The 60948-nt window shown below is 39.6% G+C and overlaps 2 protein-coding genes across 3 annotated transcripts in view; one reads left to right on the top strand and one right to left on the bottom strand.

The window, feature by feature from the left end:
* The first annotated feature begins 885 nt into the window (after window positions 1-885).
* impa2 (inositol monophosphatase 2) lies at window positions 886-28855 on the top strand. The gene is made up of 8 exons (XM_028803684.2): window positions 886-1086; window positions 8962-9095; window positions 9221-9325; window positions 12627-12672; window positions 12970-13078; window positions 19064-19172; window positions 28083-28234; window positions 28468-28855. The coding sequence occupies exons 1-8, from the start codon at window positions 1000-1002 to the stop codon at window positions 28593-28595; spliced, it is 870 nt and encodes a 289-aa protein (XP_028659517.1). The 5' UTR covers window positions 886-999; the 3' UTR covers window positions 28596-28855.
* A 17860-nt stretch (window positions 28856-46715) lies between these two features.
* Window positions 46716-60948, bottom strand: part of ttc39c (tetratricopeptide repeat domain 39C) — a 189929-nt gene continuing 175696 nt past the window's right edge. For both annotated transcript variants that reach the window (XM_028803683.2, XM_051928874.1), the window contains 3 exons: window positions 60646-60750; window positions 56549-56587; window positions 46716-52894 (listed from right to left, as the gene is read on the bottom strand). In XM_028803683.2, the coding sequence (XP_028659516.1) occupies window positions 52805-52894; window positions 56549-56587; window positions 60646-60750 (234 nt within the window). In that variant the 3' untranslated portion in view covers window positions 46716-52804. The remainder of the gene's footprint in view (window positions 52895-56548; window positions 56588-60645; window positions 60751-60948) is intronic.

Raw genomic sequence — 60948 nt, 5'->3', positions numbered from 1 at the left:
TCCACCAACATTCTGGAAGGTCCTTTAGAAATGAGGGGAAAATGGGGAGTACCTGGAAAAAAGTCAATTCAAAACACTGGGGCAACACCTAACTGATAACGATTCAAAACAGGTTTCAGATCAAGGATGTTGATTCCGTAATTTATTTATATAAAATAAAAATACATATACAGTATGTACATATATAAAAAGAGGTGTTGGTAAATTGCAAAAACATCTTCAGTCTCTACAAATGAAACCCAAGTACTCAGATTATAAGGTTAATAAGCGTTTAACTCTTGTAGATGTGTTTTCCGATGTTTTTACTGTACATTTAAAAGTGACAAAATGCCGAATGAAATCCAAAGCGAGTTCTAGTAAGGATGAATAGTAAAATTTATTTCAACTAGTAAATAGTCCTCTCAATATAGAGGAGGATTGAGGTTTTTCTATTGAAAGACCAGGACTAGATCATTATATTCTTGAACAAGAGGCACGCACTTCCGTCCATCGGGGGTCTCAGTAGTGGTTAGGCTCCGTCGTCTTCTACGAAGATAATAAACGTTGACTGTGTTAACTAATGCAGGCACAGATTTCATTTTGTAAATTAGTTTAAGGTGCCACAACTCGATATCTTCTATACAGTCTCGACAGGCAGTACTGATTTTGGTACATGAAATTAAAGTTAAAAACGATTACCGTTTGCTGAGCTAACACAAAGAAAAGGACACTTCGACTCCTTTCTAGACCAGAAAACTGCATCCACTCGGCATTTTCACAGAGTAACCCTACAAACGCCGCGCGCACCCGCTGTCAGCGCTTTAGAGGCGGTCCTTCTTTTTCTGATTGGTTTACAAGACTGTCCGGGGAGTTGGCAAGTATCGGCGCACATTACAGCTACTGCCCCCTTGTGACCGGAGGGCATCGGGTTTCATTTCAGCGCGCACTTTTAGAGCGCCGCTGTTTTCCCTGCACTTGTGATCTTTTAGGGGACGTCGTTTGTTTGCAAGTCCAAAAGCCATGACGTCCGCCAGCAACGAAGAGCCATCGGCGAACTGGGGGGAATGCATGGAGGCGGCGGTGGAGATCGCGCGCAAAGCGGGGCAGGTTTGTCATGGGGTATCGGCGGGCACGGGCATGGGCACGCGATACCGCCTTCCCTGTCCGGTGGGAAAGCTCTTCTGCTGCATTCCTTCTTTTCTATAGGTTGCCCAGATACTAAAGAACAGCTTTAGTGAAATCCATGAATATTTCATTTTATCATTAATCATTTCATTGTGTAAAACCTCAGTTGCTCAGTAGACTGTTATTTTAACGGAAGTGACCTAGATCAGCTACTACTGAGCAGGCAGATAAGCACAAAATGAACAGATGAGATGCACGTCAACATGTGTATTAATGAATGCGATGCAAGGCAGAGTTTGACCGCTGAACGTGCCTGTCTGCTGATTCTTTCGTGGCGCTGGATTGATAGCAAAAATCTAAAGTGGTTTGTGCGTGTGTCCAGTACTGGACTGGCAGACCGTGCGGTCCACATTGTCACCGGATACGTGAATCCAGAAAATGGACTGATTGGAAAAACATGTCGCGAGCATTGACAGGCAGAGATTAAGAAAGAAGGGCATATGGACAAAAAGTATACATTGTTGTATTCGGGTGTCTTTAAATTTGTCAAGTGATGGCCGTGTGCAATAGCAAGCCAGGGTTTCTCCTAATACTGAGCACAATTGCTAAGTTTCTTTTTTTACTGTATGTACAAAATAGTCCTAAAAAGGTGTTCATTTTTATTGAATTATTCATTTATGGTACATGCACAGATTAAGGCATTTGCCAGTGCGCTTGATGTTGAATATTAATCACTGTTAGATTTCAAAATGCTCACCTAAACTATTAACCTATAGCCTTAGATACCAGAAGATACTGTGGGGTGGGAGTGCTGTATTTCATTGCAGTAGGTACTTATCTGCAGGCCATGTTTTCCCTGTGGTTTGGGTGCCTTTGAGAAAACAACGAAGTTATGGGCAAAAAAAGTAACAGATTTATAAAGGAAATAGTTTTCATGCAGGAGACTTGGGTTCGCTTCCCGGGTCCTCCCTGCGTGGAGTTTGCATGTTCTCCCCGTGTCTGCGTGGGTTTCCTCCGGGCGCTCCGGTTTCCTCCCACAGTCCAAAGACATGCAGGTTAGGTGGATTGGCAATTCTAAATTGGCCCTAGTTAGCGTTGGTGTGTGGGTGTGTTCATTTGTGTCCTGCGGTGGGTTGGCACCCTGCCCGGGATTGGTACCTGCCTTGTGCCCTGTGTTGGCTGAGATTAGCTCCAGCAGACCCCCGTGACCCTGTGTTCGGATTCAGCGGGTTGGAAAATGGATGGATGGATGGATAGTTTTCATGCAGGAGGTAGTTCTCAAACCCATGGGTCAAGGGAGCCATTAGCTTTGGGTATAAGACCAGAACCAACCTGGGCAGGGAATTAGGCCATGCCAGGGACTACTTACAGACGTGGTGAGAATTTATTGTATTATTGTAACATGCATGTTTTTTTGGGATGAGAAAAAATTTGCATACCCCATAAAAAAACATACACACACACAGAAGCAGGTGCAATGAGCACTTACAGGCACACAACAGGCAATGTCCAGGAGCCACTGTGTCCCAAAGGCATCCCTTAACCAAAACTTACAATATAGTTACTCTTGTTATATTTGTATTATTATGGCATATTATATGTATTTGAAGACTTGTGAATCAGTCATGAGGTCATTGATGAAGTCAAGGCCTTATCGGAAAGGGTGTGAGTTCTCATGGAGGCTCCACAAGCCAGGCAGGTCTCACTCCAAGTAGCTGAATCCCCATCTCTACTGGCCTGCTTTGGCTTATTCAGGCCTAAAAGGTGTTTTTGCCTCTTCAAAATTACTTTAAAATGTCCCAAAAAATCTCCAAGTATTTCTTAAGGGAAATGAAACCATAAAGAAACCTTTGGCTTGAAGAGACTTTCCAAAAAAAAAAAATCTTTATAAATCAAAATAGTTACTAACAAGGAGGAAAAAAAACAACAAAAATGCTTAAAGGAGGAAATGGGAGCTGAATCAGTGATCCAAAAGAGTAATCCAAGAAACAGAGGAAGAAAACGCCAACAAAACCAGTAAATTCAATATGAAAACAATATCCACTTAGACTCCACTAAACGTTGATGTGTATCTAAGCTTTCTCTTCTTAGACACACACTGAATGCAGAAGTGGTGACATCAGGCTTCCTTAGTGGCTTTTTCAAATTTAGCAATGTCAGGTGGTCCTCCTTGGTGATGGTTGAAGATCAAAGTGCCATTCAACCCCATCAGCATAATGTCTTGTGTTCAATGTATTCCTGAAAAAAAAAGAAAAAGGAGGTTCTCTTTTTAATACCAATAGTAAGAGGTGAATGCATTGGATCAAACATTCAGCACACCGTGAGTAATAAAGAAAAAAGTCATTATGCAAAACGAAACTGTCACAGTGAGATGCTCTGTCAATTGTGACTTAGAAGTTGTGACAACAGGTATTTTAAATAGCCCTCGGCTAACTGCATCTCTTAACAACTGCGGAACTTGAGGGCTGTAACTCAATTACAGGTCTTAACTCCAAAGAATCAATTGACCTAATTACTAAACGTAATTAACTAAACTAGAACAACAGAAAAATGCTAAGAAAAAAATAATTGCCAGCATAGAAAACAGAGGGAACAGAGAGTGAACGTTTACCAAAAAGAAGTAAGAAAAAGAAAACCTCACACTAGAACATCTGCTCAGTTCTAACAAATACATTTAGGACCAGGTTAGCAACAGAGAAGAGACAAAAAAACCTAAATGTGATGAAACGTCACATAAGAAATCAGGGTATTCTAGACTAGGGATCAGACATTGTAGTATTCACCATGATGTGAATATGTTTTTATACAGCAGAGCAGAGATTTTGACAGAAATGTAAGTACTGTATTTGTGCAGTTTCACTTTATACAGATGCAGAGCCTGGTAGATACAGTAAGTGTTTTGTAAATATAAACATAGGTTACACGTGACTTTGCATGTTTATCCATAAATACAGGATGTGTTTGGATATATACACTAAGTAATGATACAGAATGGTTTACATGCACAGATGAAATCCAAACTGGTGTCCTATATGCAGTATTTACCTGTAAGAGAATGCTTGTAAATTTGCAATATATACAGTAAATAGTGTTTGTGTTTCATTTACACAAAGTGGGGGATTTAAAAAAGAATACAATAAAAAAAAAATCAAAGTCTGTCCTACACAGGGACATAACTAATACACACACTGAAACTGCTGCCCAATGCTGACATTGCATTTCTATTCAAGACAAATGTTGCTTTTATTCTACACAGATTCTTTTTCATGAATGCTGCCTTATAACCAGGTTTAGAGGCTTTAGGATGAATGATGTCTTTCAGTTTCTGCTGCCATATAATTATATTACCACAGGTAGTAAAAAAACTAATTTTATCATCACAATTTTCCTGGAGATATTTGTGCTGGCAGCACACCAACCTGTACTGTCCAAGCCTGCTAACTTCCTCCAGCTCTTACAGGGAAATTTCCAGACACTTCTAGGTCAGCTAAGTAAAATATACCCCCTCCAGCATGTTCTGGGTCTTCTTCCAGTATGAAGTGCCTTGTACGAGTACAGTACACCAACTGTGAGAGGCACCCAGGAGGCCACATAACTGCACAGATGAGCCACTTTAATCTAGTCATCTTGATTCAGTAAAACAGCAGCAGTTCAGGTCTGGGGTCCTCCCCATTGGTGAACTTTTCAGCCCATCACAGAGAGTGAGCCCGCAATCCTTACGCAGGAACCTCACTCATTTATACTTGAGATTTCTGTCATCAGGTCACTACACAGATCAATAGCGAGGATCTGTGTGAAGAGATTGCCTTTCTACACGGCATAGCAATACAGTTATTCTGATAGCCATTCACCTGTAGCTTCAGGCTGAAACAGAAGCACATCTATAACATTTAATCATACCTGAAGGCCAACGTTGTAGTGATGTCCTGCAGTTATTGCAGTCTGAGGAAGACCTTTCAGGACATCACCTATTCTACCACAGGAAACTAATAAACTCCAGATGCCTGCTATTCTATTGTTACTGAAACATACCATTCAGCAGCTCCTGTGCAGTTTGCTGACCACCGCTCTACTGTAATGTTTCCTTTTTATAAAGAAATGCAAGTGAACACCCTACTTGTAAAACAGGTTTGTACATAGCTGGACAAATAATGGCTGAGCAACAGCTAATGGGCTGATTTGAAACAAAATGATTGCTGTATTTTCAAAAACTCTTGTACTGGTTTTAAGTGACACATGGATTCAGTATATTCTGTGTTAAATACTGTCTACCCACTGGCTTAATAACTTATAAATGAAAAACATTAAATTAATAATTACATACTCATGTCCTTCTCATGTACACAAAATCCAGACGTGACCTTGAGACGCCTGTGAGACAGGCAGAAAGGCAATTCAAGGACAACGCACCAGTGTCGCCAACTCTAAAGGGAATTCCAGCAAAACCATTAACACTGATGGCTTGCTTCCAAATGAGCTGAAGAAAGTACACTTTCCCAAAAATAACAAGGCAAAGAATTATCCACCAAAGCTCGTAGGACAGCATGGAGTTTTATGATAGAATTTTGAACACATAATATTTAGAAAGGTGAAGACCTTCAGAACAGTTAGACACCACTAGTGCTCCATCCTGAAGAGCTGCTTACAGTCTCCTTTTGTCCTTATGTGACATTTGGGTTCAAACTGCCCCATTTCATAAGTTTAATTTCTCTCTGAAATTTAAGTTGATTGATTTTTTTTTTCTCATACATGACTATTTGACTATAGCTACATCAATATGACTCGGATCACTTAAAAACAAAAGTGACAAATTAGCTATGTTTGAAGAGAACTTATGCTTTTTTACAATCAACAACAACAACATTTATTTACAATATATAGCACATTTTCATACAAAAAAGCTCAAAGTGCTTTACATAATGAAGAAAAGAAAAATAAAAGACAAAATAAGAAATTAAAATAAGACACCATTAGTTAACATAGAAAAAGAGTAAGGTCCGATGGCCAGGGAGGACAGAAATCATTCACATTTAACCCAGTGGCGAAGAATGATAAGAGTAAGAGAGCTGCGCCATCTGTAATAGGATAGCAGAATATTAACTTATGTTGGGAAATACAGTGTTATGGAATGTTCTGTTCTAGTGACAGCTGTAAATAGGGTTTGCCCAATACCTGGTGCACATTTTAACACACAGTGCCATCCATCATGCCAAAGGTAAACATCAGTTTAATGTCTGCTCACAGTGAGAAGTCAAGTAAAATAACACCTTTTATTGGCTAACTAAAAAGATTTCAATATGCAAGCTTTCGAGTCAACTCAGATGAATACATCTTGCCTGAAGAAGGGGCCTGAGTTGCCTCAAAAGCTTACATATTGTGATCTTTTTAGTTAGGCAATAAAAGGTGTCATTTTACTTGACTTCTCACTACATTCATAATGGCTGACACGGTATAACACCCTAATACTACTGTATGTCTGCTCATGATCATTAAAGAATTACCAACTACAATATGACTACCTTCAGTTTGCAGCATGTTAGGTAATTATGCCTTTTGACACACTGGTGCACACCCAGTGCTGCTGGGAGAGGCAGCATCACTTCTATGGCTCTGAACTGGATCAAGAAGTTTCCATAAAAGACAGATGGATTCTTTGTTCAGTCACCTCAGTTAGTTTTTTGTTCATTAAGCATACAGAAAATCAATGATTTCCTCAACTTTCAATACTGTGTTTCATCTGCTGTCAGGCAGATACTTTTTAATGTACAATCATATGAAAAAGTTTATGTCACCCAGTTCACAGCTGGGGCAAGCCAGAGCCAAATGGGCACAAAGCAGGACCCAGGCTTGGACAGGGTGCCAGTCTATCATAGGGCCCACTCACGCACACCCATATGTTGTCAATTTGAAATGAACTATTAACGCAAGACATATAGCATGTCTTGGGAGATAAACAGGAATACATGGTGAGGATATCCACAGTCAGGCTTGGTTGTCAAACTCGGTATGCTGGATTCTTTAGGTAGTAAAGCTTAGCCCTGTATGGTCATGCCACCCACTTCAGAATTTGTAAGAATAAAAGGTACCAAGTTGCTAATTAAAGCAGAAATTACACAAAATCAAGGGCACGTTTTTTTAAATGATTTAGAATGGGAATTATCAAAAATGAAGAAATGGCATTATGTGGAATGATGAAAGCATTGCGGTAATTACTGGAATTCAAAATATACAGCTTTTTAACTCTGCTACAAGACTAAGTGGCACAATGCAATATGATAGCTTAATGACTGGACAAGTAAAAATAGAAACACAATGCCGTTATTATCGAGGTACATCCATTAGGCAAATTTTCAATGCTGGTTTAATGGTGATGAGATCTTCTCTGCCTTTATTTATGGTGACACATTTTCTAGTACTAGAGGTGAGTCCCACACAGAAGGCAATGCTGTTAATGTGTTCTACAAGGTGGGATCACAAAGTTTTGATCCTGAACCCGAAAGTGGTATTTTTAGTGTGCTGATTTTGTAAGTGGCCAAAGATGAACTCCTATGCAAAATATGTGAATTACACATTTCTAGCATTTGTGGTTTACCGTTTATGCTTCTTGTTTCAGTAACAAGTCAATATGGATGCCGGAAACCACAAAGTCAAGTATTGTGCTAGCATTTTCTAATGCTAGAAAACAGCGTGCTTTCAGAAATCAGTTCCCACCTGGTCAACATGTACAGTACCAGAACCAGTTCCCTTTATATGTCACAGTCAAGAGACACATGATACATAAAGTGAAGACTCTTGTTGATTTCTAAAAGAAAGAATATTATTAGATACTTTAGTCAGTCATGATTCTTTGGCCTGCGGTGGGTTGGCACCCTGCCTGGGATTGGTTCCTGCCTTGCGCCCTGTGTTGGCTGGGATTGACTCCAGCAGACCCCCCGTGACCCTGAGTTCAGATTCAGCGGGTTGGAAAATGGATGGATGATTATTTGGCCGATAGACTGGCCCCCAGAGCCTCTGTCTTTCCACTCTGAAGACAGTGAATAATCATTTAAGTTTTAAAAAACATATTAGGCCAGCCTGCTCCCACCTCTGACCATCACCGAGATAGATGGAAGAGACCAGATGACAGCTCCAAAGGGTCACTCCCTTCACCTCCTAGTCTCTTTTGCACTCTTTCACCTTCTCAACTGCTCCTTCATCCCAGCATACACCCAGACCTTAAGTGACTGTGGAAAACAGTAACAACTGAAATCTAGCCTGGCATTCTACACTGTTCTGAAGTTAGGATGCTCCTACAAAATTCACGATCTGGCAGTCTGATAGTCCATAGCACCATTGCACCCTGACCCTCAAGTAAACAAACACGAGCCATTAAATATTTTTGGACCACCTGTTCTCATAACAGAAGTGTGGGGATTCCACTTGTCCCATATGGAGGTCCTTTGCTGTCACCATACAGTTGGCTTTGTGTTAGTGCCACATGGCCTCTGTCCCATTTCAGGGCACCTTTGCAGTGACAGTACTTCCAACCCTCTGGTGGTCCCCTTCTAATCTTGCTTGCATTTAGAGGAGCTGTCAATTCACATATGTGGGTTTCTGTAATATCTGTATATACTGCTGGCCCCTTTATCCCTCATGCTATTTTCCTGCCTTTCCAGTAGAACTCAGAGCTAAAATGGTGAGTATCAGAGGTCTCAGTGTTTATTGTGCATTTACAACTTTGGTTTAAAAATAATTGTAAGATTATGAAGATAGATACAGAATATGTGTCATAAATTAGGCCTTAGTGACCACTTCTACTTGGCTAAACCAAATAAGCACAGATGGTGAATAACAATATGTCATGTTTGCCTTGCTTAGGTCATCAGAGAAGCTGTTAAACATGACAAATGTGTAACCACAAAAAGCTCAGCTGTCGACCTGGTGACAGAAACGGATCACCTGGTTGAGAATCTGATCATCTCTTCTCTAAGGGCAAAATATCCTTCTCACAGGTACTGCTTTGATACCTTCAAAGTTTCTTCTTTGTAAGATAACAAATATTTACTGTTTATTTATACTCTCTTTTTAATTTTCATCCACCTTTTAGCTAATTTGAATTTCTATAAAATTGTTCCAGTTTTATAGGTGAAGAATCTTCTGCAGCTGGTGAAAAGTGCTGTTTAACAGATAATCCAACCTGGATAATAGATCCTATTGATGGGACTTGCAATTTTGTTCACAGGTAAGAAAAAAAATAATACAGTACTGTGCAAAAGTTTTAGGCAGGTGTGAAAAAATGCTGTAAACAAAGAATGCTTTCAGAAATATAAATAATGATTGTTTATTGTTATCAATTTGCAAAATGCAAAGTGAGCGAACAAAAGAAAAATCTAAATCAAATCAATATTTGGTGTTCCTACCTTTTGCCTTCAAACCAGCATCAATTCTTATAGGTACACTTGCACAAAGTCAGGGATTTTGTAGGATTATAGTCAGGTGTATGATCAACCAATTATACCAAACAGGTGCTAATGATCATCAATGTCACATGTAGCTTGAAACACAGTCATTAACTGAAACAGAAACAGCTGTGTAGGAGGCTTAAAACTGGGTGAGGAACAGCCAAACTCTGCTACCAAGGTGAGGTTGTGGAAGACAGTTTCATGTCATGGCAAGATTGAGCACAGCAACAAGACACAAGGTAGTTATACTGCATCAGCAAGGTCTCTCCCAGACAAAGATTTCAAAGCAGACTGGGGTTTGAAGATGTGCTGTTCAAACTCTTTTGAAGAAGCACAAAGAAACGGGCAACGTTGAGGATCGTAGATGCGGTGGTCGGCCAAGGAAACTTAGTGCAGCAGATGAAAGACACATCAAGCTTATTACCCTTTGAAATCGGAAGATGTCCAGCAGTGCCATCAGCTCAGAACTGGCAGAAACCAGTGGGACCCAGGTACACCCATCTACTGTCTAGAGAAGTCTGACCAGAAGTGGTCTTTATGGAAGAGTTGCAGCCAAAAAGCCATACCTCCAACGTGGAAACAAGGCCAAGCGACTCAAGTATGCACGAAAACATAGGAACTGGGGTGCAGAAAAATGGCAGCAGGTGCTCTGGGCTGATTAGTCAAAATTTGAAATATTTGGCTGTAGCAGAAGGCAGTTTGTTCGTCGAAGGGCTGGAGAGCGGTACAATAATGAGTGTCTGCAGGCAACAGTGAAGCATGAAAGAGGTTCCTTGAACGTTTGGGGCTGCATTTCTGCAAATGGAGTTGGAGATTTGGTCAGGATTAATGGTGTTCTCAATGCTGAGTAATACAGACAGATACTTATCCATCATGCAATACCATCAGGGAGGCGTATGATTGGCCCCAAATTTATTCTGCAGCAGGACAACGACCCCAAACCTACAGCCAAAGTCATTAAGAACTATCTTCAGCGTAAAGAAGAACAAGAAGTCCTGGAAGTGATGGTATGGCCCCCACAGAGCCCTGATCTCTACATCATCGAGTGTGTCTGGGATTACATGAAGAGACAGAAGGATGTGAGAAAGCCTACATCCACAGACGATCTGTGGTTAGTTCTCCAAGATGTTTGGAACAACCTACCAGCCGAGTTCCTTCAAAAACTGTGTGAAAGTGTACCTAGAAGAATTGATGCTGTTTTGAAGGCAAAGGGTGGTCACACCAAATATTGATTTGATTTAGATTTCTCTTTTGTTCATGTACTGCATTTTGTTGATTGATGAAAATAAATGATTAACACTTCCATTTGTGAAAGCATTCTTTGTTTACAGCATTTTTTCACACCTCCCTAAAACTTTTGCACAGTACTGTATGTATATGTGTGTATATATATATATATATATATATATATATATATATATATAATATAAACATCCCTAAACCCAATTAAGCCGGCGTGGTGGCTCTGAGTTGGATCTGCGCTGGTATCCAGAAGGTTGCTGGTTCGAATCCCTGTCACTGCCAAAAAAGAGATCCTACTCTGCTGGGCCCTTGAGCAAGGCCCATAACCTTCAATTGCTCCAGGGGCGCTGTACAATGGCTGACCCTTCACTCTGACCCCAAGGTGTATGCGAAAACTTAACAAATTCCTAATACAAGAAATTGTATAAGGCGAAATAAAGAACCAAAAAACCAAAAGCCTGTTCAAGGTCAGTTATATTTATGTATATATGTATTGTGACCTTTAGGGGGCATTGTTGCACCTCAAACCCCAGATACAAGTACACAGACACAAGTCCTGGGTTCAAATGAAAGGTTTATTACATCAAGTACAGTTACAAAGGCTTCTTCTTGACAGTTGCATAAACACAATAACATTCTTTGTCCTCTTTTTTCTCTCTTCCGCCACTCCTCCCAGGCGAGCTTGGTCCTTCTTCCACCTGACTCCAGCTTGCCTGGGTGAAGCAGAGCGACTCCTTTTATCACAGACCCAGGAGTACTTCCAATGCTAGGACATGGTCCATCGGAAGCATTTCCTGGTCAGATGGAAGTGTCATATAGTAAGATTGTCCATACCTGTGGGACCCCCTAGCGGCAACTAATGAACCCAACAAAGCTGCACTCTGGCACCCTAGTTCCCAGTAGGCCCTGTTGGTAACCAAATAGGACCCAAAGCCCAGAAATGCTGCCATCTGGCAAATCGGGGGAGAAAGAATTCATATATTGTTGTCTCCCTCCCAGTCCTTCCATTGAGCTGGCCTCCTGGCCTGGTAAGGATCTTCACTTTATCCCTACTGGGATGACATCGTATGCGTACCATCCATTGCAGTACAGTATATATATTTTTATATATACAGTATACGTTCTGTATATCTACTGTAAACTTACAGTATATTCAGTGACTGCATCAAGACGTGAGGCTCTGTGTTAAATATTTCAAACCAGGCAATGGCATATTTAGTATAATTCAATCTGTTGAATCAGAGCTCCCTTCCATTCCCTTCCCTTTAAGTCCCCCAGCACCATTTTCTTTTTTCTTGCTCTGATGCCTTGAGACCATTTCTTAGGCACAGTTCCCCAGCTCCTTCTCTTTTGCATGAAGATTGACAAAACTTCCTTTATTACCAATTTTCCCCATTTGGTTTTGCCTGGTGGTGGCATCACCCACAAAGGGTGATCTTTTGACGTCTTTGGGAACTGTTAGATCGTCTCCCGTCTCCATTTGACTTTCACAAGCCTGTCCTGGCCTGTCAAAGGGATGACAGCAGGCCCTGAGGTAGGCAGAAAGCTGAAACCTCTTTTAGTGGTCTTCAGTCCCTCGTACCTACCAAGTTTGGAATGAAAGAAAAAGGCCCACCCAGTATCTCCTATATATCTAATATAAGTCACTTTTTCTTATTGGTAGCACAATACACATTTCAACTACAAAATTTTTATATAATTACTTTACAGTTGGATATTTTCACAATTTACAGAAAGAAATGGTATAAAACCTTTTTCTTAATTTTATGTTATTGTTTTTAGTTAAATGGCAAAAGCAATGTTGTATACGATGTCTGATCTGTTTAATGTCTTTTTCAGTTTTCCAATGGTTGCTGTGAGCATTGGTTTTGCTGTGAACAAAGAGGTATAAGATACATTCCGTAAGTTTCTAATTTGATGGCCATCTGAAGTTCAGGGTTCAGATTTGCTCCTCGCCTGTGTGAAACCATTGGATTTAATCCAATTTGGGATATTATTATTTTTTTCTATGTTTGTGAACTAGTGTTACAGTCTAATAAAAAAGGCTTGAAGTATTCTCGTTTTTTAATGTAGATTTTTTTTTTTGTTTCACTTTGAAAATTTTGAGCCTTAGTTTTGTTTTTTTATGTCTGCTAGGTGCGTATACACACGTTTCACTCATTTTTTTTTATTTTTCTTATAGCTTGAATTTGGTGTCATCTACCATTGCCTTGAAGAGAACCTGTACACTGCAAGAAAAGGCCATGGTGCATTCTGCAATGGTCTAAAGCTTCAAGTGTCAAAGGAAACAGGTTTGTTTTCGATATCGAAGGGCAACTTGGGTGGGGATTATTGTTTAGGAGTATGAAGTCTTACTGTTGTAACTGCACAGTTGTTTCTTTTCAGACTCTTGTAGTGTTTTGCTGTCCTAACAGTTTAAATCATGTGATTAAGATGGACATCAGGGAGCATTTCTTTACCCAAACGCCCCTGGGGATTTGGAGCAGTCTTTAAGTCATGTAGTTGAAACAAATACTTTAAAACTTTAATAATAATACTAATAATACCTTTTGAGTTGTTATAAGATTTGGGATAATTTTTTTCTTCATCAAAAAATTTGGCTTACCAGCTAATTACGTTCTTTTTTTTCCCATTGAGATAAGATCTCTTCGGGTATCCAGTGGGCCTGGTGGTTTTATATATATATATATATATATATATATATATATATATATATATATATATATATATGCTGTAAAAAGCCCGGGGTTCTAGAAACCATTGAAATTGTCAGAAAAAAAATTGAAATGTAGATGTCAGGTAATTGAAAGGAACTGCTCTGTGCACCTCTCTCCTAGGAGGATTCGTTTTGCTGACGTGCTCGCATCGCTTGTGCATTAGCAGCTAAGCGACTTTCTTCTGAGGTTTCCTTTTGCAGGCATGATCGCCTCACTTGTGTATTAGTGGCAGGAGAAAAAGTTAAAGGGGTACCGTTTTGCCGATGTGCTTACCTTGCTGCGAACCGAGTGTCTCTTTCCTTGGAGGTTTCGTTTTGCCGACGTGATCACCTCGTTTGTTTATTAGTGGCAGGAGGAAAAGTCAAAGGGATACCGTTTTGCTGATGTTAGCGGCTAAGCGACTTTGTCTTTCTTCTGAGGTTTTGTTTTGCTGACGTGCTGGCCTTGCTTGTGTTATTAGTGGCTAAGCGAGTTTTCTGTTTCGTCGGAGGTGTAGCCCTTACCCTGACTCCACCTCTCACTTCTGGGCCGGACAGACAGACACACACACCTCCACGCGTAGATGTTTTTATTTATTTATTTATATATATATTACACTTTGTAAGGATTCTGTCAGAACTAGTGGAGATGGCAATAGTTGGCACTACTCTCAAACAGAGTACTTCAAAGAGAGGCTTAATGGTGGTGCCACTGAGAGCAGTTAAGGGGGATATATTAAACTTAGAGTTTGGAGCAGGGTTGGTATGGTTTCTGTATTATTTGGGCATTTTGGTCTGGGAATGTTGTGTTTGTACTTTCAAGTTGTTGTCTTGGACTTCAGCCATTAATTTGGTTAGGGAATTTTTTTTAGCTGTCACATCTGTTTTTGACTTGAATCTTCAGTGTATTTTATCTTTGCATGTCTTTTTTTTATTGTTATGAGAAAAAGAGCTTCATAAGGTATTTGGACAAGTTAGATCTTTCCTAGCCAGATGTGTTGTATCGACTGAGTGGTCTCCTAAGGTTTGCGTTGTTGTTACATTTCAGACCTCATTGCCGGACATACGCATTTGTTGGCTTTAAAGAAGAAGTACAGTATTTGTCAAATCAGTTATTTCTTCACAACCATAGTATATATTAATTTTCCACATAAAAGTATTTTTTTTTTGTAAATTTTAAAGAATCCCTGTCTGTTTTTGCAATTTACAATGGGATGAAGTGTACATGGGTCCATAGGTGAATGAAAAAGCCTTAAAATTTACCAAATCCATTTCATTTTCAAGCCAAAAATGTTATTGAGGATTGATCCACTTGTTGAGATTACACACATATTCTACAACAGCGTATCCATGTCATATTAAGACGGGGAAAAAAGCACAAAGCAAAACAATATTGTGATATTCAGCCACTTTAAAAGGAGAATGTACGCTTTGCTCTGTGTGGATTCACCTCGGAATGCTAAGCGCTGTTACTGAATTTTAAATGTTGATGCTCACATGTGAGTTGCTGTGTCTGTTCTGTAGACAACTAGGCAATAACAAAATCACACTTAATGTCATTTATATTCTTTCACCATATGGAAGCTGGGTTGATAATATATGCTTTTGCTTCAGTGAGAGAGAATATTCTAAACACCCAGTGGGGTGCAAGAAATGGAGAAATGGAATTAGTCACTTTACACTGACTGCTGGTAAGATGTCCCTAAAATGGACTTTCTGGCTTCTTCAATGGCTGCTTCCACCACATAGTGACCTTTGTTCCCAGCTGTTACATCCTTTGGCCTGCTCTTGCACTACACCTCACTCCACTCAGCTGGGGTCAGACTCAGCTCTTCTGCCACTCATTCCTCCGGCTCTTCAGTGGCCGCCATGCATCAGGGTGGGCTGGGAGACATGTCTGAAGTGCTGTACAAATGCTGTGTGTGCACGCACCCCCTTCTCACCACCAGTGCCATCGCCACTCATGGAGCTCCTTCTATGCTGGCTTTTCTAGGTAGTGCAAAGCTGTCATTTCTGCTTCATGGCACCAGGGTCTGCATGAGCTTTACATGTTCTCTCCATGTATTTACATATTGATTGATAAGTTCTTCCAGTTCTGTGGATTCACATTGGAGCGATCACTGCCCATAACCAGCCAGTTCAGTTTAAGGCCACATGTATAAAGTTTTTCCTCTTTAATTATCAGACTTAGACAGATCGATTTTTTGTTCGTTCAAACACACTGTATTTGTCTTCAGGGGAAATCTTGGCTTTTTACAGACATTCAATAAAGAAATAAATATTATAACAAACAAATACACACAAGAATGATTAAAAAGAAGGAAAACATCTGACTTGGGTAACAGTGAAAAATAACAGTCCCAGTAAGGCATTAGTCAGGTGTACTGCCATTGGTATAAAGGAGCCCCAGTCGCGTTTCTTGACAAACTTGTGCTGAAGAATTCATTGGCTGAACATACTCAGTGCCTCACAGTAAGGTGAACATGGGTTTGCATCCCGGGTCCTCCCTGCGTGGAGTTTGTAAAAGCACTTTGAGTAGTGAGAAAAGCAGCAAATAAATCTAAAGAGTTATAATTATTAATTTTATTATGTGTCAAAGAGAGGATGTGCAGCAGTGTTCATAACGGCTGTCAGTTTTGTTTTCATTCTCTCCTCTGCTACTTCCTCCAGGGGGTCCAGAGTTATGTCCCATAACTGAGACTGCGCTTTTTAATTCAGCAGGCCTTGTTGAGTCCTAATGAGTGTTTGCTCACCGCTCTGCCTGAACTCCTATTCCGGTTTCATATACGGAATGCACATAGATAAAGATGCCATTTCAACATATTTAGAGTTCTGCCAGTCCAACTCAATTATCAAAACATGTTAGTTCTAGGAACATTCAACCAAAATAAGTCTGTTTTTTTGCCACCTTGATTTTTGTTCATGTTTGTTTTAATGTTTCACTAAGGAGCTGGATAAGCAGGGGCAGAAAATGGAAGGATGGACATTTCAGATTCTTTAATGTCCATCTACATTATGTCTTCCTGGCACTTTTTTTTGAACTGACTTACTTTCTTCAAAATAATCAAAGTTGTGGTGTGTCATTTACTGTACTGTATTTTTTTATTCCGAAACAGACCATTGAAGCTGTGCGCTGTTTTCACATATACAATATACTTAATACAAAAATCCTGTGTGCAGGTTAAAATTATTTTTTGAAACTGCTGTAGGAGACACTTGGCAGTCTGATTTGACTTTTTTGTCTCATGGTGACAGTCACAAATGAGTCAGCACATTTAGCCGCCGATTATGCACCTAGGTGACAATTAAATGTGCACTGTCTTCTGTCAGGCAAGCTGCAGCGCTGAAGTGTGTGTGAATGAATTTCAGTGCTATTTGTCACCATAATGTTAGCGCATTGACACAAAAGACACATTCATGGTGCTAAGCTAAGCTGTGGTGCTGCTTTCATCACTACAGTGCCATTGTAGAACTGCAGTTGAAATGCTAACAAAACACTGGAAAGGCCTCAGAGTCAAGCATGGAGCCAGGCTCTATAGCATGACGCATATAAATAATATAAGACAACAAGCGTTATATTTGCCTAATCAAAAGCCTGAAGCTATCATTACTTTTTCTGCCATATTAAATTACTGAACACCAAAAAAGTCAACTCTTACTTAGACTTCCATTTATAGTGGCCAGTTCCTGGAGAGCAGGCTTATTTCCGTTTGTTCTTATAGAAATAAAAGTCACTAATAGGGAGCAGTTAAACACTAGAATTTAGAATTGTAAAGAGAATAAAATATGAGTATGTCATTAATCTGTCAGAGTCCAAACTAGACACTAAAGAGCGATGAGAAGTCAGCAATTTGCCTTCCCCCCAGAAAAAACTTATCACATTTCAATATTGTATGCAAAAATGTTATAGTGACAATTTAGTAAAATTGTATATGAACATTCAGCTGTTTTTGCACTAAAAAGCCACTAAGTCGTTGATTGCAATGTGTTACAGAATGGTATCACTTTTTGTTTTGATTTTAAACACACAAGGGTGTCATAAAAACACGGGTAGCACAAAGTTCAAAGGAAAAGCGGAGCAAAAAAAAAACAAAAACCATTGACGTTCCACTGGGCTTTGCTGTCACTGAGCTACACTCTGGCTGAGAGGTGGGGTGGCTCTTCCACCAAGAGTTCTCTTCCGTTTCTCCGTCTCTCGTTTAAGACTTTTCTGGCCTGCTGTCCTTCCTTTCAGGGAGCCTTCACATCATTTTGTTCCTACCACAAGGCGACTTTATACTTCTTCCTATGGTAGGTTTCGTGTGAGGCCCTGAAACTACTTCTCGCATCAGGACAACCTGTTTTTGACTAAAGGACGTCATGTTAGTGTATGGTTCCCCCTGACCCATGCATAGGGGTGTCCCATGGTGGCCGACGTGCTACCGGCCTTTCTTAAAAAAAGAAACAGGGCTCTGCCCAGTGACTGTGTGTTGCCCTCTAATGCATGGGCAGAATTGTCCTTGTCTTCTGGCTGTCAATCCTGTCTTCACCTTTACATGGGCACCATGGAATCTAAATACCTTCTAGAAAACGTGTAGCCTGTTGATGCCCACTGCCAGCTCACCATGGACTCGTATCTGTTCAGGAGTCCTAGCATAGGCTGGATTTTCTGCTCGCTGACTTCCTAGCGGAATTTCTTTTGGTTCTTCTAGGTCACCACTTTCTCTCTAATCCCTAGAAAGTTTCAGTTGCAAAAACACCACCCCCTAGTGGCCCCTGTCTTGCTAGCAGGCACAAGTACTCAGTTCCTGCCACTTTGCTTTACCTCCTTGTTTTCCACAGGACCAACCCCTTCTCTACTAATCTTGATGCATCCAGTGCCCGTGATGAAGCCATGCCAGCCAGATACCACATCACATAAGACAACTAAAAGTTCATGGGTGGGAGGTGATTTGTTTTCGATCCTAGTTTTGTTAAACTTGACTTGCTTGTATGGAATGTTATTTGATTTTAATAAAATCAATAAAATGCTAAAAAAATTAATAAAAATGCTCTTTCAATTAACCTCAGTAAATACTGGTCACAATCTTAACATGAAGCCCCTTAATACCAGCACTGGGTCATATCCATGTGCAGTGAGGCCTGAACATACTGTAATTATTGAGGTTGCTTGTCTGAATTGTGGAAGGATTGGGTTTTTCATCTAAGCATCATGATCTGTGGAAACACAACCGCTATTACTAGTGCCTTTCACTGCTTCCACAGACACACAATTTCCAGCCTCCCAAATGAAGATGTCACTCCCCAGCCATCATCTACGTGAAGCTGATCCCAATATTCAATATAGCATTCAAACAGGCTCTTCCATAATTCACACCATAATCTTGGATTCTTCTTTCTTTTATATTTTTTTAAGCCTGGCTAATTGCAGAATTCCACTGACTGATTTATTGTTGGGCACTAAATTTGACTAAATAATTCATGTCTTTCAAATCCAGAGCAGATGTACTAGCCTGGTTGATATTTCACTCTAAAAATAATGAATTATTGCCAGTGGGAACATTTACTCATATACATTTTGCCTGTTTTTAAATTATACTAGATTTGTCCAAGGCTTTGATTTTAACTGAAATTGGTGCAAAGCGAGACCCAGAGACCCTGAAGATTTTTCTTGGAAACATGGAAAGGTTTCTTAAAGCACATGTTCATGGGTAAGATAAAATTATTAAATTATTATTGGCAACTTAATATATTTTGCAGTTATTAGTTAATGTATATTTCTGTCGGTTGAAGTACACAGCTTATGTGGCACTGTATTTTAATAGTAAGTAAAGTTGTGTGTGTGTGTAGCATATTCCAGAGACAGCCCTTTTTAGAAATATTTAACAATTTAATTTTTCACCATTTGTAAATATGTTAAATCTAACTAATGTGAATTGTCTGTTGTTTTTTTTAATACTAAGCATCTTTTCGCTCTCCACATCAGTCAGCATAACCCTTCACCTACACCGCCATCCTGTTTATTTCAGCTAACGTCTCTACGACAACCTTAAATTCAGCGTGGCGTGGTGTCACAGTGGTTAGCACTGCCACCCCACGAATCCAGGAGCCGCTCACCATCTCCATGTTCGTTTTTCTCTAGGTGGTCTAGTTTTTGTGTGACGTCTCCAGAGACCTCCCTGTTTGTGTGATTGCTGACCCTGAGGTGTCCTGATATGAGTCTGCCTGTCTGGGTTTTGCTCCTGGCTTCGCACAGTTCTACCAAGATAGGCTTCAGCCCTTCGTAGTCTTGAATTGTGTAAAGCGTGTTGTTTAATAGATGGATACAACAAATGTAATTAGAAAGTGCATTAAAAAAGGTGAATTCAGCATAAATATATTTAAATTGGAGCAGCATGGTGGTCACCAAATTTCCTGTATTAATTCATGATCCCAGGTTTAGGAATCTGTTAGGCTCATGACCGTTTTTCGTTTCATCTATTTTTTAATACAAAATTAATAATTATTTTTCTAGTTTAATTCTTCTTATGTTGTTTTGGTGCCATCATCACAATGCTGTTTTGTTTACGGGCACCACCATTTTGAGTAATTTTTTTTTCATTACTGCTTATGACAACTACACTTGTTGCTGGTCACTAATGTTTTGCGGAGTGTGCTGTTATCAAGTCGCTGCTTTAAAAGATGGTGGTGTACTTAGAAAGGCGTCCAGACTTTAATGAGCTAGTCATGTCGCATGCATCATTATGTGACAACATCATCAGGTGTCATTTTAAAAGTGGTATACGAGGTTTGACCTAAAAGAGAAACGTACCAAATCGACTTTCGTTTAGTGTTAGACAAGTTCTGGATAGTGTTAGGTCTTTAGCTCCATACCTCTTGACTTTTATTTCCATTTTTGTCTCCTGACCACTAATATGCTGAATTAATTTTGTCATTTTTTTCCAACTGTTCCTTAGCCTTTAAAAATGGCCTTTTTTGAAGGTTTTTAAGAAATCAATTAGCAATATTTGTTTTTCGTTCCAATGTGTTTTTACCTGTGTTAAATATAATTCATGTTCTCCCCAGCCCCACTTTGTTTTCCTCATAGATGCTGCCATTCTAGAACAGCTTTGTTGACGGTTGCTATGCCAAGACTTAATAACTGGGAGCGTGTGACGCATGACGTTATTACTGTGACAGCATTATGCTCATCCTGGTTGTCCAAGATTTGAATTCACAAACAATGTTTTCTGCCCGTTAAATGTAGTACTAGGGTGCTGTACCGTGTTAGCCATTATGAATGTAGTGAGAAGTCAAGCAAAATTACACCTTTTATTAGCTAAGTAAAAAGATCACAATATGCAAGCTTTTGAGGCAACTCAGGCCCCTTCTTCAGGCAAGATGTAATCATCTTCTCACTAGATAGATAGATAGATAGATAGATAGATAGATAGATAGATAGATAGATAGATAGATAGATAGATAGATAGATAGATAGATAGATAGATACTTTTATTAATCCCAAGGGGAAATTCACATTCTCCAGCAGCAGCATACTGATACAAAAAACATTATTAAATTAAAGATTGATAACAATGCAGGTAAAAACAGACAATAACTTTATATAATGTTAATGTTTACTCTCCCCGGGTGGAATTGAAGAGTCGCATAGTTTGGGGGAGGAACGATCTCCTCAGTCTGTCAGTGGAGCAGGACAGTGACAGCAGTCTGTCGCTGAAGCTGCTCTTCTGCCTAGAGATGACACTGTTTAGTGGATGCAGTGGATTCTCCATAATTGATAGGAGCCTGCTCAGTGCCCGTCGCTCTGCTACGGATGTCAAACTGTCCAGCTCCATGCCAACAATAGAGCCTGCCTTCCTCACCGGTTTGTCCAGGCGTGAGGCATCCTTCTTCTTAATGTTGCCTCCCCAGCACACCACCGCGTAGAAGAGGGCACTCGCCACAACCGTCTGATAGAACATCTGTAGCATCTTATTGCAGATGTTGAAGGACGCCAGCCTTCTAAGGAAGTATAACCGGCTCTGTCCTTTCTTACACAGAGCATCAGTATTGGCAGTCCAGTCTAATTTATCAACCAGCTGTACTCCCAGGTATTTATAGGTCTGCACCATCCGCACACAGTCACCTCTGACGATCACAGGGTCCATGAGGGGTCTGGGCCTTCTAAAATCCACCACCAGCTCCTTGGTTTTGCTGGTGTTCAGGTGTAGGTGGTTTGAGTCACACCATTTAACAAAGTCCTTGATTAGGTTCCTATACTCCTCCTCCTGCCCACTCCTGATGCAGCCCACGATAGCAGTGTCGTCAGCGAACTTTTGCACGTGGCAGGACTCCGAGTTGTATTGGAAGTCTGATGTATATAGGCTGAACAGGACCGGAGAAAGTACAGTCCCCTGCGGCGCTCCTGTGTTGCTGACCACAGTGTCAGACCTGCAGTTCCCGAGACGCACATACTGAGGTCTGTCTGTAAGATAGTCCACGATCCATGCCACCAGGTATGAATCTACTCCCATCTCTGTCAGCTTGTCCCTAAGGAGTAGGGTTGGATTGTGTTGAAGGCGTTAGAGAAGTTCAGAAACATAATTCTTACAGCACCACTGCCTCTGTCCAAGTGGGAGAGGGATCGGTGTAGCATGTAGATGATGGCATCCTCCACTCCCACCTTCTCCTGATATGCAAACTGCAGAGGGTTGAGGGCGTGTTGAACCTGTGGCCTCAGGTGGTGAAGCAGCAGCCTCTCCATGGTCTTCATCACATGTGATGTCAGAGCAACAGGCCGGAAGTCATTTAGCTCACTAGGATGTGATACCTTTGGGACTGGGGTGATGCAAGATGTTTTGCCCATTAAATGTAAATTTTGTCTTTCGTGTTTTTGTTTTGCTCTGGTTACCTGCACCCTTTTTTTGGTTACCACTCTGTCCTTTGACCGTGTCTCTGACTACTTGCCCTGTTCTTTGCTAATTTCATTTTATATTAGTCTTCCTGGTTACAACTCCTGCATGAATTCTAATCTTTAGAATAGAAAGCCTTTATTGTCAGTGTAAAAAAAATTACAATGAAATTACGAGTGCCACTCCAGCTTGGTACCAAAAAAAGCAAACACTGCTTTTGTGAAAAAAAACCCCAAAAAACTACAACACATAATACACACAAGAAAGAGGAGGAGAGGAGAGGTTGGGAGCATGCACTGATACAACGCATCGCCGCACCGCACCGCACCCACCACACAACACACCATGTCAGGATCCCAGATTACGACCCGAGCACAGCCTTGTAATAGGTGACACCTCAGCACCACACTAGCTTGAATGGAGGAGAATACAAGAAGAACAACAGAAAAATAATAAAATATAAAAAAAAAAGTGTTATTGCACTAAAGGATATTACTCATTTAGCCCAGTTTATAGGTAACAGTATATTGTATGTAAAATATATTCTTAAAAAGAAATGAGATAAAAAAAATACAACAGGCAGTAACACAGAGGTCGAGAACATGTGCTGGTACCCACCACACGCTGAACCACCTGGATTGGGACTCGGGTGCAGCGGGTGACACCTCAGCACCACACTGGAACAGTGTGAAGTTTTTTACGGCAGCAGGAATCCCAATCCTGCCACCAGCCTCCAAGTTTTCCCTGTAGCTGGAGGACCTGCTTGCAGGGCTGGATGCCGACTAACGTCATACCAGGATTAAGCAATTGCAGGTTAAAGGCCTTGCCCAAGGGCGTGATGGAGTAGAGTCACTTCTGATGTTTACGGGATTTGAAATGGCAACGTTACGATTGTCAGCACAGATCCCTAGCCTTAGTGCCACCACATAGTAGAAATACAATAAATAATGCCATTCACGGAGGAGTAGCTGCACGAGGGCAGCAGCAGCATGTATTTCCTAGCACTGACCAAAAATTGTTTAACTCGCTTTGATTTGCTTATTTTTGTTAATTGTATTTATGGCCATTGGAAGGAAATTGTTTCTGAATCTGTTGGTCCATGCTTTTAAAGATCTATAACGCCAACTAGAGGGCAACAGTTCAAACAGGTGGTGACCAGGATGTGAAGGATCCTTAATGATATTTGTGGCACTGGTTAGACAGCAGGAGCGGGCAATGTCTTCCAGGGAGGGCAGACAGCAGCCTGTGATTCTTTGTGCTATGTTTATGACACTCTGGAGAGCCGTCTTGTCTTTTGCTCTGCATCCTGTGTACCCCACTGTGACACAGTATGCCAGGATGCTCTCGATGGTTGAACAATAAAAAGCCACCAATAGTTTTGGCTCCAAGTTGTTTTTACTGAGCACTCTCAGAAAATGCAGTCTCTGTTATGTTTTTTTGACCATTGCTGCGGTGTTTTCAGACCAGAAAAGGTTCTCTGGGATGTGGGTTCCCAGGAGTTTGAAAATGAGCACCCTATCCAGATGGTCTCCATTGATGTAGAGAGGAACTGGTCCTGTATTGTGCTTTTTGAAGTCCACAATGAGTTTCTCGGTTTTTGCGGTGTTCAGTGTTTAGTTATTCACTGAATACCATTCTGTCAGTATCTCGAAATCCTCATCTCCTTCTAATATGAGCTCTGTTGCATTAATGTCATCTGCAAAATTAATGATAGTATTTCTGGGATGGGTAGGGGTGCAGTCTTATGTGTACAGAGCGTAAAGTAGTGGGCTCAACACACAGCCTTGTGGAGATCCTGTGCTGAGGAAAAGGGAAGAGGAGAGATGAGGGCCGAGTTTAACCCTTTGTGTGCCCAAGTCTGTCAGCTTGCTTACCAATATATCAGGTATTGTTGTATTAAATACTGAACTGTAGTCTACAAAGAGCAGCTTTACATAGCTCCCACTTTGATCTACATGGCTCAGCGCAGTATGTAGAGTGGTAGCAATGGCATCTTCTGTGGACCTGTTTGATCAGTAAGTGGGTGAGAGGCAGGATTTAACGTGCTGTAAGATCAATTTCTCAAAGCACTTCATTACTAGCAGCGTGAGATCAACCGGTCTATAATCACTTAAGCTCTCTATAGCACTTTTGATGATGATTGATGATTTTAGAGAGGGTGGAATATTGGCTGATGCCAGAGAAAAATCTTCATGAAGACCCTGGCAAGTATGGCAGCACATGCTTTGAGTATCCATCAGGGTCACTGGCTTTCTTTGGGTTCCCCATCCTGAGCACTCGTTTCACCTCATATTCTTACAGAGTGAGCGTGTGGGTGCTGTGGGCTGGTGTTATCAGTATGGTCACGTTGGACCTCATCACCTCCAACCTGGCAAAGAAATGGTTCAGTTCCTCTGTCAGTGAGGTATTTGAGCTGACAGACCTGCGGTTACTGCCCTTGTAGTTTGTAATGAGTTGAATTCCTTGCCCACACTTGCCGTATATTTTCCTCATATAGGCCTCTTTGGCTTCTTTGATACCTCTCTTCAGGTCAGGTCTTGCTGTTCACCTGACCTGAAGGCGGTGTTGTTTTTTTTGAGGATTATCTGTACTTCTTTTGTCATCCAGGGTTTCTGATTTGGAAACTCCCTGATCTTCTTTGTGTCAGTGACATTATCAGCACAGCCCTTGATGTAGAATAGAACAGTTTCTCTGTATTCCATTAAGTCTTGTTGTTCAAACAGATCCCAATCTGTCTGTGCTAAACAGTCGTGAAGCTGAGAGACAGCAAGCACACTCAGGCCAAGTGTTTATGGTTTTTGTAACTGGTTTTGTCCTTCTCCTGAGCGATATGTATGATGGAATAAGGAGCAATAAAATATGATCTGACTGACCTAAGTGCAGGATGGGTGTGGTTTTAGAAGCATGTTTTATATTTGAATACACACGATTAAGTGTATTATCCCCTCTGGTGGAGCATTCCACATACTGAGTGACATTAGGAAGTACAGTCTTTTGATTAAAGTCCCCAGCAATGATATGTGCTCCATCGGGAGAAGCCTGCTGCGGTTTATTTACTTTAGCATAAAGGATGTTAAGAGCCGTACTAATGTTTGCATCCAGCGGAATATAAACAGCAGTCACAATTACCACAGTTATCTCCTTTGGTAAAGGAAAAACTTCTATTTCAGGAGAACAATGTCTGCCTGTAACTCTGCTCTTAATGCACCAGCCATTGTGCACATAAATGAATAAACCACCCCATCTGTTCTTACCTGAGTTTTTGTTCTTGTCCTGTTGGTGGATTGTGCGATCTGCTAGTTGTATTGCAGCATCAGGGATTTGCGGGTGAAGCCAAGTCTATGATCATCACAAAACCATTTGTAGCAATCTGTAGGTATTGTATCCTCTCCCTTTGACATCTCCATCGCTTTCTGCGTTCGATAATAATCCATGGCGTCCCTGGTGTTCTTGCTATAGCTTCCAGTGGTTTATAGTGTTTAATTTATATTGTAATCTAATATCAATTAAATCCTGACGGCTATATGGGAGGTGTGTATGACATAAATCGACTATCAAAAACGAGGGTCAAACAAACAAAGCACCAGACTGGAGAGAAGAAACTTGTTGCATCCAACTGCGCCCCATCTTGCTGTTTTTTCCATGTCATCTCCTGATTTCTCCCTCAACTGCTTTGGGTCTAATGCTAACAATGTCCGACCATTCTCTTTATCAACGTTAGCTGCCTAGCATCTCAGCTGCTGGAAATGAAGCCTAAAATCTGTGTATAAATCACCTGCATGTCCTCCCCGTGTCTTTGTTGGTTTTCCTCCCACATCCCAAAGACGTGCATGTGAAATTAACGGGCAGCTCTGTTCGCCTCCACAGAGTGGACTGGCACCTTCTTCAGGGATGTTTCTTACATTGTGCCCAGTGTTGCTGGGAGAGGCTCAAGCCCCGGCGGTCCTGAACTGGGTTAAGCCGGCTTGAGAAGGTTCTGGCACACTTAAACTTCAGTCTAGGCAAAGTATTGTCATATATTTGTTATAAATATTGCTTTTTTGACATGTCCAGAAATTTCATTTTATGTATTATTCTTTATTTTTTCTGATACAGTACTTAATTTTTTTATCGTCATGATGCAATGTGCAATTAATATCTTATGTTGAATGTTTGTGTTCTACCTTATTTCTATTTATCCTTTTTTTTAAATTATATTTTATTTATATTTTGACACCGCAGGGACTGCACCTAATTTCATTGTATTTGTTACAATGACAATAAAGATATTCTGATTCTGATGGTGACACTACTGTGTTGCCATTTTGGGGCAGTGAATTATCGAATGTTTCTACTACACCCTCAAATTCAGGGTGGCGGGTGGCACAGTGACGTGCTCGCGTGTGATTTACCAACCATGGCCATGCTGTGTGCCGTGACCTTGTGATGCCTGACATCATCATGTGGTTACTATTTAAGATGGCGGTGCAGTAAGTTGGACATAATAATTCATTACATTTATATAGCGCTTTTCTCAGTACTCAAAGCGCTATCCACACAGGGAGGAACCAGGAAGCGAACCCACAATCTTCCATAGTCTCCTTACTGCAAAGCAGCAGCACTACCACTGCGCCACCTGTGAGGACATAGATGGATATCTTCTAAGACACAGCAACTCTCTTGTTTAGTAATTTAATTTAGAAAAAAAAAAACAAAACAATTTTTAGATCGTTAGAATTTTTGGTTTCATTTTTTGACTTGTGATTTTTTGGACTGTTATGCTCCTTCCAGTTTAGACCTTTGGCTCTTTTAAGATTTCTTTTGTTAATCTTGTTTGACTAGTTCCAGTTCTCTTTTCTTAGTTTTTGTGTCTCATTACATTATCATACCGTACTAGATGAACAAAAATCCAATAAATATCAAAACCAGCAAAAAAATGTTGTTTAATTTGGGAGGAAAATTATCGTTATCTTAGCGTTATTTATGATCTACAAAGATGCACGTTTATTAACAGTGATTGTTTAAAGTTTTTTTTTCCAGATATTATTTTAGGTCACTGTTGGAAAATAGTTATTGTAATTAATTAAAAACTAAAATGAGAAGTTGAAATTGCCGATGCATTTCTTTCCCATTAGTGGTTCACTCCTCCACCTGCCATGGCGCTTGTATGGCTTCTTGATTTTTGTTTAGCTCGCGACACCCTGCTTCACCCTGCTGCCTCATACATCCACCATCCCAGGTTTGCCCACGTGCCATCTGTGTGGACCCTGCAAGCTCCCCCCATATCCAGGTGGGCTTTCCTCCTGCATCCCTAAATGACAATTCAGAGTTCTCAATGAACTGGCGCACAAAGTGAGAGTGTGCACAAGAGTGAGGTGTGAGATAGTTCTGGACAGAGTTTCACTCTATTTGCTAGATTAAACACTTCTTTACATAAAGAGTTGTGGGACTCTGGAGCAAACTACCAAGTGACGTAGTCGAAGCAGAAACCTTTAAGAAGTATCTGGACGAGATACTGGGACAGCTTAGCTATTAACTCAAGAAATGAGCTTGATGGGTTGAATGGTCACCTCGCATTTGTCAAGTATGTTGTATTCTTCTGTTGGATGTGAGTGAAATGAAATTGATTAATGATTGTACACTAGAAAGCACGGGAATATATAGTGAAGTGGGGAGGTGTCAGTGACTTGTCAGAGGTAAGTTCAAACATCACTAGCCCTGCTTTAACTACAACTTTCAATTTGTCCTCAGCATTCGAGTGATTGGCAGTGCAACCTTAGCTCTTTGCCAGATAGCAGCAGGGGCAGCAGAAGCATATTACCAGTTTGGACTCCATTGCTGGGATATTGCGGCAGCAGCGGTCATCATCAGGGAAGCTGGCGGAAATGTGATCGATACATCAGGTGAGGAGAATCTGCAAACACCATCCTCTCTCGTGATTAGGGCATATATAACACCTTTTCTCACATTCCATGGCTTCATGGAGTCATGTTATTATAGTAGATAGACAGATATCAACAAAGTGGAAAATTATTTGATAACATTTACCGGTAGGGCAGTGCATTTCAGAGGTTTGCTGCTTTTGGAGATGAATGCAGAGAGAACTCATAGTTCCTTGTGTTTGCTGTCTTTGTAGGTGGGCCGCTGGACCTGATGTCTCGCAGGGTAGTGGCAGCGGGAACTCAGGAGATGGCCAATCACATTGCACAGATGCTCGAGACAATAACCTATGAACGAGATGATTATAATGCAAACAACCTTTAGAAAATGGAGACCAAGAACACAAAATGGATTCCTATACATACATTTTTAGAAACCTATTCAGCACTGACCTGTAATAATATTTATTGTATTTCTAGTGGAGAAGTCTAAGATATTATTTGGTACAGACCTTCCTAAACAACCATATGCCACTGATGTTTTATATGGTTTGTTTGTTTTTTTTTTTAACCTATTCTACATATTTTCTAGAAATGTCCATTACATTAAAGAAACAAAAAGTATTAAGTGACCAACTTTTTAAATGTTACTTGAAGTTGTACATCTTAATTTGCTATATTTTTTCTTTTGCCATTTTTTCCTTAAATAAAGTCACAATATTTTTTACTCTTGAATAAAAGTCACCGTTTTACCCTACAAAAAAAAAAATGAAGTTGAATTTTTCAGTATGAGAGAGGAATACGACACGTGTCTGTAATAAGGGTCCTGGTTTAAACAGGTTAAGTGTTTTCATGTACTTTTACATAATCTTTATTAATTTAATGGATGCACGTCGTTCTTCTGCATTACAATAGTAATCATTATATGTGGTATCTCTCCATACCACAAGATGCAAAATACACAGAAGATATTAAATGAAATGAAATTTCAAATTTTGTTGAAAGGTAAAGGTTGAAGTTGTGACAAAATCATGCCAGGCCTTTTTTCACCTTTAATTAGATCTTGCAGCCATCATTATTTAAGTGAAATACAATTATCCATCCATCCATCCATCCATTTTCTAACCCGCTGAATCTGAACATAGGGTCACGGGGGTCTGCTGGAGCCAATCCCAGCCAACACAGGGCACAAGGCAGAAACCAATCCTGGGCAGGGTGCCAACCCACCGCAGGACACACACAAACACATCCACACATCAAGCATACACTAGGGCCAATTTAGAATCGCCAATCCACCTAACCTGCATGTCTTTGGACTGTGGGAGGAAACCGGAGCGCCCGGAGGAAACCCACGCAGACACGGGGAGAACATGCAAACTCCACGCAGGGAGGACCCGGGAAGCGAACCCAGGTCTCCTAACTGCGAGGCAGCAGCGCTACCCACTGCATCACCATGCCGCCCCTGAAATACGATTATTCTCAGAAAAAAAATTTAAATCATTTTGAATGCCTTGGTTGTGTAAGGGTGCCCACCCTTGAACTAATACTTGTTGGAGCCCCTTTAGCTTTGGTTCTAGCAGCGCTGGTCTCTAGCAGGTTAGCACACTTGGATTTTTCATTTAGACTGCGAGGGGATCTCCTGCCTGAGGCCCACTGTCGCTGTGTCCACAGCAGTATGGAGGCCCTGGGTACGCCTGAGCAGTTCCAGAGTGCTGTTTCTTAAATCTTTCTAACCTTCTCTTTATTGCGTTGAGCTGGTCATCAGTTTTGGAGGGACGTCCAAGTGTATATGTTTAATACGTTACTGTGCTCTGTACAAAAATATTTTACACGGGGAGAACATGCAAACTCCACGCAGGGAGGACCCGGGAAGTGAACCCAGGTCCCCAGGTCTTCCAACTGCGAGGCAGCAGCGCTACCCACTGCGCCACCGTGCTGCCCGGAGGGGTATCTCCTTTTTAAATTATATCTATATAGTTTCGGGTTATGTAGCACACCACAATTACAAAAGAACTCATTCCAACAAGGGAGCTAACGCCCCCTGCTGGATACACCTAGTAAATGTAAAGCCTACAGTATCTCTCTGCTGACCTGTACCTTTCACTCATAAGTTCCTTTTGGTCATTACTTAGTTCTTTGTAGGTCTTGATTATCTAAGAACCATGCAACCAAGAAATAGTTTGCAATAACACCTAACTTTAATCAGTGAGTAATTACAATTGCTTCATTTTGTGTGAAGTGAAGGCAAATTACGTTTACTACAGAACTTGTGTGTGACTGATTAAATAAACAGTTGAAATTAAAATAGTGTAGATGATTATGAAACCATTTTATTACTAAACAGGGTAAATTTTCTTTTATTTATAAATATGTTTTGGGTAGGAGTTCCTATTGAAGCTGAAAAAGGCCTGATGCAATTTGCGTTTTATTTTATTTTTTGCATGAGTAAAATCTGAAATTTCAGTTAACAGTGTATGTTAGTTTTCATGTCCATTGAATATGTTTTAACTTTATTGGGCCATTATTGTCATCTGAAATTCTTTGCTTTATGTGCTAATCACTCCAACACCACCGTTAGGGAGTAGAACTGTGTTACCTCAAAACTTGAGAACACGCTTTACCCTTAGCTGTGATACCCTTAGGTGTGACGTACTTGTAAAGTGACAGCTCAGTGTGGTCTCATAATTCCAGTGACTTGAGTGTAATTGCTGGCTGTCTCACTGTTTTGCATTTTTTTAAATATTTCTTTAGGTTTCTTCTGTGTTGTTCAGTTTTATTTCATTTATTAATTTTAGCCATTTTAGGTCATTTGGCAAATTGAACTGGACCTATCTGAGTGTGTCCCAAAGTGCGTACTGCCTTAGGTATTCCTTAACACTACATCATAAGAAGTACCTACGTTTTGGGCAGAGCCTACTGTTTGTACTGGCGTGGAGAGATGTCAAGGGCGCACCAGGCATACACGGGGGTGTCCCAAGGATCAGGCTGGGTCCTCTCCTCTTCTGCCTATCATCCAGTCCCATGGTTTCTCTTATCAATGCTATGCTGATGCTATGCAGCTATATGTGCCGTACCCTCCAGAAGACCACATGGTATCTGTTAGAATCTCTACATGTCCCACTGATATTGCAACCAGGATGAAAGAACACCATCTCCACCTCAACCTGGCAAAGACAGACCATCTTGTTATCCCAGCTCGTCCGTCTATTCAGCACCCCATCTCTGTTCAGCTTGGCTCATTATAACTAACACCTGTCAAGTCCGTACACAACCTTGGGGTGGTGATTGAAGACCACTGTCCTGCATGGACCATGCTGCTACAGTTTTTGGTCTTGCAGATTCACTCTGTCAAATATGCACAAGATCAGACCGTATCTGACAGAGTGTGCTGCACAACTCCTGGTCGAGGCTCTGGCCTTATCACAGCAGGACTACTGCAACTCTCTGCTGGCAGAGCACCAGGATGTTTCAAAATGCCACGGCAGCAGCATGTCTGATGTTCAACCAGCTGAGATGGGCACAAGTCAGTCCTCTCTTCAGATCACTACACTAGCTTACTTGACGCTTGCCTACAGAATAGTCAGAGGGTCTGTCCCTGTGTAAGCGGAGACACTTGTGAGGTCCCATGCTCCACTCAGACCTGCTAATGAACAGCATCTGGTGATGTCACCTCTGCATGGTATCAAATCTCAGTCCAGGCTCTTCTTATGTGTAGCTCCGGTCTGCCCACCTCCATTTGAAACTCACCCTCAGTGTGGTTAAGAAGTGTTGGAAGTCTCTCTTGTCTGGCAAACTTCTGTCTAACTGATATCTGTTAGGTTGGGTAAATCTGGGAATTGTAACTAGCCTATATTTTGTTTGGAGCTTTTCACTTGAGGAAATCAATTTTGCACCCTTGTCCTGTAACAAATGTTCCTAAACAGTCCCCAGAGTGATAGTTACTTGATTATGTTGACTTCTTTTGTAAGTTGCTTTGGATAAAAGTGTCTGCTAAGCAAGTGAATGTAAATGAAAGTAAACATAAGAAAAGCTTTCAGCTTCGACTTGTTCACAAGTTCCTGGTTGATTCAATTAAGAAAAGACGCTACGGCCAAAAATCAATATAATGGATTCCCCACTGGTCCTGCCTACTGTTGGTCTGGATCCTGACAATCATGTTGGGTGACCCACCGATTTGCTAACCGTCCAAAACAGAGCCACACTACCAAAAACGCTCTCCAGTCCACTTCATACTTCAAGTGAATCCCAAGTTGCACCACCTTCTTTCCAGATGAGCACTTGCCCCAGCTTAAAGGCCAAGATGACGTTCAGTGGGCCACTGGCAAAGGGAAGCCTTTTTAAATTCCATCTAGACGTTACTTCTGGGACACTTCCAAAATATTTTATGGAAACATTGATCACATTTAGTAAGTCTTCAGGCTATCCTTCTAAAGATCTCCCCATTACCATTAAAATAGAAAAGAGAAGGAAAGTGTTCTGCCACCACTAAGCAGAGGTGCAGAATGAGGACAGGGGATGAAAAGCCAAACATATCAATCGCAGGAAATCAGAATCAAGGGGAGAAACCAAAACGAAAAGTCAGAAAGAGGGAGCCAGGATTGTTTGGCACAAAATCACAAGTTCTAGTCGATAAGAAGTATCCACAAATTTAAACACAGAGAACCGTGTGACATGTATCAATAACGTAATTCAGTTACGCTCCTCGCAATGTGACTTTGCGTCTCAGCGACAGTTGCCTAAAATGGCAGCAAGGGAGAATAATAAAATGATAAAGTAAAAAAAATATCAAGAAAAATAATGATAGATTATGATATTCTTGATATCCAAAATGTAAAGAGATTACTTTAAGAAAAAAACAAAAATCACAAAAGCTCATTTCTGATTTTTCACACCAAAGAACATCCAACCTCTGCCAAGATCACTGTATATTTTGCTTTAAAAAAACACACAGAAAGCTTTTTCATTTTTTTCTTTTGCAAATGTTCCATTTGTTTTTATTATTAATTCAATTTGCTTTGATTTAAAGCAACTTTATTTTGCTTAGTTTTGTTTTCAATAATGCAAACATTTTGTTTGGCGAGGCTTTTAGTCACATTTTAACTTTTTTGATTTTGTGACTTAATAATAATACATTTTATTTAATAGGCGCCTTTCTTATCACTCAAGGCCACCTTACAATAAAGTTAAACAATAATAAAAACAAGAAAAATGATAAATCACAAAGCAATAATTAGTAAACAAACAAATAGGACAGGCAGTAAGAGTGTAGAATTCATAATAGATATGCCAGCTTGAAAAGATACGTTTTGAGAGTAGTTTTAAAATGTGTTATTGAATCAAGTTGACGAATATGAGAGAGAAGAGAATTCCAGATTTGAGGAGCACTATGAGAGACGCGCGGCACGGTGGTGCAGTGGGTAGTGCTGCTGCCTCGCAGTTGGGAGACCTGGGTTCGCTTCCCGGGTCCTCCCTGCGTGGAGTTTGCATGTTCTCCCCGTGTCTGTATGGGTTTCCTCCGGGCGCTCCGGTTTCCTCCCGCAGTCCAAAGACATGCAGGTTAGGTGGATTGGCGATTCTAAATTGGCCCTAGTGTGTGCTTGGTGTGTTTGTCTGTGTCCTGCGGTGGGTTGGCACCCTGCCCAGGATTGGTTCCCTGCCTTGTGCCCTGTGTTGGCTGGGATTGGCTCCGGCAGACCCCTGTGACCCTGTGTTCGGATTCAGCGGGTTGGAAAATGGATAGATGGATATGAGAGATGCTCGAGCTCCCGTAGAACTGAGTTTGATGTGCGGTACAGAAAGTAGAGCTGCAGATGAAGATCTGAGTAAACGAGATGGAGTGTAAATCTGGAGGAGATCAGTGAGGTTGTGGAGAGCTTTAAATGTTAAGAGCAGTATTTTATATTCTGTAGTTAATAGGGAGCCAGTGAAGTTGAGAGAGAATAGGTGTGATATGTTCAGTGGATTTAGAACAGCAGGTTATTATCCTGGCAGCAGAATTTTGAATAAGCTGTAAGCGAAAAGTTTTTGTGAAATGCCAGATAGAATAGCGTTACAGTAATCTATGCGTGAGGTGACTCGGGCATTGACCAATACTTCAGTATTATGCTGGGTGAGAACAGAGCGAAGTCTAGAAATGTTTCGGAGATGGAAGAAGGCAGTCCGAGAAATGGTACTTACTGTATATGGGAAGAAAAAGAAAGAGTACTGTCTAGAATAACGCCTAGGCTCTTAACTTGGGAAGAAATTTTTGTGTTAATATTGTTGATTAAAACAGAAGAATGGTTAACCTTAGCAAGTGTAGATTTAGAGTCAATGAGGTGCACCTCAGTTTTATTGCTGTTTAGTTGGAGAAAATTGTGAGTCATCCATGTCTTTATGTCTTGGAGACCTTGCCATAAGGGCATCTGTAGGGAAAACAGAAGTGGATTTAGTGGATAGATATAGCTGTGTAGCTGTAGATATTACCTATTGGGAAGATATAAATAAGAAAAAGAAGCGGCTCCAAAACAGAACCCTGAAGAACTCCCTGAGTAACGACTGCGTTCTCAGATTTAAAGCCCTTAATTTGAACAAATTGCATCCTATCAGTGAGGTAGGAAGAAAACCACTGAAGGACAAGGCCACAGACTCCAAAACTAGCTAGACGTTTTAAAAGTATCTGGTGAGATATGGTGTCAAATGCAGAGCTGAGGTCAAGAAGCACAAGAATTGATAAAAGTCCCATATCAGCTGCCCGGAGAAGATCATTTGTGATTTTGACCAGGGCAGTTTCTGTGCTGTGTTTAGGGCGAAACCCAGATTGAAACTGTTCAAAAGGTTATTTTTTGAAAGGTGGGACTGGAGTTGGGAGGCAACTATCTTTTCAAGAATTTTGGATATAAATGGAACATTTGAAATAGGCCGATAATTGTTAAGGATATTTGGGTCTAAACCAGGTTTTTTCAGAATTGGAGTAATTGAGGCTGTTTTTAGTGAGAGGGGGGCCGTGCCTGTAGTAAGAGAAGAGTTAACTATAGCAGTTATCATGGGGGAAATATGTGACAGACAAGACTTAACAAAGCTTGTAGGTATTGGATCTAATTGACATGTGGAAGAATTAGATTTTGTTACAAGCTCCGAGATATTATTTTCAGCTGGTAAACTGAAATCTGAGAATAGGGTGGTTGGTAAGAGAACATGGGTGATAGTGGAGAGGATGTCATTTTCTGCAGAAATAGAGAAGGCAAGTTGCTGGTGGATTTTTTCAATTTTTGAGTTGAAGAAATCCAAAAAAGTGCAGCAGTATTTAACAGAGAGGTTATGGTGAGTGGCACTTTCTGGTGGTGTAATTGGCCTTTTCACTGTAGAAAAAAGAGCTCTAGTATTATTCCCTCGTGTATTGATAATGTTAGAATAATATACAGTTTTGGCAGCAGAGAGAGCATTTTTGTATTTCAACATGTGATCTGAGTACATTTCCTTGTGTACAACAAGACCCATCTTTTTAGGTAGGCGCTCCAACTGTCGGCCCATGGCTTTGAGCTGACGGAGTTCAGGTGTAAACCAGGGAGCAGTGCGGATAAATGAGACAGTCCGTGTTTTTAAGGGAGCTAGTGTATCAAAGGCAGAGGACAGAGCAGCATTGTAAAGGTCCACTAATTCTGATGGTGTGGTAGCGGAAGGAGAAAGAGACTGGAATTGCTATAAATCTATAAGGGTCTCTGGGTTTACATGCTTGACATTACGAAATGACATTACACGTGGAACCTTTGATTTACTGAGAGGTAAGCTAACATCAAATGTGATCATTCTGTGATCTGAGATAGGTAATTCAGTAGGAATAAGATTGTGAGGTGTGATACCAGAGCAACAAATTAAGTCTAAAATATGACCCTTATCATGAGTTGGAAAGTTGACATATTGAATTAAATTAAAACAGTCAAGGATTTCATTAAAATCATTTGTCAGTGTATCAGTTGGCACATCAACATGTATGTTAAAATCACCCATGAGGATGACATTAGCAGACATTGCACACAAAGTTGTTAAAACAGTAAAACATTCAGCAATAAAAACACTTGATAGTTTAGGAGGTCTATATAAAACAGCAAGTATAATAGGAGAAGGTCCACAAGTTTGCCAGCTAACAGTTCAAAGGATGGATACGCTTGAAGAGGTATTGGTGACAGTTTTAAGTCTTTACGGTATATTATTGCAAGACCGCCTCCCCTCCCCGAAGAACAGGATTTGGAGATGCAGACAAACTCTGGAGGGAGCGCTTGATTTAGATGGAAATAATCACCTGGGGCCTCATGTATAACGCCGTGCGTAGAACTCACACTATAACATGGCGTAAGCACAAAAGCGGGAATGTGCGTAAACACAGAAAAATCCAGATGCAGGAATCTGTACGTACGCAAACTTTCACGTTCATCCACTACATAAATCCCGATCAGCGTGAAAAGTAACGCACGTGCACGCGCCTTCTGTCCCGCCCCAGCTCCTCCCACAATTACGCCTCTTTGAATATGCAAATCAATATAAATAGCCTTCTGAGAAAAGACAATGGGAAAAGCACAGGGGAAATATAAGAATTTCAGCGAATACCAAATGGAGGCAAAGGAAAAACGTACTATTTGTTGGTTTAAACAGTGGTATAATCAACAAAAGAAAGTTGATCGAGTGACAGAGTGTCGGAGAAACTCGAAAGATCAAGTTCACAAAGTCGCACAGTGCCTGAAATAAAAAAGAAATCACATATCAAAGTCGCTGTGAAAAGGCAAGTCGTAGCCCACCGTCTGAGTGTCATATGAAAGATTATTAGGGTACAGACAAAAAAAAATAGGCACACAGCGGGGAAAAAAGCACAAAATGTCAACTTTAATCTCGAAATTTCCACTTTAATCACGTAGTTTATTTTGCCATTAAAGTAGAACATCATAAACTTCATCTTAAAATCGCTTATTTTACTAGTTTCACAAGTAGCACGTTAAATGCTTTGTTCTGTATTTGATCTTCTATGTGCTCTATGTGTGTGAGTCACTACGTGCTTCCGTTCTTTCTCTTTCTCCGACAGGACACAGAATCCATTACATTCGAGATATTACAGCTCTCTGAATAAATAAAATACTGAGATGTATACGTGATATCATTTTCATGATGATAGGAATGAAAGCATGTTATTAAACATGGGAACACGGTGGCGCAGTGATTGTTCATATCTCACGCAAGAGGCTTGCTGCGCCATGTGCGACCTTCGATGAAATAATTTATTACAGCAGTACTGTCTCTTTCAAACATACTAACCTCCAATTCCTGTCCTTACTTTTCTTTCTCCAAAAACCCAATCGCCACACAATCAGCTCTGTAATAGACGTTAAGCCATTTGTAACCTTAGAACGGTGATTCTTCAAAACTTTTAAGAAACATTGAAATATCTTTGTAGTACATGTTTAATTATTCTATCCGTCTATCCTTCCAGTGTCGCGTCAGCACCAGCAATAATACAGCGCAAGGCAGGAGCTATCCGTGAACTAGCTATACGCTGCGGCACCGTGTCCTCACATGTTTAATTATTAACAATACAGATTATTTAAATGAAGTTAATCTGTATACTATAAGCAACATATTTTGCTGCATTTCATCTTAAAAATGATATTGTCGTCATACGCGCTTTATAAAGTAGCGCAGGTTGTGCAATATTATAACTGTAGTGTAAGTTTACAGTGAGGTGATTGTACTTATAAGTACAAACAGTTCTACAAGGAGCACTTGATGGACTGATTGAGTGCGTTTATAGTTCTTGGGATGAAACTGTTTCTGAAACGCGAGGTCCGTACAGGAAAGGCTTTGACGCTTTTTGCCGTGGTTGAGGTAGTGTGTACTTGAAACTGTATACCGATAATTCTCTTTCCGATCAGCTGCTGCTGTGATTCACACTCAGATACAGTGATATAAATACTCTGAGTGGTGCAGTGAGAGTAATATAGAAAAAGATGATCCGCAGTGGCAACCCTTAACGGGAGCAGCAAAAAGAAGAACAAGATGCAGTGAGCATAACAACGGTAAAGTAGTTATGGTATTTGGAATACTATGGCTATTCCCTGGACCATTATATTGCTGCAGGTTAATTACAATCAGATGCATTACACTAATAAACAATATGCAGTTAATTTCAGTGTATTTATAAAGCCGCGTCAGGAATGTGGAGCTAAGAAAGAAAGGGTGACCACACAGGAACAGTAGCACTGCTTTGATGCTGGGTGCCGCCAGTCTGCAAAACTGAGCAGAGAAATTGCGTACGCCAAGGTATGAGTTACCATGGAAATGTGCGTGGCTTTACGCCAAGTTTAGGTTTTATACATCGCAATTTGAGCGTGGAAACAGGAGTACGCAACATTTATGTGCGTATGCACTGTTTATACAAGAGGCCCCAGGTTGCTGCCAGGTCTCCGTAAGACATAAACAGTCCATCTTAGTATCAATGATAACATCACCAATCAGTAGAGCTTTGTTAGAGATAGATCGGGTATTAAATAATCCAAACTTCAAAGCGTCTATGGACGTATATTCCGGTGATTTTACCAAAGGAATCAACACGTTGTGATTAGCACGTTGCTCAGAAGTACGTGGACATGTGCGTCCTTCAGACCAAATTGAAGGAATAGACCTGCTGCTACTCCTGCTGAGGCAAAAACGTTGACGAGGGTCTCAGTGAACGTACTTTGGTCGCCAGAGAATGCCACGGTGCAGCAAGAGATCAGCAGGAACTTCATAATTTGTTCGAAGTCCATACAATTCATCTGGTAAATATTTTAGCTTTGAGGAGGTGACTGCATTAGATAGCAAAGTAGACATAATAATCCATGACAACCAATTGAGGTTTATCATAGTAAATTTCCAGAAATCACCCAAGAAAATTCCAGATTGGAAGCAAAGCAATGTACCCCTTGTGTACCTACTCAGCCCAATTAAAATAACACGTTAGCCAGTAGACTGTCACCTCTGGGATTTCCACAAGTACTCAGCAATTGACAAGGGGCAGTTTCAACCACCTATTCATCTTGAGCAGAGAAACCGTGAGAAAGTTTACACTTACCCACACAGGTTGCAGCCAGCAAAGAACAGTTCTACGAGGGCTCGTGTTGAGGCCGAAGGAAGCAAGGGACGCAAATGCGCGTTATCAGTTTTTAATCCAATGCAAAAGCGAAGGAAAACCCGATGCAAAAGGCAAAAAACAAGCAAAAATACAACTAGGAAAAAGTACACAAACAGAACACCGGCAAGCAGCGGCAGACAGAAACGCCAGCGTTCACCTTAGTTTTTAGACTTAGTTTTTGTTTTGCCACTGTGAGTCATGCAGAATTAATATGGGAAGGACCTGGAAATTAAAAGTAGCAAATCATGTCATCAAACCAAAAAGGGAGACCAAAACTGAAGTCTGTTATTTGCCAATAATGTCTTTTGAAGAAATCGCACAGACTGTTCACTTGGTATCCATAGACACAGACAATTAGGTTTCCATGCTGTTGGCTTTTAATCCATCACATCGATGACATCACTCAACATGACTTCTGAGGCCACGCCCCTAGCAAAACAGCTGGACCTCAAAATGGTGAAATACAGGAAAGCGATAGATAGATAGATAGATACTTTATTAATCCCAAGGGGAAATTCACATACTACAGCAGCAGCATACTGATACAAAAAACAATATTAAATTAAAGATTGATAATAATGCAGGTAAAAACAGACAATAACTTTGTATAATGCTAACGTTTGGGGTGGAATTGAAGAGTCGCATAGTTTTGGGGAGGAACGATCTTCTCAGTCTGTCACTGAAGCTGCTCTTCTGTCTGGAGATGACACTGTTTAATGGATGCAGTGGATTCTCCATATTTGATAGGAGCCTGCTTAGCACCCGTCGCACTGCCACGGATGTCAAACTGTCCCGCTCCATGCCAACAATAGAGCCTGCCTTCCTCACCAGTTTGTCCAGGCGTGAGGTGTCTTTCTTCTTAATGCTGCCTCCCCAGCACACCACCGCGTAGAAGATGGTGTCTTCACAGTGAAAATAAAACAAAGTAATACAAACTTACATTGAGAAGATTAACATTAAATCTCTTAAGATTAAACCGTAAATCAACACATTCAAGATTAACCAGAAACATGCATAGAGTTCAGAACAAACATCACAACAGTGTAATCCATTCCACTCACCTTCTTTATGCTTTTAGCATGCCAATTTCAAACAGGAGACAAATTCTCAAAAAATATATCGAAATTCAACAGACAAAGAAAGGATAAGAATCATTAAGTTAAGTTTACCACAGATGGACTCCAATCAACTTCTAGACATATCTCAAGGAGAATTAAAGCCAACAGGAGACACCTAACCACAGCCTGCAGTGCCACAACAAAGGCTCTGAATACTTACAGAAATGAGACATTTCAGTTTTGGATTTTTCATACATTTTTAAATCTTTCTCCAAACATGTTTTCACTTTGTCATTATGAGTTACTGGGTGAAGACTGATAGAAAACATGTCAAAAGTATCCATTTAAAATGAAATCTACAACTCAGTAAAGAGTGCAGCAAATTTAAAGGTCAGAATGCTCTTTGGATTCACTGTACTCATAGCCTTCAGGCGCAGTAAAAGGGCCTGCCTACAGCACTTCATCAGGTCAACACAAACCTTAATTAATTACATAACTGACTAACTTGGAGAGACACAACGAACTAACACAAAAAACTGAAGCAAGGAGGTACAAACAAGATGGGACAAAATGCAAAGGAAACAAAAAGACAGCAGGTACAACAGTAGAACTCTTAGGCAGTCTCCGGTATTCCAGCAACCTGGAGCCACAGGTCCCAATGAAAAATGTCTGGCAAGTTGCCTGCCATCCATATTATGCAGCAGGGTTGCACCAGATGAGAATCTTGTGATGCCAGCTATTATTCCGCCCGCTATCAGTTCACTTCTCTGTTATAATGTTGAACTTTGTTATTCACAATGGAACACTCGAGGCAGAGAAAAACAAATATGGCCTGACGCCTAAATAGATGTTTAATGTTAACATGAAAACAGATGGTAAAAATTCCAAGTATAAAACACAAAATAATTGATCCCATAAGTATTCACACCCTGTGCTATTTCAGTTAATACTGGAATGGGGTAAATTTCATATAATTTCATAAAAAAACAGTATGCTATTATGCAATATCAAAGATTTATCAATATCTAATAACACTGACCTAAAATGGACTTAGACTCTAATACTCGGGTAACATTTCCCACCCATAGTTTACCTTCTATACCCTTCTGTGTTTACAAGATATTCTATGTGCTTATTACATTGCTTTGTGGTCCTGATATAAACCTCAAAAAGGGAATGGGCCTGCAAAAAAATAAATAAATACGTAAAAAAAGTAGGCCTCACTACGTCAGGTAACCTGGCCCCAAACTCAAGAGGCAGGCTTATGGCTTGCACAGGCCCAGAATTGGGGTAAAGGTCACAAATATCAAAGGGAGAGGGGGGACACCATAAATAAAATCTCTGGGCTAAGAAAACTACACAAAGTTCCTTTAATATATAAATGTTTTTGAGCAAATGCAAAAAGGTGTGTACAAAAAATAAAGCAGGCACAAAAAATGAAACCAAATTAACTCAAATATGTCTGCCTAAAAGGCAAAAGTGAAACAAATCAACTAAAAACAGAAACTACAGTGAGTACCTTAAATTAAAAGTACATGAGTCTAATCCAGGAATTCCAAAACCCAGAAAAAGCACAAACCATACTACAGGAACAAACGTCAAAGCTGAAGAATCCATATTAACATCTGCCTTGTCTTAAATACTATTGGGGGAAGTTCTCCAGTTACAGCATCAAGTGGTCCTGCCTTCCGAGGCTCCACATAACAAGGACAGTGCAGAAAATACTGAAAACTACTACAGACATAAGCATATTATTAACAATAATCCTGCCTAGAAAAAAAGAGAGAAAAGTTTGAGAGATGGACGAGAAAAATAATACATGCAGGATTCAAAAACATAAAGTCACAGCACACTACCGTCGAGCCAAATACAAGACCCCAAATCATTTTCAGGAATATACCTTATAAATTGTATACCAGAGAGAAAGAAGAGGAAGAATTGTGCAAGGACTACATTTGCAAACTTGGATAGTAAACGGCTGCCAGTGGCAAACATTTAATCCATTATGAAGTTGAAGACAGAGGTCATGATCTCAGAGACCACGCCCCTAGCAACCGGGAATGCATCCTTACGACGGGACTCATGAAATGGCACCAGCCATACTCCAATAAAATGGCATCAGAAATGCCACAAAATATTTTCAATGCTAAAATTTGTACAGAAAAAAAATCGGATGCACAAGGTCTGTACAAAAAGATAGCAAATTTCTTAAACAGGGCGCCAATATGGAAGACTCCAAGAACAGTGGTGTGTAGAGGTGATCTTGACCTTTAAAATCCCTACAAGCTCGATCATGCCACGTCAATTAGTACCTGCAGTAGAGTGAACTTGTTGTGCCTTTTGTTATTTTTTGCAAGCTGAAATATGAAGGATCTTGAAGAGCAACAGGTTTCTGTGAAATTGGCAAAAACATCTAACAAGACTTTTCAGATGTTGCAGCAAGCTTATGGAGAGGATTGTTTAAGTCGTACACAATGTTACAAATGGTACTGAAATTTTCAATTGGGCAGACGGTTTGATTCAAGTCAGGCTGATGACCTCAAAACTGGACGGTGTGTGCTTTGATTCGTGAAAAGCATCGCCTGTCAGTGAAGTTGCTGAAGAAGTTGGCATCAGGAAAATTTTGTTTCACGCAATGTTGACTGAAAAACCGCACATGCATTGTGGTGCTGCAAAATTTGAGCCACGTCTCTTGACAGATGAGCAACAAGCAAACTGTGTGACAGTCAGTGAGGAGTTGTTAGATCGTTCACATGCTGATGAAGACTTTCTGAAACGTGTCATAACAGTTGATGGATGTGGGTGAGTGTACAGCCCTCGAGGATTTTCATTTTTCGCTGAAGTCAAAATCCACCTGGAAAGGTTGCCAATTTTAAATGATGAAAAATTCACCATGGGACCAACACAACATTCCACAAAATGATTTCCAGTATGCATTCCAGAAATGGGAAAAATGTTGTGAACGCTATATAAATAGAGGAGGAGAATACTTTGAAGGAGACAAGTCTGATTAAGTTGTAAGCATATTAATAAATGTTTTATAAACATCTGCTGCATAAGCCAGCAGGTCAACTTGTTCTTACAGAAATATCTGATCTTTCTGAAGCTGTTTTATCACTCAAAAACTTCTCTTCATCCTAGTGTTTGATAAGGCTGTGGTTGAAAAAAAATAAATAACGGCGTATTGAAAAAGGACAGTTGGAAAAATAAGTGCCCTTGAAATGACAGTTCAATAATGATCAGGAGATGAAGGGTTTAGACAAAAGAACATTCTGGAGGCAAACCTGGGACAAAAACTGGAAGGGCAAAACATACCAAGGCAATTTACGCTGAAAGACAAAAGGAGCAGTCAGAAATCAAGACAAAGTAATAAAGGATACAGCGCAGACCGTGCAGCCATGTTTTATAGATGCAAGTTGGTGGCATCACACGTTGGGTGACACTGGTCATGTGACTGGAAGGTGCAATGGCAATGCTTATCCAAGAAGGCACAACAGGAGCGCAGTGGCTAAATTTCATTGTGATGTGGTAGTGAAAGCAGTAAAATAAATAATTGTCACAAGTACAAAATGCTTTAATTTCTTAACAATATCAATATGTCCAAGCCTAGAAATGGGGCTTCAGTGTTTAGGAGTTGTTCAAAATCTGTCAGGGCAGCAGTGCCTACATTTCTCATGTGATGTCAGGAGTAGTGATCTACCTTACAACCTAACTAAAGTGTTGTATTAGACGTTCACCCGTTTACCAAAAAGTTTTTTCATTTCGAGTTTGCATTGCTCCATGCTGAATGAGGCTGGCCACCTACACATTGCTGAACATGCACCTGGGCACTGCAGGCTTGAGTCACATGGTTCAGTTTGGGGTTTCCTATTGGTCAGGGTGCGTGTTGGTGATGCACATGGATAGCGTATGGTTAGGTCCTGAGCCCAGATCTGTCAGTTGCAATGTTTTTAAGCACTGCACCACTAACAGAGTAAAGAAATGCTATATGACATCAATGTCATCAGCACAGTATATGACCACTGAACAAAGACTTTGCTCTCATTAAAATGGATAGATAAGGTGTGAGGCAAACAAGTTCACTTCAAATGTGAGAACTTGAAGGCACTGCAGGTGATTCCCATACCACTTAAGAAGTTGGTTGACCGTGGAATTCTCCCCATGTATTTTTAAGATTTATTTGCCTGTTTCCTTCTCTCTTCTTACTGAATTGCAGGGGGGCTGCTTATGAGTCTGCCATCTGAGCACCAGTTTAGGGCATTCGCAGCTGCTCAAGTCTAAATGTTGGAACAGTGAGTTCTAACCGAGATGTCTTTTGCCTGCTTCCATTCTCAGAGGTTTTCAATCTTTATTTAAGAATATCTGAAGGTGAAGCTTGAGATTATTTAACTATTGTTTTCAGTTTTCTTCTGTTTGTCCTTCTGATTAATTGTGTCTTTTAAACTTAGCTTTGAGAATTCCTTCTAAGTATTGCTAATTTAGTATTTTAAGATGAAAGTTATTGAATAAGTGGCATCCAGCCATTCATTTTCTTAACCCACTTCTGCATGGTAGGGACACAGTGAAGCAATCCCTGGACTGGATGCCATTCCATCATAACAGCAACAACAACAATAGCACATTTTCATACAAATGATGTAGCTCAAAATGCTTTATAAGATGAAGAAAGAGAAAAAAGACAAAATATAAAAATAAAATTAGGCAATACTAATTAACATAGAATAAAAGTAAGGTCCGATGGCCAGGGAGGACAGAAAAAAACAAACAAAAAAAAAAACTCCAGACGGCTGGAGAAAAAAGTAAAATCTGCAGGGGTTCCGAGGCTACGAGACCACCCAGCCTGCTCTAGGCATTCTACTGTACCTAACATAAATGATCTCAATCAGTCCTCATGGTTTCAGGCTTCACATGGAATAATTTGGTGATGATAGTCATGTGGACATCTGGCCTTCAATCCATCAATGTAGGGATATCACGGTGCTTTGATTAGGTGGTGGCGGTGCAGGTCCCCACCACAGAAAACCAGAAAAAGAACAGAAGAGAAAGTAGGGTGTGTACAGATTTTAGAGCCACCATGAATAATAATGATAAATTTTTGAATATACAGAGCATCAGGATTAAACTAAGATGAAACTATGAGGAAAGCCATGTTAAAAACAATGAGTTTTTAGCAGTTTTTTTAAAGTGCTCCACAGTATTAGCTTGGCAAATTTATATCGGTAAACTAGTCCAGATTTCAGATGCATAACAACAGAAGGCCGCCTCACCACTTCTTTTAAGTTTAGCACTTGGAATTACAAGTAGACACTCATTTGAAGATCTAAGGTTGCTATTTGGAGTGTAAGGTGTAAGACATTCTGAAATATAAGACGTGAGTGAGATTATATAAGGCTTTGTAAACCATAAGCAGTATTTTAAAGTCAATTCTAAATGACACAGGTAACCAATGTAGTGACATCAAAACAGGACAGATGTGCTCAGATTTTCTTTCCCTAGTTAAGATTCTAGCAGCAGCATTCTGCACTTGTTGCAATCGATTGATGATCATAGGGTGAACAAACACGCACATCCACACAAATGGGCCAAATTAGCATCATCAATCCACCTAACCTGCATGTCTTTGGATTGTGGGAGGAAACCCGAGCATACAGGAAGAACATGCAAAATCCATGCAGGTAGAACCCAGGACAATACCCACCGGTGCCACCCTACATTTGCATCCTCTTTTACTGAAGAGTTTAATAGACAAATCTGCACCTTTAAGGGTAGTTGAATGTAATTTAACAGCATGTGGCCCACTGTCTAAAATATACCCCGTCTGTCCATTATTTATTCTAGCTTCTGAAAACTCAAAAGAAATGATTGGTGGAGAACAAATAATTGACAAGCAAAGACTTACAGGTGATAGGTGAGTGCTGCTCCTTCATTGCCACATGTCCAGCCTGCAGCTGTGCCAATGTGTGTCCCACACCACGATTTTCTGTCTCGTACTCTCAAGTCTCTTCATTCTGGTGCAGTGCTCCGCAGGGTCCAGAGTCCAGAATGTCAGGTCAGCATATTTAAACATGTTGGGGTGTAACCACAACACCAAAGCATAAGCGTAAAAAAGCCAACTGCTTTGGGTATTTAAATGAAACGGCCTTCTGTAGTGTGACATCAACTAGAGGTGCTATATAACGGATATATTTGTACTGAATAACTGAACATTCTGAAACCCAAATGGTAATCAGAACACAGAGAATCTGTCTGCATTGTCTGCAGTTTGACTCTGAACATGAAGCTGCTGGCATTCACAATGCAATACAAGGTATAAAAATTTAAGCAATTTGATTTTATTTTAAACAAAATTAGTCAACACATTATTGTTTTATAGCTACATATTGATGATATAACAGTCATCATTGTTTAACTATCTAACACATCCACACATTGATACAGTTGATTCAATTTACAAGAAAATATACAAGGGTTCATTACTCAGGATTATTCAAAGATTGTCTACTAAAAATCACCATAAATAGCCCCTGCATTTGGCAACAAATACAACTGCGCACTTCTACATTTCAGCAAGGAGTAAAGGCTAGGCCATCTGTCATTTCACCAAGCCGCTCGCTCCTAAAGTGACCACATCTCACCTTAACACGCTGCCAAGGTACAGAATTGTCTTAATCACACCTCCAAGTACACGAGGACCACCACCTCGTGACAGATCTACCCTGTTACTTGTAGATTTTGTACAGCACTTATCAAAGGTGTGACTCCATTCACATCTTCTAATCTTGGGCTTTGCAATTCTATTTATGTTCCCAGAGAGTTAAATTGTTTTGGACACAATCAATGCTGTGGTTATTTTATAAAGGTTTACAGTGAAATTTAACTTCAAAGAGACATTGACTGATAAATGGCATGCACTAGAAATTACTGAATCCACTACTGAAGTGAAGAATTTCATAAAAAACTAACTTTAAAATTGACAGGCTACCTCTTATTTAACTAAATAATTAAATAATTCCTTATTGTCTGCTATAAGTACTTGTATTTTTTTATGCTGTTATTCACTTGACATTTGGATTATGTAAACTGAGGTATTTAAAAATCACCTATACTGCAGTTCCCTGGAAGTGAGACTTCCTTCCGTCCACTGCGCTGAACCCGCTTCGTCCATTTCAGAATGCTGCAGTACTCATGCAGGAGTGGCCACTCCACCGCAGGACACAAACTCACATCTGGACCAATTCAGAGTCACCTGGAGGGAGGAAACTGGAGTACCTGTGTGGGCACAGTTAGCGGGTGAACACAGAGGCAAAGTCATGGAGCTGGGAGGCAGCAACATCGATTTTAAAACTTGTTTATCCAATTATAGGATCACAGCAGCCAGCAGCATCCTGGACAGGGTCATTCACTTTGGGCAATTTAGAGATTAAACAATTATGTTTATCTTTGGGAGGTGGGAGAAAAAACAATGGAGACATAGGAGACCACAGAACCTCAACAAAAACAATAACTGGGACTGCAATATCTAGTGCTAAGCAGTAGGACACCTGCCATCTTATCTTCCATTACAAAACATTAATTAATTGAATTTTTTTGAGTAATATTACAGATGCTCAAAGGGGACACTGTCCCGATTATTGCTCTTAATGTGAATAAAGTGTTTTCCAAAACAAATAAGGAGAAGTGTCTTGTGCCTGGGAGTTTATACTGGAAACAAGGTAACACGAAACACTTCCACTTAAATCTTTTAAGATGATCTCTAAATTATTACAAAGAACAAATTTTTTAAAAATCATGCTATTGAAAATATAAGAACAAATTAGCAACGTGAAATGGTTTTGAATATAAGAACATACAAAATTTGACAAACAAGATGAGACCATTCAGTCCATCAAGTTTGTTGGTTTAGCTAATAGCCAAGCTGTCCCAACATCTCATCCAGATTCTTCTTGAAGGTTGTGAAGTTTTCGACTACATGTCTCGGTAGTTTCTCCCAGACTCCCTCAACTCTTTGTGTAGACAAGTGCTTTCTGGCTTCAGTCCTAAATGCAAATCCCCCGGTTTGAGTTTCAGCACTCTATCATATCATTAATAACAGCATTTGGGGAGAGTGGCACTTCTATAAATAAAGATGGCCAATGATTTGCAATATTTGAAAAAAGAGGTTCAATATATCTGTTTATAAAATTTCTTCTTGAATCAAAATAACCAGATATTGTAAGTACCCTAAACAATCAACACAACCATTTTTATGATGGGAAAAATGTCTTAATGTGGGAAAAAAGGAAAGTTAAAGTCAGTTTCTAGAAATTTGCCTATCCACTTCTAAGGACACATTTTCTAGAGTATGGTTGTGGTGCACAGCACAGGAACGATCACCAAACAGGATGCCAGTCTGTCAAAAGACACTCGACCAATCTAACGCTCCCAAGTGACCTAACAGAATGGTTTGAGACCCCGCAAACAAGAGGAAAGCAAGCAAACTGCGTACCTCTACTGGGAACAGAACCAGGGTTCAACTGCACTGAGGCAGCAATGCCACTCAAGATGCACCCGTATTGCTCAACTAAGTTTAGGAAAACCTTGCTTCTCTAAAATGTAAGGTATGTTAACTACTTTAAAAATGATGGGGAGATCAGTTAAATGATGTCATGGATGTGAGAATTATGCCTCAAAGCCAAGTCCAGTGGAATAACGTATCTATCTGTTTTTAACTAGCAAAGACATCAATAACAACTTTGAATTTTTCTCCTCCTAGCAGCACACCTTTAAAATAAAGCCTGGCCACGTGTTGCAAATTTCTTTTTGGCCTGTGTAAAAAAAAACAAAGGGATGGATTCTTTCCTGAAGGAGTGGTGCACAAAGAGACACTGACCTCAGACCAATCGACTAATTCTATTTCAAATAGTACTATTGATAAATTAATCAGTGTTAAAGATCTTAATAAAATGTGCAAACCACTCACTTGTCCCTTGGGCTTATTACAAACCACTTGTCAATGTCCTGGAAAAGTAAAACAGAGAGCATTAGGAACATGTGCTCTTCTATAAAAACTACATTGTTTAAAATATATCACTTATACGATATAAATTAAAATTACAGCGCCTAAAAGTTCTTGAGGTGCGTAGCTTAAAAAAATCAATGGAAGGCTGACGAGCCTTCAATGAGACTATAGGAATGGGTCTGCATCATTTTGGGTTAAGCTATCAGTTTACCCAGCCTCATTCTAATTTAATTTACAGTATTTACATCATTCTCCTCCAAAACAAAGTTAACCTGTACTTTGTCATCAATTTAACTTGCAGAAAACACGGCAAATGACGTTGGTAAGTATCCAAGTATGGACAAGCCTACATTGTATGTTCAATGGAGAGAATTAAAACCAGTTCAACCTGTGATTCGATGACAGGTTTAAACTCTTTACTTCATTGGAGCCACCTTGTCACTATCAATAGCCATCACGCATATTTGGCTTCAGTAAGCCATATTTTGTTTAATGATAATGACTTAAATTCTAGTTGCTGAATAATTCAACTCATGGACTAGTGTTTCACTGCACCTACATTCCAGGCCATTTATGAGTCTGGCTATTATCTAAGGCGAAGTATTGATGTCCTACTGCTAGTTCATATAAATCTGAATAAATTATCCTGTAGTGGCCATGAAAGAAGAGCTAAAGAGAAGCTTTTCCTCTAAAATGAGAACAAGTACACACTGCTAAAATGAAATGAATAAACAAAGTTAAAACTACATACATTGTAGCCATTTTAGTTTCCTTTCTGTTTTCATTGGGTGTTTATTAAGAAGGTCAATTGTTGATGTCCTCCTTATATCTCTAACTCGTTACAAATGTAATTCATTTCTTAAAAGTGTCCTAGTAATAAAGTATGATAGGTCGGTGCTGTGATAATACATGTAACACATGAGTAAACGTGCGTAGCCTTTAAATCAAGCAGCAGCTGGCTCTGCTCCTAATGCATTTTCAAGCGAAAAATTAAAATACCTAACTGAAAAATAATGTTGCATTCATTTTTATGACATTAACGCAGTTTCATGATACAGTATGAACAGAATTACTTGTTTGCATTCAAAGTCAAAATCTGATTTTTTTAAAAATTCTTATTTCCGTTTGAAATTGTACCAGGAAATTCATTAATGTACAGTGTTTCTTGGCAATAATGCACTTGATGTGTAAAAATGTCAGTACTTCTGAAATGGGTAGATTGCTTTTACTCTTTATATGATGTGTGATAAAATGTGCAAAAGTGGTGCAGAAACATTGAAAATAAATTTTTCTTGAATTTCATTACAAAGCCAATTCCAGAATTGCCTCACAAATGAACATACAGTATTGTTACAACTGACTGAGTATGAGTCTGGCTCCTAGTCGAAGTAGTCACTGTTCCAAACTTAAACACTGTCACTTATTTGAACATTATCATCTGGTGACTTTGGTTAGACACACTGTCTATGTGTGTTCCATGTTGCAGCCTCAGCAAGTGAATGTCCCCTTGGGGATCAATAACATATCCCTCTGTGTGGAAGGGAGAATTTGAAACTACGGGTCCATCCTATTGGCACCCCATCCAGCTTTGTTTGGCCTTGTGCCAAGTGCAGTTGGACTGGACACTGGAACATGTCACCATGGACTGGATTAAACAAGTATGACAATGGATGGATAAATACACACACTAATCATACCTTTAAAATATAAAGATTAGATACCTGGGATATATATTATGTTTGATCATGACCTATAAAGGATGTCTTGACAGCATGCTGAAGCAGCAAAGGTATGTAGCCAAAACTAGATACCACTGATTTTCTAACTCTACTATTTTGTGATTAAAAGTAGAGAACGCCCAGACAGCGGGCATTCTTTAGATAAAACTGTAAACAATGTAAGACAGGAAAAAAAAAAAAACTTAACAAATTGGATTCACACATCCACATCTTGTGTATAAATGCCTATATTCATTTAGGTTGCGCAACCTTGAAATAAGTGATCTATTTACAGCTACTGGCTCTTCCAGGTTTCATGTGAAGCTACAAAATATGAACATGAATGAACATGTATGTTTGGTTTAATGGTGCATATGACCCCGCAAATAAGTGAATTTAATAATTTGTGATGTTTTATAAAATCTACGATACACACCAGTTAGCTCCAAACAAAAACAGATTTACTGTGAAGTGTTATGCAATGGTAGTATTTATGTCTGAATTCACAATTTTGTGTGAACTGGTTTGCAAAACTGCATATTTGATAAGATTTACCCTTTTGTATTGCACTTTTCCAACCTGACTTTAATGGCCAATGCTTCTTTTGATCACACATATCTGTAATCTCTTCTGAAACACAAGCCCACCACTACCCTGAAATATTTTGGCTTTGGGTATTCAAAATGGATTACCGATTTTGCCTTTTTCTGAAGTGAAACCTGTCAAAATGGCATTCTTGTCTCTTCAAGGTCACTGTTTTTTCTCATGATCCATTCTACATTTCTAAATATCCAAAGAGAAATGCATGTTATGCCTTCATTGTCCATAAATATAAAGAATATCAGTACACATTGATAAACTAAGTCAAGTAGGTGGGGAACAAGTCAACTCGATTCACATTCTGTAAAAAGGATTTTCATTTTCAATAAATAATTATTAAAAACTCCAGCAACTGACATTTTCAAACCTGAATTCAGTTTAAGAGCGCTATTCTATTAAGACTCTAAAAAATTCTGTTACTTTGAAATGATTTTCATTTTGTAGATAAAACTATACAATTTATATGATTTTTTTAAAGTCCACCTAGTTTGAAGAAAACATCCTTGCAGCCCCTTTAAGGGCAGCCATAGGTGATTAAGAGTCAGGTATTGCCGATGAGTCTATATCCTTTAAATAAATAAACACAAATGAAATGATAAAGATGATATCTCATCAGGAGTTACACAATATCCAAAGCTTCTTTTTCTTCTTTAGTGCAAAATATATTTGGCTAAAGAGATAAAAATGTCAAATTTCACAGATTAATTGCTTGAATGTCAGATGAACACAAATAACTAATTAAATATGTGCTTTTCATAAACCTATTTGATTTAGAGAGAAACAGTAATAAAGGAAACATTGGAGCAAATGATTATCAGATCAACGTAATCAAGGGCACTTCATAAACTATTGTGGAAAGGATTTTATGACAGTTCCTCAGTCTAAAATGCTGAGGACATCTTGATAAAACTCTTCTGTTATTATATGAGCTAGAATTGATGCCAACACCAGGAATACATTTTAATGTACATCTGTACTTATGGCTTCCATAAATAAAGCCGGGATTTTTATTTATTTTCAGTGCTTCGCACATCATAAAGTGCAGACTCTGAGTTCTATGTGTTTTTCAGAAGAGCTGGGATGTCATTTCGGGACAACTTCCTTTATGGATGCCAGTGCGGCATGAATCCGAACATGCAGTCTGTTTTCAAAATCATAGCCAGCAAATTCTTCCTGCAATGAGAAAATAAATAATTTATTTATCAAACTGATGTGCTGCATTTTAATTTAACTTTTTAATATATATGTCACTGCTTATGGTGCATATCAGACAAGAACATTACAACATTTCTAAAGCAAAATACTCAGGGTCACATTTTGAAGTGAAGGTGGAGAAGTGTGAATGTCATCTCATTTCATTTTATCCTCAAACCCACTTAATCCAGTTGAGGTTAATGGAGGGCCAAAGACTGTCCTGGCAGCACTAGGCGCAAGCATGGAAATGGCCCTTTATAGGGTGCCAGTCTATAGCAGGGCCTCACTTACACACTCACACTCACACTGAAGTCAATTTGGAATCATCAATTAACTTGACCAATACTTTTTGGAGATGTTGGAGGAACCTACATTGTTGACATGTCAAATTACAACGATCTTGCAATTTTGAAAGATTATTTCCCTGCTTAAAAAGCTATACTTTAGAATGAAAATCTTTGGAGATAATTTAAATAATAAAAAAAATCCTCAGATCTCCAACCACCTTGTTTCAGCTAAAATTATGTTAACTTTTAAAAACTGATATAAGTACTGGACCGGGGGCCAATTTCATATGTTGTTCATATTGATGTGTTCATTGTTCTGCCATTTACTGGTGTTATATATAATGATGCTGACACTGTCATATATTGTATTCTGTATTGATAAATGTATTTTACTATTGCTATGTCTATGGCTGTAACACCAGACAAAGTCCTAGTAACTAAAATATGTTGCCTGGTAGTAATTTCAATTCAGTTCCACTCCATTCAATTAATACAATGCTCTGTCTTATGGTCTGTGCTGCTAGAATAGGCACTTAACTGGATAAGAGGTTTTATGAAAGAGAAAGATGGATGGGTGAATATTTCATACAAACAGTCATACAGTAAATCACAAAGTTGTTCTCAATATTGAAAAACTGTCACTCTGTGCAAGTCTTTTAACTAATCAGCTTTGCCTGAAGTAAACATGTACATAAAAACATAAATTGATAAACCCTCAGTTAAATAGTTGTACACGTAGATTTAAAAACACTCTAGAAACATGAAAGATGCTTTTTAAAGTACCCCTTACACAGCATTATATGATGTAGGACATTTACGACAATTCTCCACTCTCTTAAACGGTCTAGATCACTGAACCCTTGTCACCAAAGCAAGAGTTGCAGGGATTGTCTACATGCAGAGACGGCCGAGTTTTCCCAGGGAGAGTTTTAATTCAAAGTTATGTCTTTCCTCATTCAGCATATCATACTGTACATTTACGGAGCTGATTTCTTTGGGGTACTTTAAGGTATCATCAAATAGATACACATGAAAACCACTTTTCACAACAGACCAATAATCAGAGAAGAATAAAATAATGAGTTACAAGATGCGCAATATGTGACTGATTGATTACAAAATATTGAGAGGTAATGCCAAAGTCTAAGTCAATGTGAGCCTAAGCATAGTTAACACTGTATTATTTTGTAATATGCATAATTAAATATCTGCAGTAACTAAATTTCACTGGTACAGGATAAGCACTATTTTACAATTATACACATACATCATATGAAAAAGTTTGGGAACCCCTCTCAGCCTGCATAATAATTGACTCCACTCTCAACAAAAAAGATAACCGTGGTAGGTCTTTCATTTCCTAGGAACATCTGAATACTGGGGTGTTTTCCAAACAAAGATTTTTAGTGAAGCATTATTTAGTTGTATGAAATTAAATCAAATGTGAAAAACTGACTGTGCAAAAATGTGGGTCCCCTTGTAATTTTGCTGTTTTGAATGCATGTAACTGCTCAATACTTATTACTTGCAACACCAAATTGGTTGGATTAGCTCTTTAAGTCTTGAACTTCATAGACAGGTGTGTCCAATCATGAGAAAAGGTATTTAAGGTGGTCAATTGCAAGTTGTGCTTCCCTTTGACTCTCCTCTGAAGAGTGACAGCATGGGATCCTCAAAGCAACTCTAAAAGATCTGAAAACAAAGATTGTTCAGTATCATGGTTTAGGGGAAGGCTACAAAAAGCTATCTCAGAGGTTTAAACTGTCAGTTTCAACGTAAGGAATGTAATCAGGAAATGGTAGGCCACAGGCACAGTTGCTGTTAAACCCAGGTCTGGCAGGCCAAGCAAAATACAGAAGCGGCATTAAGCAGGATTATGAGAATGGTAACAGACAACCCACAGATCACCTCCAAAGACTTGCAAGAACATCTTACTGCAGATGGTGTATCTGTATATCGTTCTACAATTCAGCGCAATTTACACAAAGAACATCTGTATGGCAGGGTGATGAGAAAGAAGTCCTTTCTGCTCTCAAGCCACAAACAGAGTCGCTTGTTGTAAGCAAATGCTCGTTTAGACAAGCCAGATTCATTTTGGAACAAAGTGCTTTGGACTGATGAGACAAAAATTGAGTTATTTGGTCATAACAAAAAGCGGTTTGCATGGCGGAAGAAGAACACCGGATTCCAAGAAAAAACATCTGCTACCTACTGTTACATTTGGTGGAGGTTCCATTGTACTGTGGGGCTGTGTGGCCAGTTCAGAGACTGGGGCCCTTGTTAAAGTCGAGGGTTGAATGAATTCAACCCAATATCAACAAATTCTTCAGGATAATGTTCAAGCATCAGTCACAAACTTGAAGGTATGCAGGGGTTGGATATTCCAACAAGACAATGACCCAAAACACAGTTTGAAATCTACAAAGGCATTCATGCAGAGGGAGAAGTACAATGTCCTGGAAAGGCCGTCACAGTCCCCTGACTTGAATATCATTGAAAATCTATGGGATGATTTGAAGGAGGCCGTCCATGCTCGGCAGCCATCAAATTTAACTGAACTGGAGAGATTTTGTATGGAAGAATGGTCAAAAATACCTCCATCCAGAATCCAGACACCCATCAAAGGCTATAAGAGGCATCTACAGGCTGTTATATTTGCAAAAGGAGGCTCAACTAAGTATTGATGTAATATTTCTGTTGGGGTGCCCAAATTTATGCACCTGTCTAATTTTGTTATGATGCATATTGCATATTTTCTGTTAATCCAATAAACGTAATGTCACTGCTGAAATACTACTGTTTCCATAAGGCATGTCATATATTAAAAGGAAGTTGCTACTTTGAAAGCTCAGCCAATGATAAACAAAAATCCAAAGAATTAAGAGGGGTTCCCAAACTTTTTCATATGACTGTATTTACTTGTTTATTCATGTTCTGGATCCAATTCTTCCAACACAGGGTTATGAAGGGACTGGGGAACAAACCGAGGAACCTTGTGCCAATGGTAAAAATCTAGGCAGATAATGGGAGAGACTCCACATGCACCGTGTGAAAGGGGCAATTATATTTGGTTTAACTTTCTACAGATTATTTTGTTTGCGGTTTAATAATTTTTCTCCAGTGTGAAGTTAAATTCCATATGCAGGACTACCATTAACTGTACAAAGTAATGTCTCCTTAAAAATACAAATTACTACAGCTGTTTTATGTATGCTTGACATAAGTATTTTACAAAAATAGCTCTTTGTTGTATATGCAATTTTATAATACAACTTCCATTAACCTGAATGTGATTATACCACAAAATATCTCAGTATACTGACGGTTAGCATGTATTATACTTTACCTTGGCTTGAAGAAGTAATGTTCGTCCTCTCCCTGTAGTCTATAAATGAAATGAACATGCTACAGTTATTCCTTTTAAATGACACAAATTGACAGAATTTAAAAGTGAAATATATAATAAATGCAAAACTATATGATCTAGACAGCTTTGAATATAAGAAAAAGTGCAAAAATTATGAGCCTTTTCCAAGCTAACTTTTCTAAACTTTAAATACTCTTTTGAAAAATGAAAACTTCAGAAAAAGCTTATCAACCCACAAATACTAGATTTTTTTTAAAAAAGTCAGTAATTAAATATGTGAAAAGTTATATAAAAACAGTAGTGACTTGCATTTAGAGTAAGGTAGACACACACACACATCTGTAAACTGTCAATCACACTGTTTCTGAGTCCATTTAAAGAGAAATACAAAGGAGTTGCTCTCATACCAAACCCTCCTGTCTCAGAAGGTGAAAATATAAAAAATGGTGAGTTTATTTAACAAAAGAATAACACATAGGGAGCTGGGGGACAACACCCCACTGCTTCTCTGAGCTATTCTATACCAGTCTGCAACCTTGTTGAACAGACATAGTAGCTCACCCAACACAGAAAATCCCCTACCACTTACTCCCTTGTCCAGTGCAGTTTTAGACATCAGACCCTATAGTTTGATATGAATTTACATATCCATTTCTGGCCAGGCCTGGAACTGCTTTAAGGATAAGAGATGAATCTATAAATTCAAATTCATCTTTTATATTATCGTAACGGTTATAGGCCGAAGTCTATCAAAATATTGCAACCACTGGAAACTAGTTGAGCAATGATTGAATGATCACTACTACACTTGATTTATCACACTGTTGCAGGCCTCTTTCATGATTGTAACAATGCTGGGTTTTTCCTTTATTCCATTCTTTCTTTCCTGTGCTACTACATCCGCTCTTTCACTCAAATGCCCCACATTCTTTTTATTTGTCTTAATATTGTGACAAATACATCCTTTAAATTAAATCTGTTTAACCAAAGTATAGCTTATGATAATGAAAAAAAAGAATTCATTAAGATTACATAAAAGGTGACAATAAATGAAAGATCGTATCCTGACATAAATATCTAGGTGCTCTTAAGTTTCTGTTAATTTATCGAGTTAAAAGTTAATCTAAATACACTAATGGCTGTTCAGTCTCCCCAGTAAGTCTCAAGTTTTTCTACTGACTTCATTTAGCACCTTTTAGACACTCCTATATACGAGGGTAAATCAAAAAGTAAAGGTAGTGTAATTTTTTTTAACTTTTTGATATCCCCTTGTGTGTGTGTTTATATATACACAGTATATACAGAAGTTACAGTATATCATTTTGTGAGTATATTATATATATATATATATATATATATATATTGTGACAGATAGGGGGCACTGTCGTCCCTTGAACCCTCAGACCAGACGTCAGAAACCAGATAAAAGTCCAAAATGAATTTATTATTAATAATAATAAATGTGCACAATGCACTCTCCACTCCACAATACTCAAACAAACAATAAACAACACTCAATCCTCCACTCCCAGACGCTTAGTCACCCTGCCTCCCAACTCAGTTCAGTCTTCTGGGGTTTCCCATAATCCTTTTATAGTCCATGACCCGGAAGTGTTTCTGTCCCACAGTCCATGTGACTTTCTATCATTTCCGGGTCAGATCAAAAACTTTTTTTTTTCCATCCCGGAAGTACGTCATTTCTTCTGTCCATGTGATAGGGTCATACTTCCGGGGTGTAGGGAAAATAGTCCTTAATCCTTCTTGCAGCGTCCTCTGGCGGCCCCCATTCTCAGTTTTTTTTATTTTTAATAAATTTGCAAAAACCTCAAGTAAACTTTTTGATGTTGTCATTATGGGGTGTTGTGTGTAGAATTCTGAGGAAAAAAATGAATCCATTTTGGAATAAGGCTGTAACATAACAAAATGTGGAAAAAGAGATGCGCTGTGAATACTTTCCGGATGCACTGTATGTGTATATATATATATATATATATATATATATATATATATATATTTTGTGGGGAACAGCCCGGACACAGACAGGTAGACATGATTTACAGTCACCACACATTTATTTACACTATTTACAAAGTTCAACACGCACAAAACCCAGTGCCACAGCACCAATCACCCTCAGTCCAGGCCCTAAACACAATGCCTTTTCCTTCTCTTCAGGCCGCCTCTTTCCTCTCCTCCCGAGCTCTGTCCACTTCCACCCGACTCCAGCCATCGAATGGAGGGAGGCGGCCCCTTTTATACACACCCGGATGTGCTCCAGGTGTCTTCTGATGAGCTTCCACCGGCACTCCCCAGTGTGGCGGAAGTACCGGCTCCGCACCTGGAAGCACTCTGGGTGTCCCTGCTCCTCTTCCCCCCAGCACTTCCGGGTGTGGCAAAGTGCTGAGGTCCAGGGCTCCGTAGGTATTGGGGCACCTCCTGGCGGTGACCATGGGCCCCTACAGGGCTCAGCTTCAAAGCTCTGTACCCGTGGTCCCCAAAGCAACCAGGGTGGTCACCCCCTCGTGGTCTGGAGGAGGCACAAGCCCTCCTCCGGTCCTCCTGGGTACCACCCCCAGCCATGTGCCACAATATATATATACACACACATACACTACGGGGTTTTGCTCCCTGCCCACTTCGCTTGCCAACCCCCCAGCCTGCGCTACATGCCAGCCACTTTGTGTCTCTGCCGCTCACGTATGTGGATTTCACTTTCACCAAACAACATATCTTTTCATTCTCGCGGATTAACTGGGAAGAAACACTACTTTTCCCTGATGGCAACACGAAGTAGACGATCTACAAGTCTCCGACTTAAAGTTTAAATCCAAACAATATATTCAATCTGTTTTTGCTGTTCCGTTATTTCATCGAGTAATAATTTCAGTTTGTTTGCACTAATGCAATCTTTACTATCATTTTTTTTTAGACTTTCGAATTTTAGTACTTTCATTATCTCTAACCTGCTCTGCATGTGTACCGTGCCAACATTTTTGAATTCTTTACGATGTTGTACTTTGTCATCTAGTCTTTGTCTTTTATTTCTGGCCCCCGGTGTGGTTATATCTCTTGGCATAAAGTTTCATCCCAGGATTTTTACTATATATATAAGAATATATATATACTAGTCATTTAGCCCGTTATAATAACGGGCGCTAGAACAGTAGTGCATAAACATTAGTAGGAACAGTCTATATTAAATGGCAAGGGACTTTGACCTCATTCTTTTTGTTGGTCGTATTTTTCTTTCTTTCAGCCTTTCTTTTGTTGATGTTTATTTGCTGAGCTGACCGTTCTTCGTGGGCTGCTGCTGTGTATTGTGTGTCTTTAATTTTCTGTGACAGTGATACTGTCTTGTACGGCTGTATTCAATAAGGGCGCGCACAAAAAGGCGAGCTTCAAAAAGGTCACCTCAATTGAGCGCGCCTTTATTCGCTGCGCCCAATTGAGGTCGCCCTTTTGAGGCTCGTCTTTTTGCGTGCACCCTTATTGAAGGATACCGTCTTGTACGTCCACTGGCTTGTACATCCGTAATATACCTTTAATTTTCTCTGGCGGTAATACAGGCGTGTGCGTCGGTAATATGCCTTTAATCTCCTCTGACAGTAATACTGGCTTATATGTGGCTGTAATATGCGTCACTGTATTGTGTACCTTTAATTTCCTCTCGCAGTAATACTGGTTTGTATTTCCGTAAAACGCCTCTAACTTTCTCTGACAGTAATATCGCACCGTGCCCCGCGCATGCGCACTTCATCAGAAGACACCCACACATGGACACCTGGACGCACATAGGGATTTTATATATATAGATGTATATATAAAATGATATACTGTAACTTCTGTAGTCAAGTAAAAGAGAAGTTATCAGAATAATTCATCAATCAATGATCCTATAACTGCAGCAATGGGCAGAAAATGAGTATAATTGACAATGTCATAAACCAAACACTTTAGGGATTCAATACAAAGATGCCTCTGTAATTACTTAACATATTTACAGAATGTTTAAAAAAAGCCTAAAACTTATATACAGTCATAAATGCTTTTGAAAAATTAATTTCAGATGTTCTTACCTCTGGATTTTCAACAAGAATGCAGCCAAGTTCATAACACGAGTAAGGCTGGATGTAGTAATTGTTTTGCCTACCCAGCTCATCTCTTGCTGCCAACTGGAAGAACTACATAAAGATCAAATTAGTAATTTTAATTGCACAGCAAAAAAGTTCATTCTTACAAACAGTATTGAAATTATTATGTATACTTAGTTTGAATTTGAATATTCACTACTTCTATGCACCATATGAATGACAATAATCTTTTTCATTTGTTGAAATATTATTCATTTCACTTTCAGTGGTTACCATAGCTCACCATAT

The sequence above is a fragment of the Erpetoichthys calabaricus genome, chromosome 6 (assembly GCF_900747795.2).
Source record: "Erpetoichthys calabaricus chromosome 6, fErpCal1.3, whole genome shotgun sequence".
Lineage (NCBI taxonomy): Eukaryota > Metazoa > Chordata > Cladistia > Polypteriformes > Polypteridae > Erpetoichthys > Erpetoichthys calabaricus.
Note: the sequence above shows the minus strand (reverse complement) of the source record. Positions and strands in the feature narration are given on the sequence as shown.

Excerpts from the sequence above, each read along its gene's own strand:
- impa2 (XM_028803684.2), top strand. The coding sequence starts at position 1,000 with ATGACGTCCGCCAGCAACGAAGAGCCATCGGCGAACTGGGGGGAATGC. Across the intron at positions 9,326-12,626 it reads ACTTGCAATTTTGTTCACAG|TTTTCCAATGGTTGCTGTGA; the intron begins GTAAGAAAAAAA and ends TGTCTTTTTCAG. Across the intron at positions 13,079-19,063 it reads TCAAGTGTCAAAGGAAACAG|ATTTGTCCAAGGCTTTGATT; the intron begins GTTTGTTTTCGA and ends AAATTATACTAG.